Source organism: Balaenoptera acutorostrata, chromosome 11 (assembly GCF_949987535.1).
Source record: "Balaenoptera acutorostrata chromosome 11, mBalAcu1.1, whole genome shotgun sequence".
NCBI lineage: Eukaryota > Metazoa > Chordata > Mammalia > Artiodactyla > Balaenopteridae > Balaenoptera > Balaenoptera acutorostrata.
Genome location: NC_080074.1, coordinates 99,594,617 through 99,666,033, shown reverse-complemented (window position 1 = coordinate 99,666,033; position 71,417 = coordinate 99,594,617). Strand labels below are relative to the sequence as shown.

The 71,417-nt window shown below is 41.1% G+C and overlaps 2 protein-coding genes across 9 annotated transcripts in view; one reads left to right on the top strand and one right to left on the bottom strand.

The window, feature by feature from the left end:
- Nucleotides 1–9,509, bottom strand: part of MFAP5 (microfibril associated protein 5) — a 12,033-nt gene extending 2,524 nt beyond the window's left edge. Inside the window, exons 1-9 of one of the 4 annotated variants that reach the window (XM_007196117.3) lie at nt 9,268–9,507; nt 8,703–8,762; nt 7,694–7,729; nt 4,519–4,563; nt 3,720–3,752; nt 3,254–3,289; nt 1,660–1,686; nt 836–923; nt 138–211 (exon numbers count right to left, since the gene is read on the bottom strand). In XM_007196117.3, coding sequence (XP_007196179.1) covers nt 138–211; nt 836–923; nt 1,660–1,686; nt 3,254–3,289; nt 3,720–3,752; nt 4,519–4,563; nt 7,694–7,729; nt 8,703–8,760 — 397 coding nt within the window. In that variant the 5' untranslated portion in view covers nt 8,761–8,762; nt 9,268–9,507. Of the gene's footprint in view, nt 1–137; nt 212–835; nt 924–1,659; nt 1,687–3,253; nt 3,290–3,719; nt 3,753–4,518; nt 4,564–7,693; nt 7,730–8,702; nt 8,763–9,267 lie in introns of all 4 variants that reach the window. The other 3 variants (XM_007196119.2, XM_007196118.2, XM_007196120.2) reach the window with 3 other exon arrangements.
- Nucleotides 9,510–21,353: 11,844 nt separating this feature from the next.
- RIMKLB (ribosomal modification protein rimK like family member B) lies at nt 21,354–71,194 on the top strand. 5 transcript variants are annotated; one of them, XM_057555920.1, is made up of 7 exons: nt 30,831–31,159; nt 32,640–32,784; nt 42,697–42,930; nt 58,350–58,580; nt 60,617–60,703; nt 63,535–63,738; nt 67,774–71,194. In XM_057555920.1, exons 3-7 carry the CDS (start codon nt 42,756–42,758, stop codon nt 68,235–68,237), a joined length of 1,161 nt encoding a protein of 386 aa, XP_057411903.1. In that variant the 5' UTR covers nt 30,831–31,159; nt 32,640–32,784; nt 42,697–42,755; the 3' UTR covers nt 68,238–71,194. The 5 variants fall into 5 exon arrangements, with proteins under 5 accessions (XP_007196174.1, XP_057411904.1, XP_057411903.1 ...); XM_007196112.2 differs by lacking the exons at nt 30,831–31,159; nt 32,640–32,784 and adding an exon at nt 21,354–21,430; XM_057555921.1 differs by lacking the exons at nt 30,831–31,159; nt 32,640–32,784 and adding an exon at nt 30,803–30,824.
- The last annotated feature ends 223 nt before the right edge of the window (nt 71,195–71,417 follow it).

The following is a 71,417-nucleotide window of genomic DNA, read 5'->3' as shown; positions in this document are numbered from 1 at the left end:
GTTGGTGGAACAGGGGCTATTGTAAGTCAGGGAGTAGCCTAAAGCCCTCCTGCAAAGCCAGACCTTGGATCTGTTAGCATCTTGCGCCTCATTATCACTCTCATTACTGTCCCTCCCCACTAAAAAGCCAGTCTTACCTTTCATGACTTCATGCTCTTTACAGACAAGACGGGAGCAGACCTCATTGTTGATGATGTACATACGCCGTAAACTGCCACCAGTGCAAATGTCACGGTGCAGGAAGGAGATAGAAAAAGCATTGAGAGGGAGAACTAGCCTAGACCTGTGATGCCTCTTCAACTCCTGTATTTCCCACTCTTCCCTATCTGTTCTCCCCTTATCTGGATTTCCTTAAGTCTTTCAGACTTCTTCCTCCCGCTCCCCGTCCCACCCCACCTCCCCAAGTAGTGTAGGAGATGGAATGGGATCAATCACTCTTCTCGGTGACACTTTGCTCACTCCACCTAGACTCAAGCGTCATACTCCTCCCCACTATTCCCTACTATTTTCTACCTTCACACTTGGATGTTTAGCTCCAGCCTTTTTCAGTGAGGTGGTAAATTTGATAGACTGGAGTTTCCCTCATGATGATCCTACCTCCAGCCCCCACCCTCATTTGCCTTCTAGCGTCTACACTTGTTAGTCAAACTGTTATCTGTGTGCCTCAATCCATACTCCACGTTCTCATCCGCACCTTCAGGAATAGCTAAGAGGGTTATGCTAAAAAACGTCTGCCCTCCAAAGACTGAAATTCCACAGTGGCTGCTCATTAAATAGTTCCTGACATGAAAGCACTATCATAGACGATGCTCTCTAGGTGTTCTGGGGCCTTTACCTGGTAAAGCATAATTGATGGATGCATTGCTTCACTGGCCGATGCACAGAGTAGAGTCTTGTGCAGGCAAATTTCTCATCCCGGCACTCTGAAGAGGCCCAACATAAAAAACACGGGGAGGCATAACAAATAGGCATGAACAAAGGGTTAAGGGGATGGAGGAGGGGAGATAGAGTTGGGGAAAACCTACAAAGTAATCTCTACAGAGGATCACTGTAAATTGGGGCATGTTCTTCCTGTCACCAAAACAAAGCAATAATAGAAGTTGGCTAAAAAATGAAATTTAGGTGCTTCCCTACCTGGAAGGAAAGTGGGTTAAAATAGTCCCTGAGGTCTCTTCTAGGAAAAAATCCTTCTAGGGTTATACAGGTGGTAACATGAAATATCAAATGCTAGCAGTCCCATTCTGAAGAATTTGAATTCTAAGGTGGGTCACTATTTCTCTGTTCTGGTGGTTTTCAACCCTATCTGCACATCAGAATTATCAGTACATTAGAGAAAGCATGACATCTGCAGTAATATGGAGTCCTTGCAGTCACTTCCCAACCCACTAACCAACAGATAGTGTCCAAAGGTAGTTTAGGGAGAGGACTGGTCTGGGACCATGCAACAGTGGTCCCATCTTTTTCCCATGACTTTTAGAACAGGAGCTCGTAAAACAGTGGGGTGGGGTGGGAGGATAATGAAGAGTACTACAAATATGCTTTGAGAAAGAATTGGAAATAAACTAGAAGATGTATCAAGTATCCTCCCAAGAACAAGGACAAGGAATTCTCAGGAAGGAAAAAAAAGCTTAAAAAAAGACATGCAAAAGACAATCATACCTGTGGTGGTATTTTTATCGGGCGAGGCTAGAAGGCAAAAATTTTATTCAGTTATTACTGCTTCTAGAAGTCACTGCCCTGTAACTGTCATGTTGCCTTACTTGAGACCCACGTGGGGCACCCATAAATAGATGAATTAATAACTCTTTTTTAACAACTTCTAAAAGAAAACCCATAATGGGGTGTTTTGATCCACAAAATCGAAGAGATTTAACATGATTTTAAATGAGTTTTGTCTTTCTCCTTTCTCTCCTAGAGAGTTGAGAAACTCATTGTATTGAGAATATCTTTGTTTCTATCAAGAGGCAAATTTAGTAGAAACACAAGGCAACGAGCCATGCTCAGAAGAGCGTCATCCGAGAGCTAAGGGGAGAAAAGATTATTATCCTGCTGTGGAAGCTCTAGATACATCATCATGGGTTCTTGGATAAAAGTTATTTGGTAAAGAATAGCAAGGGTCATAGTCATATCCAGCCCTAACCTAGGGGCAAGTTAAATACCAGCGAAGTTTGTAAGATGGAGACTAAGTCAAGGAGTAAGATGAGTCTTGAGGAAATAGACTAACCACGGGAGTTATCTGTAAAAATGTCTTTGGAAGCGTTGCTTATAGGGTACCATAGGAAGAATGCTATATCTATCCCATGGTTTCAATTACAGGTTTATATGTTGAGAATTCTCAAAATTATATGTCTAGCCCAGATCTTTCTCCTAATAAGCTCAAGACCTACAAATCCAACTGCCATTTTGTGGAAGAGTTCATGGATTTTTTTTAAAAAAGATCCTTCCATATCTCAAACTGTCTTATCTTTCCCCTTCACCAATTCACGTTGGTGCCACCATCCACCCAATAGCTACCATCTACCTAATAGAAAACTGGACATCATCTCAACAGTCCCTACTCACTGACAGCTCATTTCTCTCCCTTACCTCTAATGTAGTTCAGGCCATCATATTTTATTGGGACTAGGCAAAAGCATTCTCGCTGGCTTTCCAGTTCAAGAATCTGCTTAGGACCTTCCTTTGCATGCACTATTCTCTGATTGGTTTTCATTTCCATTCTAAGCCTTTGCCCATATTGTTTTCTTTACCTAAAAGCTCTTCCCCTTTCTATTCACTTGTCTTTCAAGAATCAACCTAGTCAATATGCCTTCCATAAAAGCCTTTCCTAACTCCCAACACAAAGTATAGTCAAGGACTCTTTGAGTCTTCCACAGCTTCTTTTGCTTATCCTGATTATAGCATTTGTAAAACTGAATAAGGTTATCCATTCCTTTGTCTATCTTGTCTACTAGACAAAAGATATCTAGAAGAAAATCAGTTTTGTTCACCCTTGTCTTGCCTTTACCCATCCAGTCTCAGAAACTTGGAGAGAAAAATCAAGTCTTGGTATTTTGTGTGTCAAACCCCTTGCGCAGTTCTTGCTTGTTAGGGGATCAAAAATGTCTTTAATTTAAATTATACTGTTGGACAAATGTGCTACATAAAATGGTAGCCCTAATTAGGATCCTTCACCAGCCATACTGCCTTCTGTCATGGGGGATAGGGAAAGACCAGAACAGGCCCGGTGGCCCTGGGATCCCAGATCTGAACTTACCCAGGTCATCTGTGGGAGGCTTGATATCAGCCAGAACTGAAAAGGCACAAAACAGCGGTGTGAGGAGGGTTTCGAATTGGCAAAGGGGAAGGCAGAAGGCAAGAGGGAAGAATATAGATAACAGGACAAAGTCAAGCCTATGGCTGGGTTTGTGTATTATGTCCAAGGGAATAAAGTTAATTGAAAATAATTAAATATTTTTTGAATATTATTTGGCCTGTTGACATTATACTAATTTTTGGAAGACCTTAATTCATGCTTTTTTAAGCTATTAATCCACTTTGCTTCCTCTTTTTAGAGGTCTAGGAGGATTCTTTCCTTTTATCCCACCGTCACTGAACAACATCCCTTTCCCTGTGATAAAAATACACGATTAATTCAAGAGCTGGAATAAATAATTGTGAATATTAACAAGAATCATGCCATCTTTAAGGAGATGAAACATACCTGTAAGAGTGAAACCTACCTGTTTCATCTGTAGCAGGATCATTCACCAGATCTGCAAAGATACAACATAGGGAATGAAAAATGCAAGTCGGAAAAGTAGCAAAGAGGAGCAGGATGAAAGGATGATGATCTAAAAGGAGGCAAGATTGAAGTGAAAGAATGTGGACTCTTGGGGAAAATATAAGGGAGCGATAAAAAGATGGGGCATGTTTAAGCCCTCGGTGGCATCTAAGATAGACAACAGAGCTCTGAACCTCAGCAAGTCCCCTACATACAAATGAGTTCCGTTCCGAGAGCACGTTCGTAAGTCCAATTTGTTTGTAAGTCCAAAAAAGTTAGCTTAGGTACCCAACTAACACAATCGGCTATGTGGTGCTGTACTGTAATAGGTTTATAATACTTTTCACACGAATAATACATAAAAAACAAACACAAAAAATAACCATTTTTAATCTTACAGCACAGTACCTTGAAAAGTACAGTAGTGCCAGCTACATCACTGCTGCTTTTGCGCTTGCTTCTGGCCATCCTGGGCTTGAAATAAAGATACTGTACTACTGTACTCTATACAGTACCGTACAGTAAAGTACACAAAAGCACATCCACTTGTAGAGGATGCACACACGTGACAAGGTACGCCAGACATGAGAACTAACTTAGGTGATTGGACATGAGAATGTTCAAATCTTTGAAAGTTCGCAACTTGAAGGTTTGTATGTAGGGGTCCTGTTCTAGTCTTCCTTTAAGGAAGGATGTACAGACCTCAACCCTTCTATCCCCAGTTTGAAAGCAAAGAAATAAACAAGAGAGTGTCCTACTAGGATCTTCTGTGAATGTCTCTGGAGTCACTGGAGTCACATCATCTGCATAAAAGCAATCGGGAAACATTTTCTGAGCATTCTCTGTCCCCCACCCCTACCCTTGCACTCCCAGTAAGTGAAATTGACAAGCACAGTAGACTCATAGTAAGATCCCGAAGTGTTTTTCTTTCTTTGCTTCCCAGCCTAAGTCCTTTCCCCCTGTAACCCAAACAAATGTCACACTTTCCTACTTCCATGAATATACCTGTACAGTCCTAACCCTAGAGAGTCCTTCTCCCTGTGTGCTCCTTATTTAGAGGAATTAATGAACTACATGGCCATTAGACAGTCCACCACAGGCACACCCTTTCTCGGTTAGACTTTGGTTAAGCGTTGGACTGCAAGAATGACTTCTTCATCCTAGCATATAATAACAAATACAGCTAATTTGGGATTACTATGTATTTGCTTTTACAGATGGTAAAACTCAGGACCAGGAGAATAAATAACTCACACAAGGCCATAGAGCTTGTTAATAATTATAATGGATTGATGACTTCTTTGCGATACTTATTTAAAATGAAAATTGTTTCTCTCAAACAGATGGTGATTTTTAAAAACTTTTTATTTTATATTGGAGTATAGTTGATTAACAATGTTGTGATAGTTTCAGGTGTACAGTAAAGTTATTCACTTATACATATACATGTATCTATTCTTTTTCAAACTCTTTTCCCATTTAGGTTATTTAATATTGAGCAGAGTTCCCTGTATACAGTATACAGTTCCTGTTGATTATCCATTTTAAATGTAGTAGTGTGTACACATCAATCCCAAACTCCCTAGCTATCCCTTCCCCCCTGGTAACCATAAGTTCGTTCTGTCTGAATCTGTTTCAAACAGACTGTGATCTTGATATTCATAATTTGGATGTAATTGAATATCAGTCTGATGATAGGCTTTCCACAAAAGAGTGTTCACAAAAGTAACATTGGTAGTTTTCTGATGCTCAGTGATAAGTGAGATAAAGAGAGGGGAGAGGAAATGCCTTGTTGTTGGTCCTTGGAAAGTAAATACCAGAGGGGAAGAAATAAAAATGGTCCAGGTCTTAAGGTGGAAGCTATTTGGATAAACTAAGAAAACTGTACCTGAAACTGTAACTAACAGCAATTCCTGAAACAAATAGTCTCTGCTTTAAAAAGCAACATAACAAAGCAGTGTGAAGAACTAAATGTTTGTTAAACATCCCACCTGTAATTAACCTTCATTGTAAATGGCTTATAGTCATAATCTGTTTTACCCACTAGAGGTCAGCAAAATCACAGTTTGCCTTGAGGTCCGCTGACAAATGTCAGATTTAAAATCTGGTGAGAATAGCATTTTTATAAAGCATGTCAGAGTTACTGATCCTTGCGCTAGAAGCAATACACAAAACATTTTGAAGGAATTTCCCCTGCTTATTCCTTACCTCATCCTTTTAAAAAAAATTCCGGATAGAAGGTCATCAGATCTGACAACAGCTTCATCTTTAACACTCAGTGTAAGCTTTTGTCTTCCGGAACAAATTTTGATAAAAGGAATTCAAGTCTGCTCTAGTCCCACAGGATATTTGAAAAGCCACTGACCTGAACCATTCCAGAGGCTGTAAGAAGGGAGTGGATTCTCCCCGGGGTGCAGCCCTCTCCTGCCCTGTTTCCCATTCTCTCCAGCTACATTCCAGTCCAACCACGCACAGAAACAGAGGGAGCAGTGCACTAGCAAAGGGTTTGAGAGTATCCTGGCTGTCTCCTCAGAATTTCAGGCAGAGTACTAGTTTTCCATATATTCCTCAGTTTACCCACCTTTTCCATGAGCTACCACCATCTGAATGCTTTATTAAGGATTCGTGAGTGTTCCCTGAAGGAACATTTTCATCATCTCTTGTACTATCTCTGCATCACAAATCATAAAATAGGACTGGACCTTAACCAGCCCAAAGAAAGGAATTTGGATTTTTAGTTTTGCTACTGCTGACTATGACCTAGGTTCAGAAACGTAGGGATTCAGACCTCCATAGCCACAACAGAGAAAAAAAAAAAAAGCTTTTCTATATTTTAGCTTCTCTACCAGGATGCACAGTAAGGAATGATATTGTGCCTCAGTATACACGAAGAAAACTGAAACAAGTTTAATAAGATAATACTTTACTCTGGTAATGTACTTGCAGTGTACTCTATTTTTATTTTAGTCTATCCTAACTCATTAAAAGCCCCAGTTGTGACCCACTCATTTGGTTTCTGACGCATTAACAGGTTGCATACTGCAGTGCTCTCAGGGGTTGGGAAAAGCAAGAGAACTTATGTTAGATACCTGGAGGCAGCCTGGGAAAGTTGATTAGAGTATCCTTCATCAAGCTGAAGGAAGTGGCCCTTTGGAAGCCAGAACCTTTGTGTTCTGTCTGATTGTGCCACAGTTGCTCTGGTGCTGGGAAGACTTCTTATGTCTGCATTTTAGTTTCTCCACTATTACATGGTTAGGAAAATGTTTTCTGTTAGGATCTGTGGGCATTTTCCAAGGGAGTGGAAATGAGATGGACATAGAGAAGGTTTGGGGAAAGTTATTTCAGTAGTTCAAAAGAGAACAAGAGGGGCTTCCCTGGTGGCGCAGTGGTTGAGAATCTGCCTGCCAATGCAGGGGACATGGGTTCGAGCCCTGGTCTGGGAAGATCCCACATGCTGCGGAGCGACTAGGCCTGTGAGCCACAGTTGCTGAGTCTGCGCGTCTGGAGCCTGTGCTCTGCAACAAGAGAGGCCGCGATAGTGAGAGGCCCGCGCACCGCGATGAAGAGTGGCCCCCACTCGCCGCAACTAGAGAAAGCCCTCGCACAGAAACGAAGACCCAACACAGCCAAAAATAAATAAATAAAATTAAAAAAAAAAAAGAGAGAACAAGAATGTTTTATGAATGGGCTCTTGGTTCCCCGACGAGGGATCGAACCCGTGCCTCCTGCAGTGGAAGCTTATAGTCCTAACCACTGGACCATCAGGCAGTTACCAGGATAATAGGATTGTTGAACTAGTGAATTAGATCCTATTATTTCCCACACCTTGGCAATGCATCTCTGTGTTGTATTACAAATTCTTGAACTCTAACCCTTCAGCTACATTGTCCTAATAAGAACCTCATCAGAGCCCAGTTCCAAGGGTTCACCTACCTCCTCTTTGGCTGCTGACCCCTAGGGGTGTCCAGTCTGTATCAAAGGAAGGAGAAAATGTATGTGAATGAGTCCAGCTCTATACCCCGTAAAGCTTGTATAAGATGAACCAGAAAATGATGGGAAAATTGTACTTTATCTTCCAGTGTTTTATTTCTGTTATAGCTCAATATAAAAGTACTCAGACCGTTAGTGCTACACACAGACATGGGAACACTCAAAGAGAGCAGATTCCTGAGAACAAAGGCGAGCTCTGCTATGCCCTGACTCAGGAGGCCCTCTTGCCCTCAGGCCAGCCAGAAGGGGTAGGGCCCTGATCCACACACAAGGCCAGCAGACTTTCTGATGTCCCATCCTTCTGTCCCCACAGCCAACCCCTCTTAACCGCACTACTGAACAAGGCCAAAAATTATCATCTCACAGTCTGCATTTGGCCGAATGAGAAAAAAAAAAAAAAAAAAGAGTAGGATTTTTTGAAAGCCAAGGTTCACTTTCTGTGGTCAATCTTCTAGTTCGATTCTTTGAAATCTGTGAAGATCATTTTCATTTGTGTATAGAGGTGGCAACATATTTTCTGTGTGCATGTGAATCAGCTTGTGTGTAGGCTGGTACTAGTGTTTCTTAGGTGTATATATTCCCACTGTTTTCCTTCACGGTTTAAACTTGAGTTTCTTGTGAGGTGGTCCTTATATGTTTGTGTATGCATTTGTATATATCAGCTTCTTTATCCTTTGGGTTTTTTTTTTTTTTTTCTTCACTGCCCGGCTTGCGGGATCTTAGTTCCCCCGACCAGGGATTGAACCCACGGCAGTGAAAAGTGACGAGTCCTAACCACTGGACCACCAGGGAACTCGCTGTGTTCTTCTCTTTAATGGCAATTCTAGAGCTCAATAGCAAGCATCTCTCCTCCTACTCCCCTTCAGCCTCATTCCATCCACCCTCTAACATACACCTCCACCCACATCTGAGGAGCTGACATTTTAGGGAGAAAAAAAAGGTAGGGACTCACCAGAGGGAATGATGAGTGCAATGAGAAACAGCACCACTTTGGGTCCCAAAAGCAGCATATCTGACAGGTGGGTGGGGAGAGTAGAGATTTCAGTTCCAGGCAAGGATATCTGTAGGATCTCTGTCTCTGCCTCTTCCCAGGAACTTTCCTAGTGCCCCGTAAGTCTCAGACCCTTCCTCTCTTTTCTCAACATTTCTCCTTCAAATTCTATTCTTTGATCATCTGCCATTATTCTCTCTCCTTTTTTTCTACCAAGTCAGAGGAAATTTTATACTCTAAATGGTTCACGACAGCCCCCACCCTGTGGCCTCTTTCAACCCTAGTGTCTAATCTTCTGTTTTGAAATCTGTGGCTTTTTAATATCATCTGCTCATCTTGGTGTCTCCTCATTGGGATTCCATGGATAATTGGGATGTCTGTTCAGTTCTAAGTCAGTGACATTCCCCATTGCCCTCTTCCAGCCCTTCAAAACACACACACACACACACACACACACACACACACACACACACACACATTCCCTACCCCTGTCTATTTAGGGTTTTAGACAATCAAAACAACTCACTGTTTATGGTTCTCTGCTCTTTCCACCGAGTCCTTTGGTTGTTGAATGTGTCTCTCTCCTTCTCACTCTGTTCCACTTTGGCTGGAGAGTAAGATGAACAGGGCCACTCCCTGGAAAGGACTTCAAATTTGGCCTACTCTGAAACAATGAGATGAGGGAGAGCGAGGAAGAGAGAGAGAGAGGGAGGGAGGGAGAAAGCCGGGCTCGAGAAGTCTGATGCTGTGCTACAATATGAGGCTGGGAGGAGAAGGGGGATGGGGCGTCGCAGCCACTCACACCCTCATTCCAAAGGTTATGACCACATTGATGCTGCTCCCTTGAAGGGTTGGCTGGCGCTCATATATGCCTTTCTTCCATGCGCCACGTTCTGGCCCCAGCCTCCCTTTCTCCTTGGGTTCCTTCTTACCTAAAGACCAGCTCCCCGGTCCCCTCCCCAGTCACGTGCCCAGAATCTATTTTTCTGGCTATCTTCCATATTGGAATCATTCCTCTAGCCCCCTTTCTCACTTTTTTTTTTTTTTTAATAGCAATCTTTTATTTATTTATTTATTTATTTATTTATTTATTTATTTATTTATTTATGGCTGTGTTGGGTCTTCGTTTCTGTGCGAGGGCTTTCTCTAGTTGCGGCAAGCGAGGGCCACTCTTCATCGCGGTGCACGGGCCTCTTCACTATCGCGGCCTCTCTTGTTGTGGAGCACAGGCTCCAGACGCACAGGCTCAGTAGTTGTGGCTCATGGGCCCAGTTGCTCCGCGGCATGTGGGATCGTCCCAGACCAGGGCTCGAACCCGTGTCCCCTGCATTAGCAGGCAGATTCTCAACCACTGCGCCAGCAGGGAAGCCCCTCTCACTTTTGTCCTTTTAGAATTCCACACCAAAAAATTTCTTTGTATCCTTTTGTTTATTTTTTTAATTTATTTTTAAATTTTTTTGGCTGCATTGAGTCTTAACTGTTGTGCACGGGCTTTCTCTAGTTGCGGCGAGCGGGGGCTACTCTTCATTGTGGTGTGCGGGCTTCTCACTGTGGTGGCTTTGCTTGTTGCGGAGCACAGGCTCTAGGTGCACGGGCTCAGTAGTTGTGGCTCACGGGCTCAGTAGTTGTGGCTCGCGGGCTCAGTAGTTGTGGCTCGTGGGCTTAGCTGCTCTGCGGCATGTGGGATCTTCCTGGACCAGGGCTTGAACCCATGTCCCCTGCATTGGCAGGCGGATTCTTAACCACTGCGCCACCAGAGAAGCCCCTCTTTGTATCCTTATGTTTCTCTTTTTTCTTTGCCTCTTTCTTGACCTCCACGTTTGACTCTCCCACCATCCCCCGCCCCCGTCACGCGCCTTTGAGAATCTCATATATTGCTACATCCAAGCAAACAGACAGTACATGAGTTTTGTCCAAGAGGAGGGCTGCTGTCTTAGGAAAAGTTAAGGAATATAGAACCCTCATCTTTTTGAAATGTGGAGGAGCTCCATGAGAGGAGATTCCAGCCTTGTGTTGTCTTTTGTCTTTGTTGAAGCTTATATTAAGAATCTTGGTTTCTGGAATCTTAAGGACAAAAATGCTATGAGAAGCCCAAAGAAAATTGGGAGCCAAGTTCATTCTGCTTGCCTTATTTTCCATCAGTACTTTCCTCCATGTCACGTAATATGTATATAATGTTTTCTCTGATCCAGGAGCTATAAAAACTTTGTCTTCACTCTTATTCCTAGAAACTCTAGTGCTTAGACCATTACAACATCTCCACTTCGGAGGAATAAACTTGAATTACAGAAACTTCAAATCTGAAGAATGGTTGCCCTTATGTGCCCTCGCAGTGTGTAAATTTCAAGTTATCTCTTAGCTTCTTTAGTCTATATTTTGTATTTCCCTGATGAGCTAAATTAGAGAAGTGTACAGGTAGACAGAGCAGATAGTATTAATGGATTACAGACCAAAAGAAAGAAGAGAGTAAATGATGGAAGGGAAGAAGGAAGGAAGAGAGAGGGAGGGAGGGAAGGAAGAAGGAAGGCAGGAAGGAGGGAAGGAAGGAAGCTGTCACGAGGAAGGAAGAGCTATGGACATAGTCAGAAATAAGCATATAGCACCTCTGGTTTCTCTTAGGAAGCTATACGTGCTCCATCTCTGAGATACATGGTTTCTGGTCAGTCCCCAGAACAAATCTGTGTGCAAAACCCAGCTCTTCCTGATCGGATCTGTCCAGAACTTGATCTTTTCCTGTCTGTTCCACAATGAGAGTGCAGAGGCTACAGAACAGATGTCTGGGGAGAGCCAGGGCAAGAAAAGGCAGGGAGGCAGGGGTGGGGGTAGAGACAAAAGCAGACGCAAAGCAGAACTAAGGCAGGGCATACAACAGAGAGCCTAGGGCCACACTCATGTTTTCCGTGAAGCACAGACAGATGGAGAAACTGAACTCAGGCCAGTCATTTGGCAGGGACAGTAATGACCTCAATGTGCTCCCAGCCAGAGACTGTAGCTTAGGAAAGCCTCCCCAGGCAGTAGGAGGGGGCGCTTTCCTAGGGTCTCAAGGGGGAGTCTGAAGTTAGGGCAGTAAAAACAGGAACAAAATGTTCAGAGCAAGGCCGAGGGAGCAGGCAGGCAGCGAGCAGGCCCTCGGAAGGAAGGAAGGGAGAGGAAGCAAGGAAGCACGGCAGGAGCTGGCAGAAGAGCAGAAACCACCATGTAATCTTTCTTGGTCATTCAGGAATGCCGGTTACTTGAAAGTACTTGGGTTGATTTCTTGTTCATGGCAGCTCTGGTGGCCCCTTCTAGCACAAGTCCCTGTTTGTTTTCAGAGTCTCCGCTTGGACCCCCAGTTTTAGAGATCTTCTGATTTACTTTTCTCATTGGTGGTTATCATTTAATTACATCAAGTCAAAGTCAGCACCCATGGTCAGGAATGAGCAACTGCCATCCAGAGATGTGAGCCTAGACTCTTCCGAGGTTCTCGCTGGCCCTGGGGAAAAACTCCCTGGGCAGCAGCCCACATGCTCATCCAACACAGGGTGGATCTCCTGCGGGTCGAGGATGCAGGAAAGTCCTCCATGGAATTGACTGGCAGGTGAAGAAGCGACTTAATGTAGGCAATCTAATGTCTGAGACATCCAGGAAAATGTTCGTTTTCAAAAGAGGTCTCCAATCAGGGGATGATGGGTAGAATGCAAAGAAAGAGAAGGGAGACAGGAATGCGAGACAGCATGCTGGTTTATTCATCTGTTTACTGGCCTGTGAAGAATACACCCATTAGCTGAAGGCCTCTGGGCAAACGTACAGAAACGTTATTACTACAGTCCGATCCAACTAAATTAAATCCAGGGCCTAAACACACACAAAAATCCCATAAAAGGAAGGAAAGGAAGGAAGGAAGGAGGGTTATACGAGGTGGGTGGTGGTGGTGGGGGGGTGCTGTGTGTAGAGGGAATGAAGCAATAAAGTGGTAAAAGCCAAACTTAAGAGATGGACCCAGTGGAGGAGTTAAGAGCCAGCAAACATATGTCCTCAGAGAACTTGGGCAAGGGAAAACTTCCCGCTTCTTAGTAACCCATACCTCTCTGTTCTTCACGCCTCCACGCCTTCCACTTTCTGTTCCTTCCTTTCTGAAATATATATCCTCTTCCCAGCTCCAGGAAATAAATGCTGATGTGTACATCAAAACCCAGCCCCCATGCTGCTCTTCCCGGAAAACTTTCCTGGTCCCCTTTGCTTCTGAATGGTTAATCATTCCCTCTATTGAGCTACCTCTCTTTTTTAATCATTGTGGCATCAGCTTTATTATATTCTTTATAAATTTATTTTATTTTTTTGGCCACACCACGCAGCATGCGGGATCCCAGCTCCCCAAGCAGCAATCGAACCCCTGCCCCCCTCAGTGAAAGTGCAGAGTCCCAACCACTGGACTGCCAGGGAAGTTCCCCTCAGCTTTATTGTATTTTTTTTTTTTTTAATTTATTTATTTATTTTTGGCTGCGTTGGGTCTTAGCTGCAGCACACGGAATCCTTCATTGCGGTGCGTGGGCTTCTCTCTAGTTGTGGCGCCCGGGCTTAGTTGCCCCGTGGCATGTGGGATCTTGGTTCCCCGACCAGGTATTGAACCTGCGTCCCCTGCATTGGAAGGCGGATTCTTAACCACTGGACCACGAGGGAAGTCCCTATATTCTTTGTTTTACATGTCTGTGTTCTTGATTAGACTGAGAGGTTCTTACTCGTCTCTGGCTGACATAATGATCAGCACAGAACAACTCAAAAGTTGGTCATTTGAATTAAGGTGAGATGAAGACTCGAAATATTTCGGGAGAGAAACATTCAAAAACTGAGTCAAATGCAAAGTAAAGGAGAAAGTTCTAGAGAAGAAAGTAGTTTGAGAGGATACAGGAGTACAGCCATTGGAACAACTAACCAGTGTTTTGATCCAATACGAGAGGAATAGACCTAAAGGAAACAGGCACAGAGATTGGGCAACAGTTATTCCAGAAATAAAGGAATTTTGGCAGAAGGGCTGTAAAATCAGTGCATGCGAAACATAAGTGACTTCTATCAACAATAATGAGTGCTTTTGTCTCATCATTTTGCTTTGTGTAAATTTTCAGATGGCGCTGGTGGTCTTGCACTGTTATACCCACACTCTATATAGTATCTACACTTACATTTGACTCCCTTGGTCTTGGTTGAGAGAGGAAGCGTTCCCAGAAGCAAAGGAAGAAGCCGCAGATCTCTCAGGGCTCAGCATCAGTTTCCCAGCATCACTCCCATGTTCTGTTGGTCTACAGGGTCTCAGTTCCAAGTTAAGGGGAGGAGAAATAGACTTCACCTCTTGATGGGAGGAGTGGCAAAAAAGTGTGTAGCCACATGTGTCACAAAGTTAAACTGAATCTTCTTAACAAATTAGACAAGGCCAAACAAAGAACATTTGTATTTTGCCGTTTCCCTGAAACCTGATTTACCTCTCTTCACAATTCTAAGGACCTCTTGGATGCTCAATATGATAGAAAAAGTTCAGTGTTGTTTTCTTGTTTTCTGCAGCATCAGGCACTGTTGGCCTGTCCCTCCTTTTTGAAATGTGTCTTTCTCTTGGCATCTATGACATCACTTCCTTTGTTTTCCTCTTTAGCTTGGCTCAGCATTTTTTTTTTAATTTCTTTTTCTTCTGTGTTTACCCTTAAATGCTGGTAGTTTTCAAGGTTCTTACCCCAGCCATGTCTGTTTACTACACCCCACTCCTGTGTCTCTATTTACCATCTACTGGCTTCTGCTTCTAGATCTATACTTCAGTCTCTTCTACATCTGAAGGTGCAATAGTACATCTCCAGTTGGATGTCCCATTAGCACCTTGAGTCCGTCAGGCTTCATATTAGAGCAGGATCATTTAAGCAGAAAGGGGAGAAGCTAAAGAACAGATGCCCAGGAATAACTACCAAGATCCTAGTGCCCCGCCCACCTTCTGGAGGCCACCTTCCATGCTGAGACGTCATCACTCTAGCTCGGGAACCACGCTGGCTCTGCTAGAATCCACACCAGCAGAACGGATCCTCACTCCCTGCCTCTCTCTTCACTTAACCTTGGTTTTGAATTCAAGACTTAGCTTAGTGCATACGGTTGCTGAAACCTAGCTATAGGATTCAAACTCTAGCTATAGGAGAGTCTAGGGTATGTCGTTTTTAGTTTCCCACCCTCTGTAATCCAGGAAGGTGCCCAAGAAAGAAGCTTCAATAAATGTTGAGTAAGCCTTATTTTTTTTTTTTTATTTATTTTTATATTTATATTTGGCCGTGTTGGGTCTTTGTTTCTGTGCGAGGGCTTTCTCTAGTTGCAGCAAGCGGGGGCCACTCTTCATCGCGGTGCGCGGGCCTCTCACTATCGTGGCCTCTCTTGTTGCGGAGCACAGGCTCCAGACGCACAGGCTCAGTAGTTGTGGCACGTGGGCTCAGTAGTTGTGGCTCGTGGGCTCTAGAGCGCAGGCTCAGTAGTTGTGGCTCACGGGCCTAGTTGCTCTGCGGCATGTGGGATCTTCCCAGACCAGGGCTCAAACCCGTGTCCCCTGCATTGGCAGGCGGATTCTCAACCACTGCGCCACCAGGGAAGCCCGAAGCCTTATTTCTGCATATGTAAAACTGAGTCCTGCTCCCTGCATAGTCCCTCCCCATACTAGGACTATGGTGCCACCATCACCCCATTACCCAACTGAAGCACCGGAGTCACCCCCAGTTTCATCGGTTTCTCTCTTTCCCTCACCTTGAGTCCCAACACACACAACACACAACACACACACAACACACAGTCTTTCAAATCCATCCCTTTTCTCTATTATTTCCATCACCACTTTAGCTCAGTTCGGTCCAGTCATTGCTCTAACAGGGTCTTAACTGGTCTCCCAGTTCTGGCGTTTCCCCACCTTTATTTATAATACAAAGCACTATGAGCAATATTTCTAGCATGACTCAACTTAGGTTACCCTGGCTTAAAAACCTTAGAGGCGCCTCATTATCCTTAGGATACGGTCGGTCGGAACTTCTCAGTTCCTTCTCTCATCACCAGTGCTCTAACCCACCCACCCCGACACGTTCTGCATCTTTCTTTCCGACACACTGAATCATTTACAGTTCTGCAAAAGCTCCAAGCTCTCTAAGCTGCCGTACATGCTACATTCCATTTACAACACCTCCACCAGAATCTTTAATTTACCAATTCAACATAACCTTTATGTTCATCTGGCTAATTTCTACTCATCCTTTCCAACTCAGCTTTGAGTTGTTTTCCTGAGTGTCTCCACTACAATGTGGGCTTATTGTGGGCAGATGCTTTGTTCACTGTTGCATGCCCAAGACCAAGCCCAGGAACTCATATTCGTACATCAGAGAGATGTATTGCCCGTGTACAGGAGAGACTGTATTTCCTAAAACTGAACACAAGAGGGCAATGAATCACTTCTCCAGACCTGTTTTGAAGTTTGGCTGCCCTTTCCAACACCTCATTTACTATTCCAACTGACGACATAGTTCATGGAGAACAACTCTTGAGCTGTGCCCGACAGGATGAAAGATTCTTAATGACTCAGAACTGTACTTCATTGATATTCTGGCTGTCTTTTCAGTGCCAGGCACTTCACTACCTACCGGTAATTAAAAAAGATGAATCAGTCCCAAGTCCTCCATTCAAGGAATTGAGAATCTAGTGGGAAAGAGAAGTGAACTGAATTTCCTTTATTCCCTGACATATGAAGAAACAAGTGACATATGAAGAAACAACCCATTTTTTCAGTATCTGTGGCTTCTTAAGATGGTAGAAGGGTTAACTACTGGGTGTAAATAAGACAGAAACTTAGACTCTCCTAAGTGACAATTTTGAAAAACATGCACCACCAATCCAGCTACTTCAACCCCAGGTAATTCTAGGATGGCTGGAGAAGCATGCCCCATCCTAAGCCCACCTCTGCGGCCACCCCACCCCCTTACCAATTTTAAATAGACTTTTCTTTTTGGAGCAGTTTTTATGTTCACAGCAAAATTGAGTGGAAAGTACAGAGAATTCCCTTATACTCCTTGCCCCACATACCTACATCCTTCCCCACTCTCAACATCCTGTACCAGAGAGGTCCATTGTTATGAGTCAGTCAGGGTTCACTCTTGCTGTTGTACAGTCTATGGGTTTTGACAACTGTGTAATAACTTGTATCCACCATTATAGTATCATACAGAACAGTTTCACTGCCCTCAAAAGTACTCTGTGCTCTGCCTATTCATTCCTCCTTCCCCTCTAATCCCTGACAACAACTGACCTTTTTACTGCCCCGTAGTTTTTATCTTTTTCCAAAATACATATGGTCGGAATCATACAGTATGTGATTTTTTTCAGATTGGCTTCTTTCGCTTAGCAATAATGCATTTAAGTTTCCTCCATGCCTTTTCATGGCTTGGTAGTTAGTTCATTTCTTTTTAGGGCTGAACAACTGTTAAGTTATGTATTCACCTACCGAAGAACATCTTGATTGTTTCTGTTGGGGCTATTACAAAGCTGTGATAAGCCTTCGTGTGCAGTTTTTGGTATTTCCTTTGGGTAAATACCAAGGAGCACGATTGGTAGATCATATGGTAAGGGTAGGTTTAGTTTTATAGGAAACCCTAAACTGTCTTCCAAAGCGGCCATACCATTTTGGACTCTCAGCAATGAATGAGAGTTCCTCGCTGTTGTTTCATGTTATCAGGATTCTGGATTTTAGCCATTCTAATAGGCATGTAGTGATATCTCATTGTTTTTAATTCTTATTTCTCTAATGATGTAAGATGTGGAGCATTTTTTCATATGTTTATTTGGCACCTTATATTTTTGTTGGTGAGGTGTATGTTTCAGGTCTTTTGCCCATTTTAAAGTCAGGTTGTTTATTTTCTTATTGTTGAGTTTTAAGAGTTGTTTGTATATTTTGGATAACCGGTCTTTATCAGATGTGTATTTTGCAAATGTTTTCTTCCAGTCTGTGGCTTGCGTTCTCATTCTCTTGACACGGCGTTTTGCTGAGCAGAAGTTTGGAATTTTAATGCAGTTCAGCTTATTAATGATGTAGTGACTTTGTATTTAAAAAGTTGTCACCATACCCAAGGTCATCTATGTTATCTTTCAGAAATTTTATATCTTTTCGTTTTACATTAGGTCTATGACACATTTTGAGCTAATTTTTTTGAGAAGGGCATAAGGTCTGTGTCTAGGTTCTTTATTTTTGCATGTGGATGTCCAGTTTCTTGCATGTTTCTTGTTTAGTATATGCATGCAGTGACAAATTTGCCTCTACACACTGCTTTTGCTGCTTCCCACAAATTTTGATAAGTTGTACTTTCATTTCCCGCTGACTTTTAAAAAGTTAATGTGATGTAGTGTGACATGCATATATAAATACATAAAATAACAGTGTTCAACACGTTAAAGATAAATTGAGGCATGTTAAATATTCTGTTTGAGCAAAAATTGATGTGAACCTGGTAGTGCCAAACTGGAAGTGGTTAGGGGTACTCCACCAACAGGATCTTGGAGTGAGACTTGTGGAGAAAAGGCAGAAGCAAAGCAAGAGAATTATTGCTTGGCTATAGCTTAAGTCCTCTTGGGCTGTTTGTGATCAGCTACCCTTAGGTTTCAATATTGTAACCCTGAGGTATTTTCAGGCTTAGATTTTGGTTTGCTTATATAGGCCACCTTGGAATTAGAGCCACCTCAGTCTAACGGCCCCCTGCTTAATGAATTTAATGATTTCTCTCTTTTGACCATCATCTTGTACGTCATTCACCAAAAATTTGGTATTAGCGGCACTCTCAGTCACCATCAGAGTTAAGTTGCTCTTGTCTCATTGTGAAACTGATTATGATGTCAGGTTCATAGAAGAATTTGTTTTCGGGGAATTCCCTGGCAGCGTAGTGGTTAGGACTCCAAGCTCTCACTGCCGAGGGCCTGGGTTCAATCCCTGGTTGGGGAACTAAGATCCCACAAGCCACACAGCACAGCCAAAAAAAATGTTTTTTGTTTTTGTTATTCATCTTGTTTCTGTTCTGCAAGCACAGCGAGACCATCTGATGTACTGCTGATGGCTGTGAATATGCATTTAAGACCTTTGGGACAACACAGTGCACCAAGGAAACCACCATGATGACTATTAGGAGGGTAATACCAAGAGTGAAGTATATTCCTTAATCAGGACCTCCCATGAACCAAACCAGTTGTTCTCAAATAAATCAGAGAATGTACCTGAAGGGTCATCAACCCCTGGCTATTAATAAATAGCCAAGTGGCTATTTAGTAATCTCTTGTATTTGGTACAGTACCAGTTGCGTTGATCCAGCTGCAACAGGAGACGTTCTGTTATGGCGCACATTTCTCCTTGTTCAGCTGAGGAGTAATGTCAAGCAATTCTATCATCTAAAACCATCCTAGCAAGAAAGTCTAGGGACTCCTGTTGTGCAACTATGGCCTTAGTTATGGATTCAGAGATGATTGCCAGAGTTAAAGGCCTTCCAGGAAGTGACCTGCCTTATTCACCTGGAAAGGCTGCCAGGAATCCTGCAAACAGGGGAGCAGGCCAGTTTTTCCCAAGGGGCTTTATTGACTCCACAAAGTCAACCTCAGTTTTACTCTGGGCTTTAAATTGCTTCTAGACCTGCACTTCTGTTCTTGTAGGGACTCAATTTATAAGGCAAGTACAGTTGTTTTTAATTCCACAAGGAATAGTGTTGCAACCTGAACGAGATCAAGAGGCTGACCCACCCACCCAAATACATTATCTTCAATGAGTTTCTTCATATTAGGGAGATTTCCAACTAAGAGGGAAAGATTCCCATGTTCTAGATTTAGAGCCGTGTGTCTTTGGAATATTTTCGTAAATGCTTCCACAATGACCTCAGAATGTTTTTCTTTCCCTCTGGGTACATAGTTTCATTTTAGCTTAGGAGAGAACGCCTAAAAAAAGGTTTTGAAATCAGCTTCCGATTAGGCCAACTTCTGACCACAAGCCTATTTTTAAAAATATATATCCTCCCTCGCCCCCGCCCCCCGCCCCACCCAGCTCCACCCCCCTCCCCGGGCCGCCAATATCTTGTCAGGTTTCAGCTGGGACAAGCAGTAAATGCCTGGTAGTTTTGACCAATCCCATGGATGCAAGAGGTGTCTCCAAAGAGGGTGCAAAAGATACTACCTTCCCAAAATCCAGAGCCACTTCCAAAAATAGCCCAAAGAGAGAGCTAGCAACAATCAGTAGAACCCTAGCCACGAATAGAATACAGCCCACGTTTCTGTCCGGCTGTATTTTTGTGCCCCCAACCTGAGGGCTGAGGTTCCCGCATAGGCACATAAGAACCAACAACCTGGGCCTCCCTGGTGGCGCAGTGGTTGAGAATCTGCCTGCCAATGCAGGGGACACGGGTTCGAGCCCTGGTCTGGGAAGATCCCACGTGCCGCGGAGCAGCTAGGCCCGTGAGCCACAATTACTGAGTCTGCGCGTCTGGAGCCTGTGCTCCGCAACAAGAGAGGCCGCGATAGTGAGAGGCCCGCGCACCGCGATGAAGAGTGGCCCCCGCTTGCCACAACTAGAGAAAGCCCTCGCACAGAAACGAAGACCCAACACAGCCATAAATAATAATAAATAAATAAATTTAAAGAAAAAAAAAAAACAAAACCAACAACCTGAGTGCCCCAGGCAGTCAGAGAGCCAAGCCATGTCCTCAGGACACAAGTTGAGACAAGAAAGCAATCGCTGCCTCTAGTAGAGAAGCGAAGGATAACAAGTGGGTACCCCAAAATCAAATTCAAACCCTGAACTTGGTAAGGAAGGGACAACTGAAACTTTACCTTCCTCTCTTGACCAGGCGCCACAGACAGAGATCTGGGAGCGTTGACTTTTTAAGAACTCTTACCCTTGGCTCACTTCTGCCAGTTTCCCTGAGATCCTGTCTGCAGGAGAGAGCAGGGTGTCCCAGCAGGTCTTTTTTTTTTTTTTTAAATAAATTTATTTATTTATTTTTGGCTACATTGGGTCTTCATTGCTGCGTGTGGGCTTTCTCTAGTTGCAATGAGCGGGGGCTACTCTTTGTTGCAGTGCACAGTATTCTCACTGCGGTGGCTTCTCTTGTTGTGGAGCACGGGCTCTAGGTGCACGGGCTTCAGTAGTTGTGGCACACAGGCTCAGTAGTTGTGGCACACAGGCTTAGTTGCTCCGTGGCATGTGGGATCTTCCCAGACCAGGGCTCGAACCCGTGTCCCCTGCATTGGCAGGCAGATTCTTAACCACTGCGCCACCAGGGAAGTACCCCCCAGCAGCTCTTATTCTGGTAATTAGAAACTGTAGAGGAGGAAAAATAATTTTCTTTCTACTCTTTATAGTGAGAGAAGTGCCCTTGTTCTCTAGGGCACCTCTTGACTGGATCTAGGTTAAAACTTGCCCACTGTGTCCACTGTAATTCAAGATTATCTGTGGTGAGATTAATATACTTGTTCAGTCTTAAAATTTTACTCACCTGAAGCCTCACACTGGACCTAGTCCAGTTTAGGTCAGACCCAGTCCAATCCCCGACCCAGTCCGGTTTTTAAGTTGGACTCTGGCTGGTTTCCGGACCCAGTCTGGAAAAACTCAGATCAAGTCTGACAGCTCATAACACGAGGATCCAAGAGGGACTTGGACACAGAGAAGCAGACACAGAGAAGCAGTGAGTTAAAGGGGCTGCATGGATACCTCCACCTGGTTCCTCATTTCTCCTGGGAGGGGTCCCTGGGGGGCTCCTTTGGGTCCTTCTTCTGACAACAGAACAGTTGAAAAGAGGCATATTAAAACTTTAAGTGTTTTTGTGAACTAAAATCAGTTCTAATTGGGCAGCTTTCCACCGATGGGAGCTGGGGAGAGACTTTCATAGGGAAAAGGGAGAAACAAGGAAATTATTGATGGGATGTAGCTTAAAGCCTATTTAGTGGCCATTCAGTCTAATGGCCCCCTGGTTTAATTAACCGAACAACATTTATTAAGATTTAGGGAGGGCTCCATGAAAGAACTGTGAGGAAATCAGCGATTATCAAACTTTAGTGCATCAAAATAAACCAATGTATGTCATCACAATGAAGATTCTTCACCTTCTTCTTAGGGATTTCAGTTTGGTATGATTGTGGGGTAGGGACAAGAATCTGCAAACACCTCCAGGTGTTCTTACTAAAGGTAGGCCTTCTTACTTCATACCAGTATTTCTCAAACTTGAGCGTGAGTCAGAATCCTCTGAGAATATGATTGCCAGATAAAATGTGGGATGGTCAAATAAATTTGAATTTCACATTTTTAGTATATCTCAAAAATTGGGACATCATCTGTTGTTTTAACTAAAATTCAAATGTGCTTCCTTTCCAAGTGTCACTAAATACTTCAAAATAGCAGTTTAAATTTTCCTTGTGGCAGATATTTGTGATTGTTGTCTGTTTTGTCTTTTTCAGAAATTTCAAATGATGCAATCTTATCAGGAGATTATTCTCTTTATCTCTGATTCACCTATTGACCTTTTTATAAGAATCTTCTGTCCTACTTCTACGGTCACCTTGGTAATGTAGTGGGTAACAAAAAGCTCAATAAACTGTTATACCAAATCTTTCATACTTTTATCTTTTTTCATAGCTTCTCCATTTACTTTCACACCTCCGTTTTGTCTCTCCACTGCTTTCCCCTCCTAAATCTGTTTCTCTGCTTCTGTTCAAGCTGTCTTCGTTGAAATGTCTCCTGGGGCTTTCTCTTCCCTTTCCTTTTCTTTCTTTCTGTTTTCTTTCTTCTCTTTTTCCTTCTCCTGAAGCCTTCCATGGCAAAATTAAAAAGCTGTAGAAACAAGTTAGCGCACTAGGGACCAGGCCACAGTATCGTGTTCCAGAAGGAGATTCTGTCTTGACAGTCCTTTTGCAAGAGCAAATTCCCAGTCAGGGGAAAAGAGAGCTTCAAGAAACAATTGCTTTGCCCGAGGATCTGTTGGGAGAGTGATGGATGGCACTGCACTGAGAAATGCCGGAAAAGGAGGGGAGACATTGCCAGGCAGCGTGAGGGGAGGAGGTGGCTGGGAGAAAGAGCCAGTCAGGAAGAGCTAGGAAAGGGGCGGAGAATGTGCTGCCTGTATATGCTGCCTGCAAGACCTTTCTGCAGATGTTGTGTCTTTGTGAGCTGACTGCAGAGGCCATGTGCATGCAGACTGTATGTGAATGTATGCGTTGCTTATTTCAGATCGTGGGTCTATGTGAACCGCTGACTGCAAGAAACAGGAATGTATTGTTGAAAGGATTTTGCAGTCAGAGTGCTTGTTTGTGGTTGTGTGGTATGTGTGACTGACTTTTTGCCAAATGCGCTGTTCTGATTCCAGCTCTGAGAGTTTAGTGGAAGTCTGGCCGACTAAGCTAAGACACAACAAAGTCAGAAGGAAATATGGGGGCAACCTGAGATGGAAATAGAGAAGCTGTTGCAACAAGAGAGAAAAAAAAAAAGACTTGGAGAAAGGGGAAATGAATGAGAAAACAGAAAATAAGCAATAAAAATTCCTTCCTTAGAGAAGGAAGAAATTTGAAAGGAAGAGAAAGAAAAGCAACATTCTTCCAGATGCAGGCACTATATATATATCCCTAGTCCTTCAGATGCCTTGGTGAGATATTTCCTAGCTTTTCTCCCTTATTTCTTTCTAGACACAGTTCATCGTGGCATATTTATTACACGTATATTTTGGTTACACCAGGGGATATTTTAAAACTTAACAGTTATCCAGAAAGGAACATTAGTAACTCTTAAATGAGAAAGGATTTTTGGTTGCTTTTGTTAGACAGGAGCGCTATTGGACATAATGGAAAGACATTCAGTTTTGATCAGAGATTAATTGAATTTTAATTCTTTAAAATGTTTAAGTGATTAAAATAGTACATGAAGTGCATGACATTTCAAAAGCAGGGGTGTTGAAATAGTCTCCACATTCCAAAGGTGGTTATTGTTACTACCTTGATTACTAACAATTTAACAGGCACTCCTACACCTGCAATGAGGTATTTAAATTAGTCACGAGAACTTCTAGATCTCGACTGACCGATAAACACAGAGGCAGCATAACTTTGAACTTGGATGTGGACTGGGGAGGGAAGTCCTAGTTGGGACCATCCCAGTTTCGCTTTGTTGCAAACACACTACATATTTTGGATGGTTTCAAATTGCAACCATTATGGTGTCTTCCTCAGCTCTTTGCTTGCTTCATTTTTAAAACGTTAGAAGTTATTATAATTGTATTTCCAGTATACTAATTTTGCTCCATTCACTAATATGTTTTTTGGTTCATTCAGCCAGCGTTTCCTCCCTTTCCACTATTTTTTCATCTGCCCCTCTCCGTTTTTTTTCTTCTTTCCCATCATGTTTCCCTGGTTTTGATTAAAATTCACTTCACTTCTCTCCTCACCACTCTCTCCTTTATGGAAATTATTCCTTTTCAGGCTTGTCTTTTTCCTCATTCCCTTCTCTGGTGTCTTTGTCTCCAGCAGAGGGGTCTGATGTTGATACGAGGTAGGGAATGAGGCCTGGGAGAAAGCAGCCTGGGAAGAGGGAAGAGAGCGGAGGAAGTGGTGCTTCAGCTGTTTCTGCCATTAGCCTATAAAAGGCTGCCTTAAGTCCGCCTCTGTAAATTCCTCCCCTCCCATCCCCACAGTCCCCCCTTCAAAGGGTCTCTCCACTTCCCCACCTTAAATCCCACCTCCCCTACCCCCCACCCCATTACTTGGGTGACATCACTCTCTACCAGCTGTGACTGCCAGGGACACTGACCTACTTTTGCCCTCTCGGTCAGGCACTAAACCCTGGTTTGTCTTTTAAACCCTGACTTTCTGCTAAACCCTTTTTGCCCCAACATATCAGTGGGTCCCTTTCTGAACCGCCAAACATTTCAGTTTCCCACAAAAATAGTAGTTTTTATTTTTAGTAACGGAAGTTGGAGAAAAAGCTTAATGATAAAAAGCTTCTACGACTTTAGCAAATCCATCTATGACTTAAGTGGATTTGTACTTTGTTGATTACAATGGAATCTATATGTATTTGGAGAATAACACTAGTAATGATTTTTTTTTTTTTAGTAATGATTTTTTGGTTAAATCTTTATATGTATGGTTGAGGAATGGACAACGAGATCCTTTGCGACAAATTCCAAATATATATATATATATATAAATAACCATTATTTATCAAATGTTTGTATATGATATTAGAGACATAAGCCAAAATAGCAGGCATCAATATCCAAATAAAACTTTACATACTAAGTAGTGGGAAGAAACTGCTGACAAAATCAATTGTGTAGCCTTTGAGGGATTATAAGGAGTTGGTTAAGAGTATGTACTTTGATGCTTGGATTCAAATCACGGTTTTGCCACTTGCTAACTGTGTGAGTTTGAAAAAGTGACTCAACGTCTCTGTTCCTTAGTTTGCTCATTTGTAAAAAGGAGATAACTCAAACGCAGTAGGGTTATTAGGAGGATTAAACACGTTCTAAGACATATTAGGTTTATTATGAGACTGGGGACAGATATAGAACTATATGTTTCAAACATGTAGAACTATACGTTTCACATGTAGAACTATATGTTTCAAATATTTCTGTGGCAATTTCCTCATTCACCATTTATTTACTAAGCAAGCCAGTGTTATAGATCCTCTATCTTGGTCTCCGTTGTCTGCCCTAGTTGTCCAGAAAAGTTTTGGGAAAGGTTTGGAACTTGTATATTTAGAGAGATTTGCCTAGTAATTCCACTGTGTCACTCATTTTTTTCTTTCTCTTCACTGTCTCCTCATGCTCCTAGGATGAATCCCAAACTGAAAGGCACTGAGAGAGAGAGACAAAAAAATCAAGGAAACAGTTAGTTTGGGGGAGTCAGGTAGAGTCGACGGAAGAAGGGTTAAATAGAAAAGCAAGGAAGATTAAACAAATCTAGCTTGATGATCAAAATGGGTTTGTAACCCAAGAGAGCAAAAATGATTTAAAAACAAAGTGTAGAAATAGGGTAGATAAGGATTTGGACACAACAGATATAAATCGTTCTGTTTCTTTGCATCAAGGATAACTACATGAACTTAGACTAATGAACAGAACTCCCTAGTCTAACTATTTCGATGTGCAAAAGATAGCAAACTGGACCAGGACAATCATGATGGTGGCAGATCATTAGGATGATCCCAGAACGCATTCATTCATTCATCCGTTCAATCTGTAAATGTTTGTTAATCATTCAAGGTGCTGCTGGTGACATAGGTGTGTGGCGGATCCTACAGCCCCTGCGTGGTTTGATATCATCATTTTTATGGTTGAAATGTCAACAAATTCAATCCGGTGTCTCCCTGCACCTAGTGGAGGGTTCTTGTTTTCTTTTTTCCCCTATTATTTGAGGCTTCCTCTATTCTTTAAAGGAGAACATGCTGCTGCCTTTGCACATTTGCTTAGTCCATTCTCTCTTCTTCTGTTCTTCCCAGACTGAGATACTTTTATGATACTCCAGTGGATAGGGAATCAGGAGACTCGGAATTGCCACCAATGATTTTATCTCATTGCCTTGATTTTCCCTTCTGTCAGAAGAGACTAACGATATTTACTCAACATTTCAAGGTTGCTTGAGGCTTACATCGAGTTTATAAATGCTGAGTGCTTTAAATTAAGAACATTTTACAAATGGTTATCTCTTGAAGACACTATTCTCAAGCTGTCATGTAGCTAAGATTCAACTTGGTAAGCTTGTTAAATTTGCAGACTATTGGCTGATTCCATAAGTTTTGTGTTTGGCTCAAAAAAATGCAGATACCCGGGCTCATTCAGCAGGTCGGGGTGAAGGCCAAGGAATCTGCATTTTAAACATCCTGGTTTATTCCTGTGTAAGAGAGAAAAAGAAATAGTAGCCAGATACAATTAAAGGAAGGGGAAAAACCTACATCACCTCTCTTTCTAAGTCATGGTTTTCCTTTACACTTTTTCTTTCTCTGATGCAGCCAATCTGTACGGTCTTTCCTCCCTTTCCCCACCCCATCCTCCTTTGTGTCTGGCATCTGTATTTTCTTAGCATAGTTAGAGAGGCGCTCAGCTTACTGTGCACAAATGGAGTGGAGGGAAAGGAGGAGGGATGTGGGTGGAGAAAGGCTAGATCGGGGTTTAGCTATTCTAACTGAAGACTGTTGTTGCCAGGCTGGTTCTAGCCGGCTGGCTCTGGGAGAGGAAGCACAGGGAGAGCTGCATCTACTGCAGCTGCCGCTACTGTTTCTTACTTGCTAGTGTACGTTCTGATATAAGACACCCACTACCTTTTCTCCACCCACACGAATCACATTAGATACCCAGTGATGTACACTATTTTAGGTACTGAGAATAATTCTGGATTCATTCCTGTTTACAGTTTTTCTCTTCACTACTTTAGGCCTTAGTTTTGATCAAACCCCAGCTTGTTTGTCTTTAACCCCAGGAGAGAAAGCTTTGCACAGATGGTGTCTATGGGGTACTTAAAGTTTTTGCTTGACCCGCAGTCTAGATAATAGGTGAGTTATGCTTTCTGGCTGATGTAGATATACACCAATGCAATTCAAGTTGAATCAGAGAACCTGGGCAACTTTGTTGGGGGAGATTTTGTTTTCATCAAATCCTCTGTTTTATGTGCCTCTCCCACTAACTATCTTCATATTGTCCACCAAGAACATTTCAATAAGGTGATACATGGATAATTCCAGCACCTCTTGTCTAATCCTTGGTCCCTTCAGCTTGGGTGAACATCAGTCTTGTGTAATAATAGCTAATATTTATTGCACGCTTCATATGTAGTGCATTATATTTAAGTTACCTCATTAATCCTTATAGTTCAGTGAAATAGTTAATTTTCATTTTGTAGATAAGAAAACTGAGGCTCATAGAGGCAACAATCCCATGACACCAGCAAATAAAGCTGGGATTTCAAATCAGATAAATCAGATTCATCTGACTCCAGAGACGTGAGGTTACTTATAATATGTCTTCTCAAGGGATTCAACCCACCCCCCCCTCCTGAAGAGTATCAATTTATGGGTTAAAAATGAGTGGCACATGATTAAACCAAGATAAGTTACATTGCCACCAAAAGGAGATGTGAGTCCACACCTGACCAGACATGACTACCGTGAAAACACAAAGATTCTGGTTGAATCTAAGAAACTGAGCCTTTCTGGAAATGCTAAAAACAATTTCTGCTCCCTCATTACTTCATACAAAAATAGGAGGTATGAATTTGATCATTATTCATGTAAAGATTATCTTATAGAGTGACATATCATTGGCTTTGTTTTTAAAAATATACTTCTGGGTTTATTTCCCTGACTAGATTAAGTGAAAAGCAAAGTTGTTGTGTGTGTTATGAATTTCTTAGGATGTGTCTGGCGCATAGTGACAGTATATTGAATGACAGCATTTTTTTTTTTTTTAAGTTTTTTTTTTTTTTTTAAGGATTTTCTTTTTTTTAATTAATTAATTAATTTATTTTTGTCTGTATTGGGTCTTCGGTTCGTGCGAGGGCTTTCTCCAGTTGCGGCAAGCGGGGGCCACTCTTCATCGCGGTGCGGGGACCGCTCTTCATCGCGGTGCGCGGGCCTTTCTCCATCGCGGCCCCTCCCGTTGCGGGGCACAGGCTCCAGACGCGCAGGCTCAGCAATTGTGGCTCACGGGCCCAGCTGCTCCGTGGCATGTGGGATCTTCCCAGACCAGGGCTCGAACCCGTGTCCCCTGCATTAGCAGGCAGATTCTCAACCACTGCGCCACCAGGGAAGCCCGACAGCATTTTTTAAAGAGACAAGTGGCCTGTTAATTAATAGCCTCATACTCCCTATCCACAGTTTCACCTATACAACCTGGTTTTCTTGGGCAGTGCATGGTTACTGTGAATTGGGATCCTCTGCTGGGCATGCCCCCGACCTTTCCTCTGTGCCAATTTCCCTATGTATTTTGTGTCAGATTCTCATTGTGCTGGTATCTCTGTGGTCAAGCTTTCTTTGATCACAAAATGATTCTCTTCTTTTCCTCTTTAGATTGAAGGGAAGTACTTCATGTTCCAGGAGATAATATCAGAGTGGAATAAATAGCAACATTTTAGTTCTGTAGACTTTTCCCCCCTTTCTTCTGAAGGTAGTATATATCATATAACACTTTTGTACCTCTAAACGTATCTTCCGTGAAAATAGTTCACCATCCTAGGTTACTCTGTGTCAAAACGTGCAGTAAACACTTAGTTAACACCCTAACTACATTTCTCAGTCAGGGGACTCTCAAGTCCCTCTGAAGTAAATCAGCAAAAAAAAAAAAAAAAAAAAAAAAGCAGACCCTAAAGATTGGGAAAGGAATGCTGAAAAGAATTTGTTGGCTGAGGGGACTGAGAAGGGGTTGTGATCTGCAAGAAGGCAAACGTGTTAGGACGTACTCTCTCACATCTGGGATATCTGGTGTAATGACTAAGGTTATTTGGAAATGAATCTTCCATATAGAGTATGGTTTATCACAGGATATTGAATACAGTTCCTTGTGCAATACAGTAGGACCTTGTTGTTTGGATATTCTATTATATAGAATGCACCTGCTAGTCCCAAACTCCCACTCCATTCCTCCCCCAACCCCCCTCCCTGAAGTCTGTTCTCTGTCTGTGTTTCTGTTCTGTAAATAAGTTAGTTCATTTGTGTCGTATTTTAGATTCCACATACGACATCACTTGGTATTTGTCTTTCTCTGCCTGGCTTAACTTTACTTAGTATGGATAATCTCTAGGGCCATCCATGTTGCTACAAACAGCATTATTTCATTCTTTTTTATGGCTGAGTAATATTCCATTGTATATACATACCACATCTTTAACCATTCATTTGTGGATGGATATTTAGGTTGCTTCCGACCTATTCATATTCGTACCCTCCTTTGTGGAGGAGTTTTTTGACCTTCCTCACTAGAGGGAAATTACCAGCAACATCTTAAAAAATCTTCTACCCCTTCTCAGCCATACTGCGAAGAAACACACTAAAGTGTAAATGAAAATAAGTGTAAAACATTCATTTTACACAGTTTGGAAATTTACAAAATGCTTGTAAGTCTATTATCACATTTCATTCACACAGCAACCTTGGAATATACTCTTTTCATAACAAGGGATCACAGGAAGTTAAGTAACTAGGTTAATTAACAAGTTAAGTAACAAGGTTTACACTGGTTTCTAAGCGGCAGAGCTGGCTGTACCACGGTGCCCCGCCTGTATCTTAAAACCTGCCTAAAGCCTGGCGAATACACGATGTTTAAAAATTGGCCTCACTATCTACAGAGGCATTGTCCTTACTCTGTACAGGGACAAGGACCTTATGGGTGTTTACGGTCTTTGCCCCCCCAAACCTTTGCCTCCGGAGGGGAGACCACGGTTTGAGGGGGCTCGAGGGGGAGGCGGTCCTCAGAGCGGCGCGGGAGGTGGGCGGGGACGGGCGGGAGGCGCAGAGGCGCGGACACGCACTCCGCACACTGCGCCTGGGAGACTCGGTGGGCTCGCGTCAGGGTTCAGAGTGTGGGTGAATGGGGCTGGAAGAGGGACGGTGAGGGCGGGGAGGGTGTACAACGGAAGGGATTCACCACGCGGTTTCGAGTTGGGAACAAACCTCGCCCCTCCATCCGTTTCCCTTTCTCAGTGAGGACGGTTTGGGGGCGGGTGGGGAAAGCGCGTCCTCGAAGCGCTCTCGCGCTCCCCTTTTCCTCCCGGCGCGCGCGCGCACCCCATCGCCTCTCCTCAACCCCAGAGGCCGCGAGGGTTGCCAGTGGAGACGGGACGCCTGGGGGTCGGGTCCCGACGCAGGTGTCAGATCCGCTCGGCCAGGTTTGGCCGGCTGGCTGGCCCCGCCCCTCGCTCGGCCGGCCGCTCGCCGCGCCGCCGCGCCGCCGCGCCTGGAGGGCGGGGCCGGGGCCGGGGCGCGCACGGGTCCTCGGCACGCGGGCGGACGGCGCGCTTCGCCTAGGTCTGGGGGAGCGCGGGGCGGCCTCCGCCGGCGTCGCGCGCGCTGTGAGAGCGGGGTCGCGCGCGCGCGCACGCCAGGCGAGTGAGGGAGTGTGAGGGAGTGAGGAGCAGTCGGGGGTGCGTGTGTGTGGGTGTTGGGGGGTGAGTGTGTGTGTGTATGTGTGGGTGTGTGAGGTGAGGGAGAGCCAGACCGACCGCGCGGCTGTGAGAAAGGAGGCGAGTGGGCGAGGGCGCCGGGCCAGGCTGTCGGAGCCGTGGCGGCGGCGGCGGCGGCGGAGAAAGGAGGCGGCTTCCGGCATCCCGACCCCCTCCCCCTCCTCTCCTCGGACTTACTGCCCGCCCGCCCGCGCCGCCCTCGGAGGCCCCAGCCGGGCGCCGCCCGCCGAGAGCCAGGGAGGAGTCGCCCCAGCCAGGTGAGCGGGACCCTCGCGTTCCCTCCCCGGGGGTCGTGGTGAGAGGCGGCGGCGCGCCCGACCCCCGCCGCCCGCTGCCCGCCGCCCGCCGCGGCCGAGTTGGGCAGAACGGGCTCCAGACGAGCGGGGGCGGGCCCGAGAGAGGACGGGGCCGTGCGCGGCTGGGGCCCGGGGCTTGGGGAGGCCGGTGGTCGCCTCAGAGCCGGGGGCGGCGGGGCGCTCGGCGGACCCCGGGCTGGGTGGGTGTCTGCGCCGGGAGGGGCTGAGGAGGCCGGTGGGTGCGGGAGGCTGGAGGGAGGCGGCGGCCTCGGGCGGGGAGCAGTGTGGTCTCCCCTCGGCGAGGGGGTGTGGTGACCCTGGGGATGCGTGTCGGAGCCACACACGCGTGGCGCTAACCTGTCCTCGGCAGCGTGGTGATCTCTGCCTCCACTGCTGCCATCAGACAGATTCCTGTGGTGTGTGACCGAGGCGGGAGGGGCTGGTATTGGTCCCGCAGTTATTCTGTTTTAATTCCACGCTTTTCTCCTTACGTGTACGTTTTTAGAAGAGTGACAGCCATTCCTCTTTTTCTTTTGAAAGCCCTCTGAATAAGATGGGTGACAGTAATTGCTTGTCTCGTTTGATTTTTTTTAACAGCATTTGACCATGATGCAGATCTTTACCCCCCCTCCCCCCGCAATAAATCCAAAGTAGTTAGGGGATAATAACTTCAGATTTGCCTTACTAATTTTTCCTTATCGCTAATAGCAGATTTGTCATCCCCTGTATTTTCTCCCATTTGTGTTTGCGGATAGAGATGGGGCGTTAATTCTCTTCTGTGAGTGGGATTATTATAGTAACCGTGTTGAATGTAACCTCGATGTAAATTCTTTGCTTGTGCCGTTTTCTCATTAATTACAGGAATTGTTCCCACATCTTTGTGGAGTTGGGTTAAATTTGAAATCTGTATGGAAACTGTATGGGCAGCCTAATATGGAAGGTTTTCCTTTTGTGGGCTTGATTATATTTATGGATGATTTAATTTTTAACTGTAACCATTAAAATGTTAATGTTATTTTCTTTAGATCTCATTTTATTTCATAGCATCGGATAGTTCTAAGGTCTTTTTAAAAAGAAAAAAACGATTTCTTAAACAATTGACTGTCCAAATACTTTTAAGATATTCACTTGAAATAAAGCACTCTCTGAAATTTTAGTCATGGAGAGTCACCATAACTTCTGGGATGAAAAGCTCTAATATAGTCATAATATAGTTAGATTTCTTTTATAATGGTTATTGGATTTAGTTAGTGTGTCAAAGGGGAGGAGGCCTATTTTGTTTTGACGTGATCTTTTGTTTATTCCAGTCTATCTTGGTTAGGTATTAGTTTCCTTCGTTCATGTCATAGACTTAGTTGTTAGTTTGGCAACATGGCTGTTGATGTTTTTCTCTTTCTCTGTCTCCCTTGTTTTCTCCCTTGTCTTCTCTTACCCCCGCCAGGTGCTGGAGTCTGCTTGTCAGGCAGGGAGGCAGTCTGTGTGATTCTGAAAACAGAGCCAAGAAGGGGAGCAGCAAATTGAGTCACATGCAGCCCTCTACTCAGTGAAGAGCCGCTTTTCTCTTCCTGCCTTTCCCCCTGTAGGGGGTAAGGAGCTGTATATCTAACCTTCAGACTTTTGGCTATGAGCTAAAATTCCACTTATCTTAGTTTCTAGTTGGATAGCTTTAAATTTTTTTTTCATGTTTCCTATTGAATATGATAGCATCTGGGGGTGCAGGGGAGAGTGAGAAGAAGAAATTATCCTTTTTTTCTTTTCCCTTCTCATTCGGTCCCCTCTTCCTCACCAGAGGGAAATACCAGCAATATCTTGTAAATCTTCTACCACTTCTTAGCCATACTGTAAAGAAGGTTCGAAAATGAACATTCTTTTTTTCTCTGAACACCAGCCAAACTTCATGCATTACTTTGTTGGGGCACAGGATGAAACATACCTTTTAAATTATCTCCCAATTCTTTCTTTCCCCAATTTGTATTCACATGGGGTTTGCTACTGGGGTAAGTCACTAGACTGATCGATCTCTCAATTCCTCTCCCCTCCCAATGAGCTAAAAGACTGAACACCATGAACACTGGAACAGATTAGGGGAATGGGACAGAGTAGAGTGAGTTGTTTCACACTTTGGGACATAGCTTTTATCATCTTCTTCTGGGGAGTAGGTATAGAGACCTAAACACAGAAAATGGGTGGAGGAAGAACTTCTGTACCCACAAACAGCCCATGAAGAGTGAGAAAACCAAACATAAAGTAAGGAGGGTGAGTTATTGTATGTTGCTTGCTGACAACTGTTTTTTTGGGGGTGGATTTGTAGAGAGATTTTATGGCTGATTGGTTTACAAAGAATATTCTCTGAAAGTGGGATTAAGTCATAAGCATTTGAGAAAAGAGCCTTTAGAATTGTTATTGTTACGCTATTGAGTGGTAGGTAGATAGTGATAAGAACAATGAAGAAAGTAGTATTTTTAGATGTTAGCTGTACTGGCATGTGCAGTTGTTTCAAGAGAGGGTCAATCGGGGAGATTAGATACAGGTGTTGGGTAAATTGTCCTGCATTACTTGGGAATTTTCCTGCTTGTCATATTAAGTGTTGTGAAGAAATAATATAGTACCTCCAAAAATATCTGTACATAATATATTTTAGATTTATGTGCCATATGTATCTGTGTAAATGTTTGGTTTGCAGAAAAGGACTGATTTTCTGGCTTCATGGTAACTGATGCCATGGTGTCATTTTCAGTGTTCTCTTTTCCAATGTTTTTTCCCTTTCAAAATTGGCTTGGAGGACAAAAGTCACAGAGCTAGCCAGATCTACTCCCTTAGAGCCTGGTCGGCACGGAACCCATCTGCTTATATCTTTTTTCCTCTCCTTACTGCCCCTAACCCCAGGCCCCACTTTAATTGTTAACAAAGGTTGTATAATGATGATAGAAAGTAGCAATAGCTTTGGGTTGTTTGTTTTTTATGCGAAACTGAAAAAATAAAATTTTAAATTTTAAACAGCTACGTTTAGATATTATGTTGTACAATTTGCCTGGTGTTTAATTTTGAAAATAGCTCTGGTTTTTTGATACTCCTTTGTAATTCAGCATAACAAAGTCCTTTAAAGTAACTCCTAACCCATAACCATGTCCTTTTGAGGTTCTATGCTGCCCATTGGGGATAATAGTAGGGAATACAACAGATGGGGATTCTGTCCTCATAGAGTTTACTGTCTAATTTCATTGGTCCTCTTGTTTCAAGAGAGGTTGGATGGAGGGCGGGGGAGGGGGGGCGGATTAGGTACAGATGTTGGGTAAATTGTCTTTCATTACTTGGAAACTTTACTGTTTGGTCCTTTCCCCTGTCAATCACTTCTCCCAGCAATGTCTGGAGGAGTCTACTGGATTGTGAATTGATGAATTAGCAGAACAAATTTGTGTAAATGTTGATACGCCAAGTTTTGTTTTTGTTTTTACTACCTTTCTTTCAAAAGTGACAGCACACCACCAAGTTGTGATCAAAAAAAATAATCCAAACCTACTTCTTAAATGTTTTTGCTCTACTCAGCTCCTTAACAGTCCCCTTTTTGTTTCCCTGTCTCCATCTCTCTCTCTTTTCACCACTTCTGATACTAGCTCTTAGCTTCATGTTCTTAGAAATATAGAAATAAGGTCTCCAAGATAGAGCATGGATTTGCTATATAAGATCAGACCGGTTCTGTGTTACTGCTCTGCTGTCCCGTATTTGGCAGTATTTCAGACTTTGATGCTTTATCAGAAAACTACATCTTGAAAATTCATGCAGGTTTGCCCAAATACAGCAAGCTTGGAATTCTTCCCTGATGCTTTGGAGTTCTCAGTTGTTAGCTTATTCCTTCGACATGTGATGTAGTTAGCCATATCTGCAAAGCCTTCTTGAATATGTTAACAGCTTCCCAACCCTTTTTACAGCATAGTGTCCAGAAAGAAAATGTTGAAGGAAGGCCTGACATTTAACATGTTAAATGTGATGAACTTTGAGCTGTACTGTGCATTGCATCTCAGGAACATTTTTTAAATTTTGTGCCACATTCCAGAGATACTCTGATGTAACATTTCTCTGTTAAGTGAAATCATTAGAAATGTTATTTGGATTCCAGAGAAAACTTAGGTTTTGTTTATACCACAGACTATTTTGGGAATTTTAGTAACAAAGCTACAGGTTATTTAAGTAAAGGTAACATTTTTTTGACCCTTTAGTTGGGAATGTGTAAACATTTGCATGTTAATTTGCTCATGACAATTTTTTTCCTTTTCCAGTTTTCTTTTTATTGTAAAATACACACAAAACTTCCATCTTAACAGATTAGTGGTATTAAGTACATTCATATTGTGCAGCCATCACCATATCCATCTCCAGACTCTTTCGTCCTGCATAACCGAAACCCTATACCCATTAAACAGTAACTCCCTAATCTTTAAACGCCCCAGCCATTAACGACCATCATTCTACTTTCTGTGAATCAGAGTACTTTAGATTGTGGGGCATAATGTCGTCAAGGTTCATTCATGTTGTAAGCATGTATCAGAATCTAATGCCTTTTTAAGGCATTAGATTCTGATACATGCATTTTGCTTATTATTCATCTGTCAAATGTACACGTGGGTTGCATCCACCTTTTAGTTATTGTGAATAATGCTGCTCTGAACATATGTGTACAGATACCTCTTTGTGACTCAGCTTTCAGTTCTTTTGGGTATATACCTAAAAGTGGAATTGCCGGATTGTATGGTGATTCCATTTTTAATTTTTTGAGGAACCGCCATACTGTTTTCGGCAGCAGCTGCACCATTTAACATTCCCCCCGGCAGTTGGCAGCGCTTCCAGTTTCTCCACGTCCTCCCCAACACTTGTTATTTTCTGGGGTTTTTTTTTTTTTTTTTTTTTTATTGTAACCATCCTGTGAGGTAGTTTTGTGTTTTTATTTGCATTTCTTAGTGCTTAGTGATGTTGAGCATTTTTTCTTATTCATGACATTTTAACATCAGATCATTTTTAGTTCTTTCGGGGCTGGGGGTTTGTCTCTTTTGTTTACCATGGTATCTTTAGGGAGAGTGCGTAGTAGGTACTAAAATATTAATTGAATGTATTATGCAGTTGAATGCTTAGTTTTGTGTACTTAGTAGTTTATCTTTTTTGGCTATAATAAAGAATCCCAAAATATCATTGAGTTGGAAGTTTATTTCTTCCTCATGAAAAAGAGATAGTAAGCAGTTTAAGGCCACAGCACTGCGCAGTTGTCAGGGATTCAAGTTCTTCTAACACGTAGCTGCGCTTTTCCTAGGGTCGGCTCTTGTCCTCTGTCCAGATGGTTGTTGGAGGTGTAGCCATGACACCCACATTCCAGGTAGCAGAATGGAGGAAGGGCCAAGGAAGAGTACATCTCTTTAGCATGCTTCCTGGAAGTTGGAGTGCAGTACTTTGGCTCAGCACTCTTCGACCATATCTAGTTGCAAGAAAGCCTACGGAATACAAATGCAGTCTCTTAGTCATATGGCAGTGTGCTCAGGTAAATATCAGATCTGTTACTACAGAGGAGTAAGTGGAAAGTGGATTTTTTTAAAAAAATTTTATTTATTTATTTATTTATTTTTGGCTGTGTTGGGTCTTCGTTTCTGTGCGAGGGCTTTCTCGAGTTGCGGCAAGCGGGGGCCACTCTTCATCGCGGTGCGCGGGCCTCTCACTGTCGCGGCCTCTCTTGTTGCGGAGCACAGCCTCCAGATGCGCAGGCTCAGTAGCTGTGGCTCATGGGCCTAGTTGCTCCGTGGCATGTGGGATCTTCCCAGACCAGGGCTAGAACCCTTGTCCCCTGCATTGGCAGGCGGATTCTCAACCACTGCGCCACCAGGGAAGCCCCGGAAAGTGGATATTGGTAGGCAGGTGGCAGTCTCTGCCATAGAGTGTATGGAATTTGAAGTGACTCTGGGCTCTTCTACCACTTTCTAATTTAGACAAGTGACCTCTCTGCTAGTGCAGCCTCACTTGCCCAATGAGGACAATACTGTGTCACAGGGATGATTGTGAGGATTAAGTGAGAAGATACAAATAAACTGTCTCACACAGTATTTGGTACATATAATTACTCAAAAGTGAATTTACTTTATCCAGATTCCCTTCGATATCTTTAGATATAGTAGAAAAGAGTACAGGGGACCATACTGAGTATGTATAGGAAAATGGTTATCCTCTCATTTTTCATGCAAAATCTTGTATATAGTTTTTTTAAGAAAAAGTATTATGATAGAAAGAGCTGTAAGGAGAGAGTATTAGTGAATGTGTCATGTAAAGTTTGGAAAATTAGATATTTGCTCTGTTTTTGAGGTATACTGTTTCAAGAATAAGTAGGGGACTGTCATCCATTTCTGTCACTGTAAAGTCAACTTTGATTAATACCTAACCTGCTCCTGCTTTCACAGCCTTACAGTCTAAGTTCAAGTTAATGTGCTAAGGAAAATGGCACCCAGACAGTGATATTTTTAAAGTGGCATCTTAGCTAAAGGATGAGATTGTGGAGGAACTACCGAAGTTTCAAAAGGACATTCTTTTTTATTTATTTATTTATTTATTTTTAATTTATTATTATTTGTTTATTTAAATTTATGGCTGTGTTGGGTCTTCATTTCTGTGCGAGGGCTTTCTCTAGTTGCGGCAAATGGGGGCCACTCTTCATCGCGGTGCGCGGGCCTCTCACTGTCGCGGCCTCTCTTGTTGCGGAGCACAGGCTCCAGATGCGCAGGCTCAGTAGCTGTGGCTCACGGGCCCAGTTGCCCCGCAGCATGTGGGATCTTCCCAGACCAGGGCTCGAACCCGTGTCCCCTGCATTGGCAGGCAGATTCTCAACCACTGCGCCACCAGGGAAGCCCCAAAGGGACATACTTTTAGTGGATGATGGGTAACAGGTTTAACACTATTAATCGGTTGTCTCTGAGACTTCTGAGATTTTCATTTTATCATTCATTTTCTGTACCCCTTTACTAAGTGCACCCCCCCCCCCACACACACAGTGGGGTATTCCTACCTTTCTCCCATCTTTCTTCTTAATGCTTTTGTCTCTCTGCCCCTTATTCCCATTCATTCTCATTTCTAACAGTAACTCAGATCCACCTCCTAAAGAGACACTGGATAAGGCAAGGAAAGGAAAGAGGGTAAAATTTCATTTGTATCCCAGATTGTGTTTTGTTGTGTTTTGGATTTTTTGGGGAGGTGGGGAAGCATTAGAACTTACTGAGATTGAGAGAAAAGCCTTGATAAACAGATCCTTGGTTTAAAACCTTAAGCATAACAAAGTAGGTGTTAAAACATACAATTAAAGTCAATATAGGCACGTAGTATGATTTGGAGGGAGACTGTTGGGACTTAGAAAATCTCTGGAAATATAAGCTATGCTACTTACTAGTATTACTTAGTTAAAAAAAATTTTTTTAGGTGCATTTCTTAACTCTCTTAATCTTCATTTCTTAATCTGTAAAATGGTTACTATAATACCCGAGGTTTAATTTGAAATAGTGTTCATTCAACTTTTAGTTTTAGAATAGCCCAGTATTTGGAGTTTGATAAGGCATGTCATTCAACATCTTTAAACATTATGCTTCTGTTATGGCATCTATTTATTATATGTGTGTGTGTATATATATATATATTTATCATATGTATGTATATTATCACACACACACACACAGAGTTGACCCTTGAACAATGTGGGTTGGAACTGTGCAAGTCCACTGATTTGTGGAATCTTTTTCAATAAATATGTACTGCAGTACTTTACTTGCTTAACTGAGGCAATAGTGGGTGGCATTTAGTTAAGGATGCCCGTTTAGGCATATTGAAACAAGATCTGAAATTCAGTTGAACTCCTGGTTGGAAAAATACATTTAGTAGGTCAATGATAGTAGTTGAAACTGGACTGAGAATGACTTTTCTAGAGAAAGGAAAGAAGGGGTTAAGAATGAAGCCCTGGGGATTATGTACAGGGGGAAAGCTGTCAGGAGAAAAGAGTTACAGGAAACAATAGTGAAAGAGTGCCTATTCACACATTTGTTATTTTTCTGTACAAACCTAATCCACATCCAGGACAGAACGATGTCATTGAAAGTACAGCTGTAGTTATTGCCAAATTGAGTAAATTCTAGTTTTTATATTTAAGTATGTATATATTCTCTCCTCCAACATATTTTCTTTTTCAGTCTTTTGATTCTAAGTTCATTTGGTATATCTTATCTGGAATAAAGAATTTTTCTAGTAGTAAGAGATGCCCTGAATATCGTCAGATGGTAGATTGTGATTTTGCTTTTTCTTTACCAGAATAATTACCACTGGGAAGGGGGCCTCACAAGAAATCACCTTGTTTATTATGATTCTCATTTAATTAGCCTTGCCTGGAGTATTTGAAGATGACAGTCATAAAAATTGGTGTGCTTATCCAGAAGTTTTCACGGGAAAACTATAATATAAAATTAAATTTTATAGATTTCTCTTTATTTCAAAAAGGCTAGTTTAGCATTTATTTATTATCTGATATTTATATATTATTTTCTTTGGTACTTTTGGAGAAATAAAAAAATAGAGAATTAATAGATCTGATTTTTTTTTTTATTCTAAGAGGAAAAATCAACTCCTGTGTATATGTGGACGTTTGCAAATGCCCTATTGATCTTACACTGTTGGAGAATAAACTCTTTTCCTACAGATATGTTATTGGGTAGCCAAACCTACTGCTTTAAGTGTCAGGGGAAAAAAGGGGAACCATTTTACTTTACAGGGGACTCTTTCCTGTCATTGATTGATTGCTGTGTGGCTTGCGGGATCTTAGTTCCCCGACCAGGGATCAAACTCATGCCTCCTGCAGTGGAAGCACAGAGTCCCAACCACTGGACCACTAGGGAAGTCCCTCCTGTCTTTTGAAACAGCGGATATGATATGAACTTCAGTACTGACCTTTTATTGGCATACTTTGGGCTCCTAGGCTGTGTAGGTTTACTGTTACGCTTTTGAGTTTTTATCAGCTTTTTTTGTTTTGTCTTTTTCCTTGATGTTAACAGATGGGGAAAAAAAAGAGAAGAGTAGATGTTTTAAAATCATAGTCAGGGAGGAGATACCAACCTGTTGGTCTCTGCCTGGCCTATAGGAATGCATTGGTGGCCTTTCAGGCCAGGAGGGCTGTTGGAGATGCAGAGCCTCTGCTTTGCGGCTGGCGTCTTTACCTGTTTCCTGGGTATTGTTAAATGTGAATCCCAATGGAACAGTCTGAAAAAGGCAAACAGCCACTACAGCAGCATCTCTGGGCACCAAGGATGGTCAGCTGCTTATCCTCCTGTGGAAACTGGGGTGGACCACTGGGCAGAGAAGAGGTTGTGCCCTTTCACTCCCTGGCAATAATAAACTGGTTTCTGGAGATGACTAAAATTATAGTAGATAAAAAAATCTAGACAGGTGTCACTTGAAGATACCAACACCAGTCAGCTGAGGGTTGTTAAGCACACTTTGCCTTTTAGAAACTGGTGATGTCATTTACTTGTACAGGAAGACTGAGTTGGAATACAGTGTCGCATACCTCTACAAATCTTTACAGGAAAACCAGGGCATAACACAAAAATCTTTTGAAGGTGATAAAGAAAATGTATTCTACGTGATCGAACTGAAGATACCTCAGTTCAGGACAAGGTGACAGCCCCCATGGTACCACTTCTTCTGCAGGGCGAGAGCATGCCTCCAGTTCCAGATTAGGGGGTGTGGGCATCCCCCCTGAAAGAATGTGGTCCAGTTGCGGCCAATGATGCGCTCTCTACCTTTGGTTCATGTCTTCCAGACAGAGAGGGGAATCATTTTATTTCTTAGAACCCTAGGTTCATGAGGATTTCGAGCCCTTTCATTAAAAAGAAAATGAAAGGCGATGGGGAGCCTAATATGAGCCTGTAGTTAGTTGTTGGTTGCACACCAGTGTAGAAACACCCAAACTTTACATGAGGATATCAGGGCTGTGGCCATGAAGCCAGACAAGATGGATATGCCCATTGGCATCATCTCTTAGGAGTTGCTGCATGACTGTGAGATTGCAGCCCTGGAGTGTTTTTATTGTCTGGTTATAGAATCACTGAAAACACCATGTTGTGTTACGGTTGTGGCCTGGGCATTTTCCTGAAAGCTGACATGCCATAACTGCTTCCCAGTTGCCAGTGGCTATAACATCCCATCGTGATTTCTACTGGGTCCACAACTGCCCTGGTAATGCAGTGCAATTTCATGCAATGAAGTCAATCATAGAACAGACAATGGTCAAGAACTAAGTGTCAGGGGAGGCACAGACGTGGCTTTGGAGTATTGGAGGTCAGTGACAGGTTGTTTCAAAACCTACCCATTGTAAACATTTTAAGGGCATTTTTATAGTTCCCCTCTCAAGGGAAACTGGACATCTCTACATTAGATGCTCTGGTGTGACTTGTGGAGCTTTCCTTCTGAGTGAGACCCTTTCCATTCGCCTGGAAGGCCACATCCCATGTTCCTCGTGTGTAAATTGAGCTCCAATCCCCTGATGCCATTGAGACTGTGGGTCCCCAGGCAGGTAGGTGGGTGTGGTAGGCGGGACAGGTCAAGGTCTTGAGGGAGGGGGTGGTGTGTGTGCGTGTGTATGTGTATGTGTGTGGTAGCGCCTCTGTCCCATGATGTTCTGCTCTTACTGTGTGCATCTGTGGAGCAGGCCCTTCTGGCTGAGACTGTGGAAAGCACGTGAACGGTGTATAAGGGACCAGTTCCGGCTGCTGTGATGCTGGCAGCCGTCCATCTGTATGGCCGTTGCTTCCTCTATTCCTTGCCCTTGTCCTGTCCTTCGGTGTTAGGTTTGCCATGTCATCTGGGATAATACTAGAAATCACGTATTATGCTTGTTAGTAAAACTTGTAACTTTTTTCTTCTTTTCATGAAAATGATTTTCAGTGGTCTTGCTCATGATATAAACTCTCAGAAGCAGCACTCTCTGTTTTTGTTGGTGACATTCTAGTAAACAAGCTATGTTTGTTTAAGAAAAATTCTGTTTAAAAATAGAATAAAAACAGTGAGTAAGAGCATGCTGTCTCCTGACTGAAAAACAAATTTTAGTGAATGAACTTTGGCATTTATTTAAATAACTTTGGCAGTTGTTTAAAATTTTTTCCCCACATTCTCAAATTACTTATTTTGACTAAAGTTGCTATGTGAATGACGTCATTGTTGATGCTCATCTAGTAATATGTGCTACCATCTGATTTTTAAACATACCTATAAATGTTTATAAGAAACTATACATATATGAAATAAAGGAAGATAATTGAACAATAACTACAGATACATGAATATACATAATTTGTTCGAGTTTGTAGTGACGGAAAAGACGGGGTATAGTTCCTGTTTTTCATAGCTAGTATATAATCATGGTGTGATTTGTGTGAAAGCAAAAAATTGAGTAGGTTTCTCGATTTACTTTGTATGTATATCTTCTTTTCCAGCTAGAAAGAGTCTATTCAGGAGGAAGTAATCCCAGAAAAGGAAGAACAGGCAGAGCAAGATGTGTAGCTCTGTGGCTGCCAAGTTGTGGTTTTTGACAGATCGTCGAATCAGGGAAGACTATCCCCAAAAAGAGATCTTGCGAGCATTAAAGGCCAAATGTTGTGAGGAGGAACTGGACTTTAGGGCTGTGGTGATGGATGAGGTGGTGCTAACAGTCGAGCAAGGAAACCTGGGTAAGTCTACAGTTAAGTAACTTCTTTGGATTTTTACTTAGAATTTGGTGACTCTGCATGTTTTAGGAATAATTAGGGCAAAGGATTTGTTAATAGCCTGATTATTACTAAGTATCATCTAGTCTAAAAATCTAGTATATTTTATGGAAGAAATGGCAACACCGGTATTTGTTAAACCCTTTATTGTATTATTTAGGAAATAGTTGGGAGGGAAATTGAAGATTACCTACTAGTTTTCTTCCATTATTGTTTTCTATTTTTAAAATGCCTTGTTTATAAGGTGCCTCTAAGGGAATTTGTACCCCATCAGGGTCCTTCTCGTAAATTGATCAAAATCCATGTGTAATTCTCATTTTCTTTTTTCTTTATGAGATACTTTACATGTATGGTGTTAAATACAGCTTTTCTCTCTGGATAAAAGTGTCCAAATGATTTGACTTAATTGGTGATAAGTATTTTTAATATTTTCAGTAGTTCATATTATTTTCAGATTACTAGGGGAAGATATTTTGAAAATGTGTAGAAATTCTTTAGGACTGACTTGCAGGAATCTTTAAGCTTTGTAAAAAGATTTGTTACAGCTAAATTGGTCCTTTCTATTAGGGAGAGGTGGTTATTGTGAGAATTAATAATGCAGAGTACAGATCTGCTTTTAAGGTAATTTCACTCATGGGCTTATTTCAGTTTTTCTGTCTCTGTCTCTTTTGACCTAATTCATCCTTAAGAGCCATTTATGCCACAAAATTTTGTTGCTTTTTTTCCCCCAAGCCACAGCTATTCTGACTTCTTCTTCTTACTGTCCTGGGTCAGGATCTTAGGGCCCCAAATTTTAATGCCGCAACAGCCCTTTATGTCTTTTTCAAAAGTCTTTCCTTTCTAGCCCTTTCTCATTCATTAAACACTACTTTTATCATCTTAACATGATAAAACCTTCAGAAACTCTCTACTTCCCTATAACATTAAATCTAATCTTATTTTAAAGACTTTTCATTGATGCATGTCCCATAAATCCAGGAATTTCTAGGTTTTTTTTTTTTTACATTTCGCATATTTTGAATTATTTAAATCTCATACCATCTTGTAAGGAAGGTAATATTATCATTTTACAGGTGAGGAAACAGACTCTTGAAGAATTAAGTGGAGAAATTAGAATAAAATCCCTCTTCTCACATATTGTTAACTCTGCTGTAAATGTTGCAGATAGACCATTTGTCCAACCTTGTCTCTTATTAGTCTGTATTGTTTGCCTTGGATCAGTATGTTCACTGTGAAAGCTCAATGTCATTTATGCTCATTGCTGTTTCTTTGTCTTTGCTCATATATTTCAGTACACCTTAATATTTCTGGACTACAGTTAACTGCGGTAACTGTGGATGAGAGGACTGCTGCATTCTCCTATAATATTTTTTATTTCTGTAGAATCGGTAGTAATGTTCCCCCTTTCATTTCTGAGTTTAGTAACTTGAGTCTTCCCTCTTTTTCTTAGTCCATCTAGATAAAGTTTTGCCGATTTTATTGATGTCTCCTGTATGTGTCTTCTTTTGTGTTTAGTTGACATTTTTGCAGAAATCTTTACATTCCTTTTACTTCCTTTTGTTTATATTTCATTTACTTTTTGCATTTACCATGGGGATTACATTTAACATCCTTATGTTATACTACTCTAATTTGAATTTACATCAGCTGGACTTCAGTACCATGTAAACACTCTGCTCCTTTACCACTCTGTCTCCACCCCTTTCATTTGTTGATGTCACAAAATTACACCTTTATTCATTTTGTGGCCCAAAACATAAACTGATAATCCTTTTAAATGCACCAGTCTCTTAAGTTATATAGAAAACAAGAGTTGGAGTTACAAACGAAAGTTATAGCAATACTAGCTTTTATACTAATGGTTGTTTATTTTTTCTTGAATTATATTAGTCTCTAAATTCTGAAGTACAGTTACAAACTATTGTTACAGTAATGTTAGCTTTTCTAATTGCCCATTTATTTACCTTTATTGAGATATTTATTTTTTGCATACAACTTTGAGTTACTGGCAGATGTCCTTTCATTTCACCTTACAGGTTCACGAACTCCCTCAACTTTTGCTTTTCTGTGAATGTCTTAAATTCTCCCTCTTTTTTCTTTTTTTTAACCTCTTTATTGGAGTATAATTGCTTTACAATGGTGTGTTAGTTTCTGCTTTATAACAAAGTGAATCAGTTATACATATACATATGTTCCCATATCTCTTCCCTCTTGCGTCTCCCTCCCTCCCACCCTCCCTATCCCACCCCTCTAGGTGGTCACAAAGCACTGAGCTGATCTCCCTGTGCTATGCGGGTGCTTCCCACTAGCTATCTATTTTATGTTTGGTAGTGTATATATGTCCATGCCACTCTCTCACTTTGTCCCATCTTACCCTTCCCCCTCCCCATATCCTCAAGTCCATTCTCTAGTAGGTCTGAGTCTTTATTCCCGTCTTGCCCCTAGGTTCTTCATGACCTTTTTTTTTCTTCTTAGATTCCATATATATGTGTTAGCATACAGTATTTGTTTTTCTCTTTCTGACTTACTTCACTCTGTATGACAGACTCTAGGTCCATCCACCTCACTACAAATAACTCAGTTTCGTTTCTTTTATGGCTGAGTAATATTCCATTGTATATATGTGCCACATCTTCTTTATCCATTCATCTGTTGATGGACACTTAGGTTGCTTCCATGTCCTGGCTATTGTAAATAGAGCTGCAATGAACATTTTGGTACATGTCTCTTTTTGAATTATGGTTTTCTCAGGGTATGGCCTGGTTTTCTCAGGGTATGGCCAGTAGTGGGATTGCTGGGTTGTATGGTAGTTCTATTTTTAGTTTTTTAAGGAACCTCCATACTGTTCTCCATAGTGGCTCTATCAATTTACAGTCCCACCAACAGTGCAAGATGGTTCCCTTTTCTCCACACCCTCTCCAGCATTTATTGTTTGTAGATTTTTTGATGATGGCCATTCTGACCGGTGTCTGATGATACCTCATTGTAGTTTTGATTTGCATTTCTCTAATGATTAATGATGTTGAACATTCTTTCATGTGCTTGTTGGCAATCTGTATATATTCTTTGGAGAAATGTCTGTTTAGGTCTTCTGCCCATTTTTGGATTGGGTTGTTTGGTTTTCTGATATTGAGCTGCATAAGCTGCTTATAAATTTTGGAGATTAATCCTTTGTCATTTGCTTCATTTGCAAATATTTTCTCCCATTCTGAGTGTTGTCTTTTGGTCTTGTTTATGGTTTCCTTTGCTGTGCAAAAGCTTTTAAGTTTCATTAGGTACCATTTGTTTATTTTTGTTTTTATTTCCACTTCTCTAGGAGGTGGGTCAAAAAGGATCTTGCTGTGATGTATGTCATAGAGTGTTCTGCCTATGTTTTCCTCTAAGAGTTTGGTAGTGTCCGGCCTTACATTTAGGTCTTTAATCCATTTTGAGTTTATTTTTGTGTATGGTGTTAGGGAGTGTTCTAATTTCATTCTTTTACATGTAGCTGTCCAGTTTTCCCAGCATCACTTATTGAAGAGGCTGTCTTTTCTCCACCGTATATTCTTGCCTCCTTTATCAAAGATAAGGTGACAATATGTGTGTGGGTTTATCTCTGGGTTTTCTATCCTGTTCCATTGATCTATATTTCTGTTTTTGTGCCAGTCCCAAACTGTCTTGATTACTGTAGCTTTGTAGTATAGTCTGAAGTCCGGGAGCCTGATTCCTCCAGCTCCGTTTTTCTTTCTCAAGATTGCTTTGGGGGCTTCCCTGGTGGCGCAGTGGTTGGGCGTCCGCCTGCCAATGCAGCGGACGCGGGTTCGGGCTCTGGTCTGGGAGGATCCCACTTGCCACGGAGCAGCTAGGCCCGTGTGCCACAACTACTGAGCCTGCGCGTCTGGAGCCTGTGCTCCGCAACAAGAGAGGCCGCGACAGTGAGAGGCCCCCGCACCGCAATGAAGAGTGGCCCCCGCTCGCCGCAACTAGAGAAAGCCCTTGCACAGAAACGAAGACCCAACACAGCCAAAAATAAATTAAAAAAAAAAAAAAAAAGATTGCTTTGGCTATTCGGGGTCTTTTGTGTTTCTATACAAATTGTGAAATTTTTTGTTCTAGTTCTGTGAAAAATGCCAGTGGTAGTTTCTCCCTCTTTTTTGAATTAGAGTTTTGCTGGATGTAGGAGTTTTGGTTGGCAGTTTTTCTTTTAGCACTTTGAATGTATTAGCCCCCTGTCTTCTGGCCTCCAAAGTTTCTGATGAGAAATCTGCTGATAATTTTATTGAGATCCATAGAATGTGATGATTTGCTTCTGTCTTGCTTTTTTCAAAATTCTCTCTTTGTCCTGGGTTTTGAAAGTTTAAGTATAGTGTATCAACATGTGTCTGTTTGAGTTCATAAGGTGGAGACTGTTGAGCTTCTTAGATGTTTATATTCATGGCTTTCATCAAATTTGGGAAGTTTTCGGCCACTATTTCATCAAATATTATCTCTGCACAACTCCCCCCGCCCCGCCTCCCCGCCCGGTCTTCCTGGGACTCCCACAATGTGTAAGTTCACTGATTCTTCTGTCTGCTCAAATCTGCTTTGAATCCCTCTAAGTGAATTCTCATTTCTGTTATTGTACCTTTCAGCTCCAGAATTACTTATTGGTTTCTTTTTTATGTTTTCTGTCTACTGGTATTAACATTTTGTTCACACATTGTTTCTTTGACTTTCTTCACATCTTTCTTTAGTTCTTTGAGCATCTTTAAGGTAGTTTCTTTTAATGTCTTTGTCTAATCTCTCTGCTATTAATTAGGACTGCAGGAATGGTATCTGTTGATTTATTTCATTCCTTTTAGTGGCCATACTTTCTTGGTTTTCTGTATGCCTTGTGGGTTTTTGTTGAATTCTGCACATTTGAATCTAATGTGGAAACTATGGCAATCAGTCTCCCCCTTCCCCAGGGTTTGCTGTTTTTTGTTTACTGTTTTTGTTGTTTTGATTGTCATAGGCTGTCTCTGTACTTCAGATCAGCCTAAGGTGCAATCTTAATGTCTTTTAAGGTCTTTTCTGAACCTTTCCCTAGGCACTTGCAGTCACTTTTTAAATTTTCCCCATATGTGCAGTTGAATGTCCTAGTGTTTAGTGTATGGCTTCTGAGAGGGGAAAAATGACAAGGGAGAAAGGGGCAAAGAGGATATTTGAAGAAATAAAGTCCCCTGGAAGTGACTTCAGCTGGAAGGGGAGGGGCTTGTAAAAGTGGGAGGAGTGATGCAACAAAAATGGCTACTGGCCTCTTTGTCTGCACCTCTGATCAGAAGCTGCATCCAGCCATCAGAGCAGAGATGCCGGATATTTGGAGGGCAGTGTCCTTATAGACCACCCTGACTCCTGCAAGACATGTCAGCTGCTCCAGAACCAAGTGCAGTATTGCTAAAGAATGGGGGACGGGTAGTTGCTACTTTTCTAGAGCTGAAATTGACGAAAATTAACTGCACTTACCATGCCAGTATTTTCCTTCATTATCCTTCAGCAGACTGACAATGCATTTGTTGTTTAGGTGGCGAGACAGAGTCCTGATGCTCCCTACTCCTCCATCTTCCCGGAATCCTCTCTGTACTCATTTTTAATTGGTGTGTGTCTCTTTTTCTTTTTGTTTTGTAGTCTTGTATTATATTCTGGGGAAAAGTCTCTTACTGGATACATGTACTGTGAATATCTTCTCTCACTCTGTGGCTTGCCTTTTTCACTCTGTTAATGGCATCTTCTGGTCAGTGAAAGTTTTTAAATTTAATTAAGTATGGTTTATTTTTTCTTATTTTTTGGTTAGTGCTTCTTGTGTCCCAGTTAAGAAAATGTATGTGCCCAAGAGTCCTTATTTTGAGATACATGCTGAAAACCTACTTCATAAAATACAACAATGTTAAGTGAAATTATTGTTAGGAAAAAGGGCATATACTGTTTTCTAAGGGGAGGATGGGTATGTGACTGTAACTTTTGCTGGTTTAAAAAATAGTTAATAGAAGGATAAATCATAATTTTCCAGGTATGGTTACCTTTAGGGAAAAGAAAAGGTTCAGGAGGACAGGGATGAGCTAGACTACTCTGACTCTAACAAGGTTGGCCATGTATTGATAATTGAAAGTAGGTGATGGTACATTGGATTCATTATAGTATTTTTATTTTCTGTTTAGGAGTTTTCTTAATAAAATTAAAATAAATGGAGAGAACGTTGGAACTGATGAAAATTTTTGACTCAAGGATAGAAGGAGAAAGTTTGGAATTTAATCATTTTTGGTATGGCACTTTGATGAGATTATAGGTTGTTTCTTGCTCTAGTTAACTAGAGATATTTTAATTGCTTACAAATCAAATAACCTTCCCCATTACAGAAATTAATTCCAGAGAACATATTGCCAAAAATAGACGCTCAGAGACTTGGTTACTTGGCATAGATAGGGCAGAAATCAATTGATACTACCTTTCTTATTTCAGAGTGGGGATCTCATAACCCATGGTACACAGTGGTGAAACTGGTTATTAAGTAATTACTTTTATTCACTTGGAATCATGGTCTTTTTGAAGATAAAGCCTTGGAATCTGTTAGGTACTGCCACAGGAAACTTTTTTTAGAGTATGAGGGATTTGGAAACAGACTGAATGGCCTTCTGAAGGCATTGGGGAACTTAAAGCAAAGGAATGATGAGGAGCTCAAATCTCTAAATTCTTCCTTCAAGGCAAATAACAAAATTCAGGGGCTTTCCAGTATTTAGGATTATAGGTCTAACCTAACCATTAGAGTATATTCTTGTTGAAAGGAGTCTTCCAGCTGTCATGCTGCTAGGGCTTTGGAGGGAATTCATGTGATACAATGAAAAGAGCTTCTGCTTTAGAACTAGTTAGATCTAGCTATCCTGGCTGATTTAGTTTTTAAACTAAACTGTTTTGCAGTTGGTCAGACTGGTTGTCTTGATACTGCTAAATTAAGTCTGCTGGTAAATTCTCTCCTTGATAAGTAGAGAAATTTCTAGATATCATGTAGTTAGGTCACCTCTCGATTGCCAAAAGGAGGTTAGAACAGACTGATATAAATATTTGTCTTTAACCTGGAGCCACTGTTAAAAAGTTTACTCTTATTCAAAGTGGACAGGGACTTGACATTTAAAGGATATCACAAAGATACTTTGCTTACACTCTCCCCTTTTTTACATGAGTCTGTTGCTGGGAGACCGCAGTAAATTTTTATGGCTGGTTTCATTAATAGCGACCTAAATGATACATTTCCCCACTTTTCTTCTATATAGTTTTCTATTAAACTATTTCAGTATAGATTGCTATCTTATGGGGGAAGAAAATGTAATTTTGGTTAGATACAACATTTCATATTTGGATAATAGTAAGAAAAAAATTCATAGTTTTCATGTTAAGTTAGCAAAATAGAAATATATCTTCTTGCTTCTAATACTGAGACCTTATGCATCAGATATCAAATAAATCAAGTTTGCTTGGGAGTTGAGAAAAAAAAGGAGATGAAGAATCAACAGCTACCATATGTGCCGTCAGCCTACCCCAACCCACCATTGTAAACTAAGAGTAATTGATAGCCACTAACAATTATTAACTACTTACTATGTGCCAATCTTTATCAAATACTTAACATGCACTTTCCGCCATCATCCTCCTCAAAACTGTTTAAGTGGGGCTAGGACTTTATCCCAAGGCTCAGAGTATCTTAAAATAGATGCTCAATGTTTTTGAATGAATAAAAGAATGAGTGGATAAGTGGATGAGTCCTTTAAGGGTATTTTATCTTTTTATCACTTTGATGAAATATTTTCTCCTGAGCCATTTTTTTCTATCTATAGAAAAGGTAAAGAGAATGTCCTCAAACATGCAGAGCTTGAATGCCAGCATTTATAAAAGTAAGATTAATTAGAATTATTTAGCTAGTGGCATCACATTTTTCTACATTTGATATGTCCTACCTGCTTTTTGGGGTAGGGGCGGTTGTCTTGACCCCCAGATTCTGCATTTTTTAAAGGTACTTAGAGCAGAAGCTAGCCAGTCATTACCTTCAATAAAAGATGTTTTTAAAACAGACAGTCATAATCTGATTTTCCTCATCTCTTTCTCCTTTTCTCTATCTTTTTTTCAAACACATGATGGTCAGCTGCAAAGCGGCAGTGCTCAGTGATAATGAGACACACTGTTATAGTAGACTTCCTTTTGTTTCTTTCAGTACCACTGATGGACCTGGGAAAGGAATTTTATTGGTTCCTTATCATTCCCCAAAGAGCATACCATTGAAGAGAAGAATTTTCTTGCTACCTGGGATTAATAGTGAGATAAGGCTTGGAAGCAAATTGGACAGGAAAAGGATTGCTGAGGATGTTAAACAGGGGTAGTTTGATAGGAAACATAAAATATATCTTCGTAGGAAGCAGGTAAGCAGATAGAGAAGGCATGTATATTCTCAAAAGAATGGATTCTTTTATTCTTGTTTTTGATATTTGATAATTTAGATGTATGAGTTCTAACCCAGCCTTAATAAAGACTTTTTAGTGTTTTATATAGCTCTTTTGAGAATTATCTGACCCTTGGTACTGTAAATTTCCATTATCAGTTGTCCTATTCTCAAAATTTGGGTAATTACTTTTCATCCTACATTTTTGGGACCTGGTGGGGGAAACTAGCCAGTGATTTTTTTAAGGTGATAATTTTTAAATATTTATTTATCCCCCCCGCCTGCGTCGGGTCTTAGTTGCAGCACATGGGATCTTCGTTGAGGCATGCGGGATCTTGCCTTATGGCACGCAGGCTCTTGTTCGCAGTGCGCGGGCTTCTCTCTAGTTGTGACGTGTGGACTTCGGAGCGCATGGGCTCTGTAGTTTGCGGCACTTGGGCTTTCTTGTTGAGATGCGAGAGCTCAATAGTTGGGGCGTGCAGGCTTAGTTGCCGCGGCATGTGGGATCTTAGTTTCCCGACCACGGATCGAACCCGCGTCCCGTGCATTGGAAGGCGGATTCTTTACCACTGGACCACCAGGGAAGTCCCAAGCCAGTGATTTTTTAAAAAAAAAGTTTAGGAGGACAAGTCTCATGTGAAGACAGTTTTGCATTTATAGTAGGCACCAGTTCTGTGTGACCTAAGCTCTCTTGCGGCAATCTTTTTTTAATGTCCTAAAGTAGATTAATTGATAAATAGATTTATAGTGAGTTGAGTATTTTAGAACGTTCAGAATTATCTCGTCTTTTTTGTTAATATAGCTCTTTTTATTTTACATGTGGTGGTGAATTTAATAGCTTTGTCAGTTAAGTAATGGATTAGCATTCTGGATTATTGACCTAAACAACTAAAGTTTGTTATGTGAATTTAGCTGGAAGTAGGGAGCTCAGAAGTTATAAATCTCTTACCCTGACTCCTTGCTATTTCTAAGTAGAACTCACAGCCTGAGAAAGAACAGGTTAGATTTCTTGTCCTAAATTTGGTTTTGACTGCCTTTAGCAAGTTACTTTAGCTTTCAGTTAGTCTTCCCTCCTCCCCCTTCCAAGATGAACTAATATAAAGTTTTTACTGCAGTAGTAGCACTTGAAACATAAATGGCAAGGGAGATGGGTCACTGGCAGAATAGTAAATGGGCTTTTGGTGAGAGAAAGGATGAGAAAGCATTTTTTTAAAAAAAAGTGAAAAGCTGAGCAGCAAACCCCAGAGATTTTGAAACTGGAATGACAAGCATCACTTCTCTTTAGAGAATACTTAAGAATTTGATACGTCTTGGGTTCTCCCCTCCAAATCGGGTTTTCATTAAGAATTTTAAACGAAGAGAAAAGTTGAAAGACTAGAATTATGAACAGGTATATTCTTGCTACCTAGATTGAGTGTTCAGTAGTAACCCCCTGTCATAGTTCTTTAATATCTCTTTCTCCTAGTATGTATAAACATTATGTACATTACACACAGCTTTTTGAGAGAGTCATTATCTTTTGAATACAAGTAGCTATCTTAATGTTCACCCCTAAATATTTCAGTATCTGAGGCCAAAAAATAAGGATATTGTTCCCTGTCAGCCAACACAATTAGCACGCCTAAGAAAAGTAAACTCTTTAATATCATCTCATATATACTCTAGAATCAGATTGTCGCAGTTGATTCCAAAACACCTTTTTCAGTTATTATTTTCAAATCAGGCTCTATAAGGTTCATGCATTGTATCTGGATGTAATGTCTACTTAGTCTTTCTAACTCTAGACATTCTTCCCATCTTTATTTCTAAAGTGACATCAACTTTTTGAAGTGATCAGAACAATGTCTCATATCCTGGATTTGTGTGATAGTTTTCTTGTGATGTCTGCCTCCTGAAGCTTCCTGTGAGTTGGCATGATTAGATAGAGTTCATGTGTTTTGTGCACACAGTTACCTCTTAGTAGTTGACCATGGATACTTAATAGTGCGTCCTTCCAGGAGGCCCAAAATGATAGTCTGTGCCACTGTCGAGGATAAGTTTGATCACTGAGACAGGTAGTGTCTGCATGGTCTGTTAGAAAAATCTGTTTTTATCTTTTGCCTAGCAATTCTTTGATATTTTGGCACTATACAGATATCCCATCCACCTTTCCTTATAATGATATTTTGATATTTCATTAGGATTTGCAAAATGGTGATTTTTCTAATTTTGGTATTCCTTCTATATTAATTGGCATTCTTCTCTAAAGAAGACCTTTTCCTACTGGTGATAAATAGCTCCTCCTGAAATGGGGGCATAAATGTAATTTTTCCTCATTATTTACCAGTTTTTATTTATTTATTTTTTAATAAATTTATTTATTTTTGGCTGCGTTGGGTCTTCGTTGCTGCGTGTGGGCTTTCTCTAGTTGCGGCGAGCGTGGGCTTCTTATTGTGGTAGCTTGTTGCAGAGCACGGGCTCTAGGTGCGCCGGCTTCAGTAGTTGTGGCACATGGGCTCAGTAGTTGTGGCACGCAGGCTTAGTTGCCCTGTGGCATGTGGATCTTAGTTTCCCGACCAGGGTTCGAACCCGCGTCCCCTGCATTGGCAGGCGGATTCTTAACCATTGCACCACCAGGGAAGTCCCTACCAGCTTTTAGAATACAGATTTATGTAATAGCTCCTCAAGTGATAGCAAATGAGCCTCCCTTCTCCATTATCATTATAGATTAATGAGCTTTTTTTGCATTGTTAGTAGTTTTTTTTTTTCTTTGAAATTTGGCTAAATGAAAGCTCTTTCAGGCTGTCTCCCGTGTTCTAGTAACTCATCTGTCTTAATCTTTGAGTGCGTCCTTGATTTTTGGCACAGAGACTGTGTAGCTTTTTAATTGTGTACAAATAGCTCCTTCACTGGAAACTTCCAGTTTAAATTCTTAAAATTTGTTAGCTTTAAAATGATTCCAGAGGCTCTGGTAAATCCTCTAGAATACTAAAGGATGGAAGAAAAAGAAATGCCAGTCAGCAGATAAGCCTATCCTTATTTCCTGAGGATAAAAACACCTAGTACTTATCGTGTAGCCAAACTAGTTTCAAAAAGCACAGGTGTAGAGCAGGCTACATGAGAGATTTCCCACTTAATTACTGGCAAGGAGATTATTAATATCCCAAAGGAATCTTTCAACTTGGGAGAATAATCAGCCCTCAGCACCTTCTCACTCTGCCTTGACAACAGTAGCAGCCTTTTAATACATAATACATTTATATCTAAAAAACGTAGGAACAAAAATTGTTCCCAACCCCATTGCTATTCTAAGGTTAACTCATTATTTATTGGCTTTTAATGTTTAATCATACACTTAATTCAAAACTTACCCAAAATATTTATATTGAAATTTCTATCCCAGTATGAAACGAAACTAGATGAATAGTTTCATACGTTGCTGTTTAAGATGATGAGCAAAAAAGACAGTATACGCTTGAGGAAGTGGAATTGAAAACAAAGCTGACTGATAGCACATTCAATTGGAATAGCTGTTTTCACAATGAGTAGAGTGGAATTGTGCCTGTGTATAATGAATAACAGGGATCTAAGGAAAAGAGTCATTCTCCCTATATTTCAGTTTTATAAGCTCTGCATCAAAGATGAGTGGTATTTACTAAGAGTACTCAAGAGATCAGTAATACTTTGCCTTTTTTTTGGCTCACATTCATCAGTACCTGCCCTTCTTTCTGGGCAGCCTCGGATCACCTTCTGCTTGTCTAGGATAATAAAGTGTCTGTTTCTGTTACAGGAGGCATTGAATTTCTTTCCATCCTCAATAATGCCCATATAGTATACTATGCAGATCTGACTGTGCTTTGGATAAAGTACTCCCATATTCCCAATTTCCGTTGGCAGCAGACCGAGAGTGGAACACATTGCCTTCTCTATCCCCTTTCTTAAAAGGAGCGAAAAGTGTCTCCATTTTAGGGAAATGAGAAGATAATGTCATAATGGATGAATATTCTCTTGACAGTTGACAGTGTCTCTTTTCCTGATCACTCAAGTTTTCCCAAACTCAATCTTTGTTTTACCTCCGTTTCATTTAATGAATTTGATTGTTCTCTCCAGGTAACACTGACTTTCTTATTTTTCATATTACTACTTAAAACTAGATTTTCCTGTTTTTTTGACTCATTTTTCCTCAGGTTTTTGCTTCCTTCTCGTGTCCCTTAACTGAGATTCATCAAATCCAGTCATAGGAATTTCCATTTTTTCTTTTTCTTTTTTCAGCCTATACATCCCCATTTCTTTAGGTATTAAGTCTTGGGCTGATTCCTTCTGTAAGCACACACACACTCCACACTACCAGATATGAATTATTTTACACACCTGTAATACACATGTGTATTGTATATACACATCTGTATAGTTCCCATCCGTACTCCAACTATAACAGAATAGTTCTACTTTGATGTTATCACCAGAATCTTTCATATCTACATCCAGAGGCAGCATCTTTTGCCATAAACTGGGTTCCCTTTTCACCTTTCCCATTCTCCATGTCCCCTTTTAACTCCCAATTTGGTCACTAGGCTTTTTTCTGATTTCAAGTAAAATGCTGTTTAGATCTTCCTGTTGAGGCAAGTCAGCACAAAAGCCCAGGAAATGGGAAAATGTAGGATTGCAGAAATCTGCTGCTGCTGATCTCAAGATGCCTGTAACAGCATGGTCAGTGAATGACTGCAAGGAGAATGCCTGAAGCCTTTGGCAAAAAACCTCACATCTGCTGATGACCACAGTGCTACCTGTAGCTGCCCCTGGAGAATAATGACTTCTACTTCTCTTTGACTTTTAAAATTTTGTGTAATTGTCTCTCATTGGTGGATTCTCAAAATGGAATCCTGCTGGCAAGGGAGAGTAGGAAGTGCTTCTAGGCCCTGCCATACAGGGAGGGAGTAAAAGATGGGGATGGTGTGAAGTATTCACAGGTAATATCAAGCACATAACCTCAGTTCCCTTAATCAGAACAGATAAAATCTCTTTTGGCTCAGAATTGTGGATCCAGCAATTCTGCTTCTGTATATTACCTCAAGGAAATGAAATCACTATCTTGAGGATTTATCTGCACCCCCATGTTCATAGCAGCTTTATTTATAATAGTTACAACGTGGAAGCAAACTAAGAGTCCATTGACAGATGAATGTATAAAGAATACGGTGTACACACACACACACACTCACTCACTCACTCACTCACTCACTATAAAAGTCCTGGGTATGTAAATGTATATATAGTACAGTGACTAGTCAAGGACCTTATCTGCCTTATTTACCAATCTATTCCCAACTTTTAGAAAAGAATCTGACACATAGTAATTACTTAATGTTTATTCAATGAATGAATGTCCATGAGTAAGGGATTGATCATATGGTGTATCTTTAAGTACAATTCTATTGAGCCCAATACAGTTATACGTGCACTGACTTAGATGTCTGGTATAATTTTAAGTGATGAGAGAGAGTGACAAAATGATGTAAACAAAGTATCGCATTTGTCTAAAAATTATCTATATATTTTTCTATAATTAGATAATGGTGGGGAAAATACTACTAACATACTATTAGTTAACTATTAACTATTAGTTAATACATACTGTTAACACTAAGTATGTAGGATGTTGGATGGGAGGTAAATGGGTTATATTTTTGTATTTGAATGTTTTAAATAAGTATATGTAGTTTTTTTTTTTTTTTTTTTTTATGTCTGTGTTGGGTCTTCGTTTCTGTGCGAGGGCTTTCTCTAGCTGTGGCAAGTGGGGCCACTCTTCATCGCGGTGCGCGGGCCTCTCACTATCGCAGGCTCTCCTGTTGCGGAGCACAGGCTGCAGACGCGCGGGCTCAGTAATTGTGGCTCACGGGCCCAGCCGCTCCGCGGCATGTGGAATCTTCCCAGACCAGGGCTCAAACCTGTGTCCCCTGCATTGGCAGGCAGATTCTCAACCACTGCGCCACCAGGGAAGCCCCTATATGTGGTTTTTTAATGGAAGTAGGTTGTAAGGAGCAACAAGTACCTTGTTCCTTTATTATTTGGGACCTCTTTAAAAATAGAATGGTATTGGATAAAACTCAAGAAACTGCTCTTTTAAAAATTCTCTTTTTGGGGCTTCCCTGGTGGCCCAGTGGTTAAGAATCCGCCTGCCAATGCAGGAGACACGGTTTCAAGCCCTGGTCTGGGAAGATCCCACATGCCGCGGAGCAACTAAGCCCATGCGCCACAGCTACTGAGCCTGTGCTCTAGAGCCTTCAAGCCACAGCTACTGAAGCCCGCGAGCCGAGGGCCCGTGCTCCGCAACAAGAGAAGCCACCGCAATGAGAAGCCCGTGAACCACAACGAAGAGTGGCCCCCGCCCGCCACAACGAGAGAAAGCCCGCGCCCAGCAACGAAGACCCAACGCAGCCATAAATAAATAAATAGATAAATAAATTTATTAAAAAAAAATTCTCTTTTTGTACTAAAAGCGTATATCCTCACTTAAAAAAGATAGAGAATTGCATGGGGCAAAATGTTTTAAAGTTCCTCATTCTGCCTTTCTCTTCCTGCCTTGCCACCCACACATACTCAGAGAAAGCCATTTTTATATATTTTCTGTACATATGTAAACACAAAAGTTATTTACTCTTTAAAAAACTTAACCTTATGCATCTGGACATTCTTTCCATCTTTGAACATAGAGATTTATGACATTCTTTTTAATGGATATGTAATACTTCATTGTATTGACATGTACTGTAATTTATTTACCCAGGCATACATTCTTCTCATTACATCTTCTTTGTTCTTACAAAAGAAAATGATTTAAGGAGGAATGTCTCTCTGTCCCAGTGAAATGTTAGCAAAATAGTACATTTAGTTTTGAAACCTAAGCTTTGGTATATATCTATTTCTCTATTGTATGTTCCCCTTTAATGGTTATGGTTTCATTCCTGTTATATTTCAGGTCTTCGTATCAATGGAGAACTAATTACTGCCTACCCTCAGGTGGTGGTAGTGAGAGTACCAACCCCTTGGGTGCAAAGTGATAGTGACATCACTGTTTTGCGTCATCTAGAGAAGATGGGATGCAGGTTGATGAACCGACCTCAAGCCATCCTGAACTGTGTTAATAAGTTCTGGACGTTTCAGGAGTTGGCAGGTCATGGTGTTCCTCTGCCAGATACTTTCTCTTATGGTGAGTTAACTAATAAGAATTTATAGCCTAAATTTCAGAGCACCAATAAGTTTTGAAAGCCCTACTAAACTAATAGGGTTATGTGATATAAGGAAATTTGTGAACAAGGAAGAACTCTTAGAAGCGATTTTCGGTTTTAACAAACTGGGCAGGAGAATTATGAATCTGTGTATGTTATGGGTAGAATGGACTGACCAAACTTTCTGTAATGGGCCAAATAGTAAATATTTTGGGCTTTCCAGTCTATAAGTTCTCTTTTGTGACCCTCAGTAAAGCTGTTGTACTGTGAAACGTGCTGTAGACAAAGCTTAAACAATGAGTCTGGCTGTTTTCTAGTAAAACTTAATTACAAAAAAGGGCTGTATGCCAAATCAGTCCTTAGGTTGGCAACCCCTGAGGTAAAAGAATCTGTCATCTCTATAATTTATGATTATCTTCATTACCATTTTCATGATAATGGTTCATAAATATTTTCATATTTTTAAAGAAAATTACACTATACTAGGTGTGCTTTATTTATTTATTTATTTATTTATGGCTGTGTTGGGTCTTCGTTTCTGTGCGAGGGCTTTCTCTAGTTGTGGCAAGCGGGGGCCACTCTTCATTGCGGTGCGCGGGCCTCTCACTATCGGGGCCTCTCACTATTGCGGCCTCTCTTGTTGCAGAGCACAGGCTCCAGACGCGCAGGCTCAGTAATTGTGGCTCACGGGCCCATTTGCTCTGCGGCATGTGGGATCTTCCCAGACCAGGGCTCAAACCCGTGTCTCCTGCATTGTCAGGCAGATTCTCAACCACTGCACCACCAGGGAAGCCCATTAGGTGTGCTTTAAACCAGTGCTTCTAAAATCATCTGTGGTAGAGGACTATTTTTTTTTTTTTTTAAGACCCATTTGCTGTGGATAAGTACACATAAAGTACCATAAAAATAGCAGAGCAATGCCAAATTGCTTTCTTGTGCTTATTCTTTTTGTATTTATTTGGACACATATCAATAGCAAAGAAGTCACAAACAGGCAGGGGTTACTGGACCACACTTGGAGTAGCGCTGCTATAAACAGTATTATGTTAATATATTTCCTGCCTTTCCAGTTTTTCTAGTTTGGAAAGAATCAGACTTGCTATAAATCAGTATACTTTTTCATAAAAATATTTCTTAAAATGTCCAGCAGAATGCTTGGAGAGTTAACGAGGCTTTAAAAAGAAATTCCTGTCCTGTTACAGTTTGAGAGTTCTCTCTTCCTGATGCTTTTAAGATATTATATAGCTTATTTCATCATTCTACAATTCTGATTTTAAGAGAATGGAAAGGAGAAAAGTATATTAACCAAATTAATGAATATTACCGTGCTCTCATGTTTAAGGTTTAAAATTTGGAGACTAGGTCATCTTAATTTCTCTAAGCTGCAAATTTATGATATCACAGTTGTTTAATGAACCTTTTTTTGGTCTGATTATTCTGTCATCATGCTTATTTTTTACAACTACAATCCATTTTTGCTGTAGCTTTGCTTCTGTATCATTTGTTCCTAGGAATATAAACAGAAAGAACAAGACATAACCCATGGGTACTGAATAGCTCAGTGTAGAAAGAACTCTGATTTATAATAGAGATAAGAAATATTACTTTGTGTATTTGACGAGAGAGAACCATGCCTGCGCGTGCAGCATCTTTTCAACTTTGGATAAGTCTACCCAACTGCCTCACTCTTCTGTTTCTTAATCCAAATAGAATTCTATATACTAAAGTAGATCTTGGCTTCTATTGTTTGCGTGGTAGAGAAATAAGGGCTAAAAATATGAAAAATGTTATAGAATCAGGAAACTTTGTTTTAATTTCTTTGAGTTGTATATTAGAATATTTATAGTTTAAGATCGTTTTTATCCATTTTAAAAGGAGTGGTTGTTTAACTGAAGACAAAATTTAGCCATCAGGTTCTTACCTTATACCTCCCTTGTCTTGCTGACTTTAGTATAGATAAAATTTATCACAAAACACCTCTGTTGCTGTTCTTAAATTTCTTTTTTGCTCAAACCAGGTGGTCATGAAAATTTTGCTAAAATGATTGATGAAGCAGAAGTACTGGAGTTCCCAATGGTAGTGAAGAACACACGGGGTCATAGAGGTGTGTATGAGTTGTTGCTACCACACATAATATTGAAATTACTCTTGAAAATTAATAAGTGGTTATACAAAACAGATTTTTTAAAGCTTAAATTAGATCTACCTTGTATTTGCTCATGGTTATTGACTAGACAGTAGTCTTGTCAATTGAAGTTTATAGGTTTTGAAACAGAGCTTCTGAAGAATTACTGTACGGAAATTGCTAGGTGCATGGTACCTCAGACTTACAGAAGGCTTTTGTGAGTTGTTCCGCTAGGCTGGAACAACAACTCACATTTCTGTTTGTTTAGTGGTTATCCTAGAGATTTTTTTTTTTTTTTTTTTTTTTTATTCAAGACCCATTTATTCTCTAGTTCTGCCCACATGGAGACACCCTCCTTGAAAAGGGGTTGAATCCTTCTGTTCACTTTAACACCCTGTGCTGAAAACATGTCTTTCGAGGTTTCAACTATGAGATCCACATTCTTAAAGCACTAATTCTTTTTTTTTTTTTTAATTAATTGATTTATTTATTTATTTTTGGGTGTGTTGGGTCTGTTTCTGTGCGAGGGCTTTCTCTAGTTGCGGCGAGCGGGGGCCACTCTCCATCGCGGTGTGCGGGCCTCTCACTGTCGTGGCCTCTCTTGTTGCGGAACACAGGCTCCAGACGCGCAGGCTCAGTATTTGTGGCTCACGGGCCTAGTTGCTCCGCGGCATGTGGGATCTTCCCAAACCAGGGCTCGAACCCGTGTTCCCTGCATTGACAGGCAGATTCTCAACCACTGCGCCACCAGGGAAGCCCAAAGCACTAATTCTTAAATCTCATATAGATTTCTCCCCTTGGATGGGGGGAGATGACCCAAACACAGAGAAGAACAGCTCAGGACTGTGGGCTCTGCTCGCCCAGAAGACCTTGCAGCTCCCCTGACCAGCCGGCTGGAGCCAGGATTAGGGCCCTGAGACGAGGGGCACCTGCTGGGCTGCCGCCCCCGCCCCTAACTCCTGTCCTCTTCCCTAGGCTGGCTGTCACCTCTAGTTCCCCTGGAGTTTGGGGATTCCAGACGGTCTCTGCTCACACTTCTGTGTCCCGCCTGCTGCCTCAGCACTGCTGATCCCCAGCAGGGGGGAAAAGCACACAGAACTGCTTCTCAGCACACCAACGTTCCACACAAAAGTTATTTGATAAGGCTGCAGGTTCTTTTTCATCACAGGACACTCCCAAGGCCATGACTTCCCCCGGCTCCCCACTGCCCTTGCCAGCAGACTGGATGTGCGTGGCCACCGTGCTGAGTCGGGCACACCCCCCTGGCTCCACTCCGGCACACTCTCCTGGAGAACTGAGGACGGTGCCCTGGGCTCATCAGCAGGGTCTGTCCTGAAGCCAGTCCTAGAGTGACAAGAGCCACACCTGCAGGTCTGTTCCACTGACCAGACGCACAGGACCGAGCTGGGCCCACGGACCTTGGTCTGGACTGTGCCGGCTGGTCATTCTTGCCTAACTTCACAGGCCAACAGCCGCTGTCCTTCCTTTCCTGCTCATCACTGCACCAGCGGGTCACTCCTACCTGCTACCGTCACACACCTGGCAACCTCGTGTTCCAGGGCCAGCCAAGAACTGAGACCCCAGCAGTCCCCTAGTTCCCAGCAGGCAAGCTCCCCATTAAACTACTGCTGCCTAGCCGTGTTCTCGAGGCTTCAGAGCCGGGAAAGTGCGGAGAGCATAGCAATCTGCAGCGCCCCTAGCCCCAGCCCCACGATGCTCCGCGGAGGCGCCGGAACCTTGCCGCGCCCACCCCCGCCAACACAAGGGACCTCTGCGCCCGCCTGTCCCGCGGACCTGGGCGCACATCCAACCATCGCGACCCATGATGGAGACGCGGGGGGCGGGGCTCGGCCAGTGGCAGGCGCTGGGGCGGGCGGGGACCCGGGCTCCGGCCCCGAGGCCACGTGGACCCAGTAGGCCTCCCTCCCTGCCGCCCAGAAAAGCTATCCTAGAGATTTTAAGATGCATGCTTTAATGTAGGCTGAGTCTCAATATCTTTATCGTCCTTTTCAACAATGCAAGGATTCTAGATCACCAACTCCATCATCCCCATCCCAATTTATATAGTTTGAAGACAGTGTATAAAATAATAACTTCAGATTAAGTAACTGTTTCTTAAGGCATAAAATGATTCATAAATCCAAGTACTTCACAAGGTTTAGTGCTTTGACAGAGATAGCTGGGTCAGGGTTCAGCTGGGACTTATGACTGCACTGTTTCTACTTGGCTTCTCCAGTATGGCAGCCAAGAAGTCTCAGGGCTCCTGCAGTGAATGCTCCAGTGAACAAAGAATCTGTGTGACCTTTTACAATCTAGCCTCAGAAGCCAGATAGAACTGCCTATTCTGTATTTTTCTGAAGCAATTACGTTCCCTCCTGGATTCAAGGGATAAGATATAGATTCCGCCTCCTCTTGATGGGAAGAATGTCAAAGGATTTATAACCATGTTTTAAAAGCAGACACTTCTGTTGGCATAGAAGTAGTAACATACTGCTCTTTTACTATATGCAAACATGGCATCTTAATATTGTGTAATATATAAAACATATGTTTTAACTCAGAAAAATTTTTGTTGATAAGTGGAGCTAATATTATTGGCTAACCTGGAGGAATACAAATCTTAAGAACCCAAATATTTACTTTGTCTTTATATACATTTTACCATAACGCTGTTACTTTGGTTAAAAAGCAGTTGGTTCTGAAAAAGTAGATTGGGACACAAGAAATTGCAGGTAATGATATCAACTGCTCATAATTTGTTGACTTACATTTTTTATACTTTTCGACCATTTTATTCTTTTCCATCACAGGCAAAGCAGTTTTCTTGGCTCGCGATAAGCACCATTTGGCTGATCTAAGCCATCTTATTCGCCATGAAGCTCCATACCTGTTTCAGAAGTATGTTAAAGAGTCTCATGGAAGGGATGTACGTGTCATTGTCGTGGGAGGCCGTGTGGTTGGCACCATGTTACGCTGTTCAACGGATGGGAGGATGCAAAGCAACTGCTCACTAGGTAAAAGCAATGCAAGTGTCTTTCTAGGATACAAAGTAATATTATTAAAGCTTGTTCAGTGAGTATTTGCATATAACTTAGATCTTTTTATTTAATATGTTGAAAACCATATCTTTCACATGTAAATAATGGTTAATAGATTTACCACGAATATAATAAATGTATAGAATTGTTTTTCTAGTAATGAAGTTGGATTTCTCTGAATCATAAATTTGCTTTCACCAAGGCTCAATTTGTACCCCAATTCGCACATGTGTGAGATGTCTAACAAATTCCCTCTTTGGTCATATTATTTCATTTAAGCTGTGTCCTAACCCATTTTACCCATTGGTCCAAAGAATGTTGCTGATTTTGATTTGCTTAAGTGTGTATCTTCTGAGATTTCTTACTGTTGAAGCGCCTCAGAGCATAGTCTGGGTTTTTTCTTCTTCTCTGTTTATTTTACGTTCTTAGTAATGTTATCTAGCTCATGGCTTTAGATGCTATCTATGTTATTGTTTTCAAATATATCTCTCCAGTTTAGGCTTTCTTCCTGAACTCCAGGCACATGTAAATCACTGCCTCTCAATATCTCCATGTAGATGTCTGTTAGACATTTTAGTCTTAACATGTCCAAAACTGAACTCCTCATCTAACTCCTCCTCCCAATATGTCCCATCCACAGTTTTCTCCTTATTGTTTTTTGGCAACTGTATCTTCCTAGTTTAGACCAAAATCCTTGGAGTCATTCTTGATCTCCTCTCTAGTCTAACACCTCATATCCAAACTCCTTGAAATCTCTACTCTCAAAATGCATCACCTCTTGTTCCCTCTCTCTTCCCATGAGAGGATTAGAACAGTTTTACTTCCCTTCCTACTCCTCCCTCTTGATTCATTCATTCACTGAACAAATATTTTTGAGTACCTCCTAAGTATCAAGTACTGTTATAGCAGTATTTTGTATATAGCAGTGAACAGAACAGACAAAAATTTCTGCTTCCCTGGGTTTTGTATTCTAGTGTTTTACTGAAACCATTTAATAGTTTTAGTTCAAGTCTATAACAGAATTTCTTTTATTGTGTGTCTCTTCTGTTTCAAGAATCCTTATGTAGCACTTACTTTATCCATTCCCAGGCAGTCTTTATCTGTTTAGAGTTAATTATTCCTGTATTGCAAGAATCACACTACTCGTCACTGTTTACTCTCCATCTGCATCTTCCCATATCTTGTGTTTTCTGTTCTTAGTCATTTGCTGTTATGTTAGTATCTTTTCTTGATTATTTTCCCTGGATGGTGTATGTGAGTGATAGATACCTCATAGCTTTCTTTCTTTCTCAAAGGAGAATGATATATTGGCTGAGATAGGGTTCTTAAATTGTGTGAGTCTTGCTTCTGTTCTAGTGCTTTACAGTTTACACTTTTGCAATTGAATGTCCAAATCTACTCTGATTTTGGGAGGGGGGGTAGGTAATTTATATTCTTTGTAAGTTTGTTTTTTGTTTTGTTTTGTTCTCTTATTTTTGGTTGTTTTGTTTTATTTGAAATGCTCAACAGTTTTTTCAGGATATTTTTAGATATGTGTCTCTCCTCAGTCAGTCCAACCTGGATTTTAGTAAGCTGTTTCTATCAGATTCAGTTTTTCTAAGCTTCAGGAAAATTTCTCTCCTTCTGGGGGTTAGGGTTTTTCTGATTCAGTTATCCAAATTTTTTATTCTTCTTTTGTGACTTCACCTCAGGTTTTTTGTATGTGCTTCAAAATATTTCTTACAGTAGAGTTTCCACGTTATAAGTTAGACTCACAAAAGCAACTCTCCTTCAGTTCCTCTGTTGTAACTTTTAAGTTGGGTAATCATGTTTTTGTTTTAGTTCAGAGAGTCTTTTTGTGCTAAACTTGAATTTTGTGCTCTTACTTCTTTCATTCAAGTCATAGAGAGCTGTTATTTGTTCTTGTTATTGTCACATCACATCAGAGCTCTGCTCTGGTTATTTGGAGCATTCCAGATGGCCTCAGTACTATGGATGCTGAGAAGCGGTGTCATTTAATTCATTGGCTAGTGTGCCAGTCTCCTCCTTCCTGCACTCCCCTCCCCTACTCTTCCAGCCACAGTGGTAAGGGGGACTCTGGTCATATGTGCATTTACCTTTGGTCTCTTTGGGTCAGGCATACTTACATAGTACTGATGTCAGCTATCCTCCTGTTGAGCTCCTTAAGCCAAGGTTTTGTCAAAATTCTTTTGCTTTCTAGTCCTTATCTAGTCCTTTCTAGTCTTGAAGCGTGTCTCCAACTAGTTCTAATTCTTTTCTCTCAGATACCAGCAAAGACTTCATGTACACCCCTCCAGCTACCTGAAACCCCAGAATGCTTTTGGCTTAGGAATGGCAGAGGTTAGAATTGGGACTGTGGAGGAAGAGAAGTATGTTCCTAGATTCTGTCCTCTCTCCCTGTTATGCATCTCTGTTTTTTTTTTTTTCCACACACACACACTGTATTTTATTTTTACAAGAGATAAATAGCCTGACACCAAGCATTGTACATGGATGACCACAACAAAAGCAACAATGATTGCAATTACCAAACACGAAACACACTCATACTATGTCATAATATTGACATTCAGTCCAGTAATCCTCCACTGTAACAGCTCCTTTACTTTGCAGTGAAAATTGATTGGTATATTCTTTGCCTCTGAGTCCTTGTGGGATTTTTTTTTTTTTTAATTCAAACAGAAAGTCACAAAAATTATACTCATCCTCATCAGTTCACTCAATCCCATGTAATTAATTTTTTTTTTCATCTTGGTCTTTTGTTAGCACTTTTATGAGTTCATCAGTTTTTCATTAGAGTTCTGAAAATGCTTATTCATTCAGTTCAGCAGTACAGTCAGTTACCAGAAACCTGTACTTGTCAGAGTCTTTTCCATGAATTTCTTGAAGATGAAACCCTTTTATAGGAACATATTTGCAAAAGCATCAGAGTACGCCCAGAACTGTCTGTAAATGACAAAAGACTTAAAAATGTCCACGGTTAAAGATCAGATGAAAGTTCATAATAATGCAGTTGACAAGAAAATTAGTTATTTCTGAGATATACATTTTAAAGTAATAACTAGGATTATGACTTATAACATTCAAGTGGGATTTATCCCAGGGATGCAAGAATTCTTCAATATACGCAAATCAATCAATGTGATACACCATATTAACAAATTGAAGAATAAAAACCATATGATCATCTCAATAGATGCAGAAAAAGCTTTTGACAAAATTCAACACCGATTTATGATAAAAACTCTCCAGAAAGTGGGCATAGAGGGAACCTACCTCAACATAATAAAGGCCATATTCGACAAACCCACAGCAAACATCATTCTCAACGGTGAAAAACTGAAAGCATTTCCTCTAAGATCAGGAGCGAGACAAGGATGTCCACTCTCACCACTATTATTCAACATAGTTCTGGAAGTCCTAGCCACGGCAATCAGAGAAGAAAAAGAAATAAAAGGAATACAAATTGGAAAAGAAGAAGTAAAACTGTCACTGTTTGCAGATGACATGATACTATACATAGAGAATCCTAAAACTGCCACCAGAAAACTGCTAGAGCTAATTAATGAATATGGTAAAGTTGCAGGATACAAAATTAATGCACAGAAATCTCTTGCATTCCTATACACTAATGATGCATCTCTGTTTTTACAAATCAAAATCTGAAACTGATAAAAACCAATAACAACATTAAGTGGTTTAACTGTATTTATGTAAAAGTTCCATGTTACTGCAAGTAAGATAGGCTTCAGTGAAAGTTTAATGTCTTCAGAAAAAAATGGCTTATGGAAAAAGTACTAAGTCATGAATTTGTAGAGAGACTGGGTTGGAAGGGAATTCCCTAATGAAAGAATCTTAGACTTCAGAGTCCCAATTTTACACTAGAATAGCACTTTTGCTGTTCGACTGATTTAGAAGAGAGGTTTAGCCTTAGAGGCTAACTTTAAGGTCAGCTTTAGTTTTACTCCAAAATTTTATCATTTTGGTAACTTCTTATTTCTCTTTTGCCAGGTGGTGTCGGGATGATGTGCTCATTGAGTGAACAAGGGAAACAGCTAGCTATCCAGGTGTCTAATATCCTGGGAATGGATGTGTGTGGCATTGACCTGTTGATGAAAGACGACGGCTCCTTCTGTGTCTGCGAGGCCAATGCAAATGTAGGTTTCATAGCCTTTGATAAGGCTTGTAATCTAGATGTATCTGGTATCATAGCGGACTATGCCGCCTCCCTTCTGCCCTCTGGCCGGCTCACCCGGCGTATGTCCCTGCTCTCCGTGGTGTCCACGGCCAGTGAGACTAGTGAGCCGGAGCTGGGTCCCCCAGCCAACACTGCTGTCGACAACATGAGCGCAAGTTCCAGCTCTGTTGACAGCGACCCTGAAACCACGGAGCGAGAGCTGCTCACCAAGCTCCCAGGGGGCCTATTCAACATGAACCAACTGCTAGCCAATGAAATCAAACTCCTGGTGGAGTGATTCCACCAGTAAATAACTAACCAACAAAACCCTTGTAAAACTTTCTTTTTCTTCTTTCCTTTTTTTCTTTCTTTTTTCTTTTTCTTTTCTTTTTTTTTTTTTTTTTAACCAACTTGCAATGCTGTTCATGGAAAATGCTCAGAAGAGAGAAAATTGAGTAGGATTAGTTAGGAGGGAAGAAGGGGGAGATAGACGAGACCTTTGCTACTAAGATGTTACTGACTTTGATTTACAAATCCTACCGATAGAGAGGCAGAAGAGGTGAGATACAGAAAAATGTCAGGCTCTCATAATTTTACATTACTCAGAAATGTGTAGGCTCTCAGGCCATGAAGAACATAATATTTTCATGGTCTCTTGCTTTTGTTTTTGTACAGTTGGTACAAATTTCAGAATAGTGTAACTTAACATTGTGTTGTAATCCATGAGGAAGACATCTACCTAAATTATAATTTTTTATACAAATCTGAAAATTCAGCCTATACACTATTATCTAGGAGCTTTATGTTCATAGTTATGAAATCTTGAGGAGCCCTTTTATTGACTTTTTCCCCCTTAATTTGGGTGGGAGGGCAACGTGAATGTGACCCAATAAAGATTTTTTTTAATGATAAAGTTGGCATGTTTGCATGATAAAAGGGAAATGAACAGTATTGCAATGTCTGGCACACAAAATAACATTTACTCCATTGTAGATAAAATTGCACTAGTTAAAAATATGTGCATTGACTTGTATTTGTTAGTGTTTTAGCCTTTTTTGAAAGATATATGCTCTGTTAATGTTGCATTTTTTTTTTTAAATACATGCTAGTCTTAACATTCCCTGATCTATGCCTGCATCTTTAACAATGGCCAAAGTGAAGAAAATGCTACCTTTTTTGTTAACAAGACACTGACTTGAAACATGTGCATTTAAAGCCTTTTATTTTTTTCCTTTTTTCTTTTGGTGGTTGGGCATTTAAAGAATAAGGACAAGGGAAAATATTTTTGGGGGGCAAATCAAGGGTCTGTAAGTTCCTAAGTATAAAGTTGAAGTGATTTCTAATACCAGCGTTATATATCTGCATTTTTCACATTTTAGGAGAGTGTGTGTGTGCACGTGCACGTGTGTGCACGCGCGTGCACGCTTGCATGTTTATGTGCTTTGCTTTTTGTTTACACCAACCAATCAAAAAGGAAAGATTCTAGAAAATGGAGCATGATGGGAAACAGTTTTTTACTTTAAAAAAAAACAAACAACTGAGTCGTTTTCATAACTATAATCTACTGGTAGAGGTACTCACCTAAAGACATGAGGAGAATAGCTGCTTCTTAGGCTTTTGTGTATATGTATGTTGTTTGCTTTTTTTCTTTGGTTCTAGACTGTTCAGTGTATGATTTATTCCAGGCTACATGCTTTTCCTCTGCTTCTTCTTGCTGTGCATTTTCTCCTATTACACATAAGTTTTGGGTTGGGGTGGACTGACCATTTTTGTTTGGGGACTTATTTAGCAGTATTGAGTCTCTTATAGCCCTACTCTGGAGCCTTCAATATTCTACTCTTTATATTACTTTATTTCTGAATTTATAAAAGCCCCCAAACTGCATATAATATGAGCCTTTAAACATGGGTAAAACTATCCCAGTGAATGGTTTGGAAGGTGTGTTAAGAAATGGAGATGCACCAGAGCTCAACGTAATTTTTTTAAGCAGCAAGTTCCATCTCCCTACAATCCTCTGAAGCTTTTTACCCGAGTCCTTTCTTGCCTCTCCAGTGCTTTTTTCCTTCAGATGGACATTAAACATAATTTCTTGGACACTACTAGAGAGACTTCGAGGCAATAAGATCAGTATTAACCAGCTCTAACAGAGGTTTGATCATGCTTACTTGTACAGTTTTTCCCCCATTTTAAAAAAGGAATGTAATAAAACTTGTTTTTTCCATAGAATTAAATAATATTAAAATGGAGTGAAAGGTTGATTGTTGACAAATAGAATAGTACCTCTGATCTGTGCAGTGTCTCATTTCACCTTAGAAAAAGATACATAAGAGGACTTTCTAATTTATTTTAGGATATTCTCATCTCACCTAAAAGAATTTGACTTGTACAGGGTTATTGTGCGACATATTGTGGAATACATAAGTACCTCTGGCTCACTTGGTACTTCTTTTACTAAATGACCATACTTTGGAAGATGCACACTATTCGGGATAGAGAAATAAACAAGGGAAAAGGAATCGCTTAATTAAATCATCATTCATATGTGTGTAGAGACCATCTGGTTGCCACATAGATTATGATACATATACTTTGAATAGTTACATATCACATGTATATAGATTAGTGAATTTTAAAACACGAATAGAACACCCTGTCTATTTGATGAAAAACTCAAGGTTTCTGTTGGGTGGGATAAGGCACCAGGAAAAATGTAGGTAGCCTTTTTAAAAAATTATCAAATTAACCAAGTACATTAGAAGAAATATCTTGAGATTATTTCACTGTTAGTTTTACTCACTATCCATCTTTTGTGCATTCACACTATGTTAAAACATAGCCTTACCAATCTATTTCTGGATCGTACACTGAATGGACAGGAGTGGACATCTTAGAGTTTAAAAACATGAATATCCTCTTGAATTCCTTCAAAAAGTAAGGTAAAGAATATGAGCAAACCATACTGGAAGAACCCAAATAAAACAGCCCAGATATTTAAGTGAAAGTTAAATATATTTTCATATTGTTGAGTAACTTTCTTAAAATCTTTATTGCTATTATGAGAGGTAAAAATGTGTATTTATCAAATATGTGTAGTTGTTATTTTATCATGCAAAAATCTGAATTATTGTAAAACTATTGCACATTGTTAAAATTGTAATTCTGAATTGTATTTAAAAGTAATTCTTTCTGATACTGTTTTTATGTCACCCATGATGAAAAGCGGACTATGTATATACATAAACACACAAATATGAACTATTCCATTTAAAATTTTTAATAGTTATTTTCTTTTGATTGGTCATTTCTGTTGGCTTTAACTCCACTGAACTTTGAAATATTTCTGTATATGCTATCAAATAAGAAAATACCCTGGAACATTAGAAAAATCCATGAAGAGACTTGCTTTCATCAAGTGCTTTATCAGACTTTTGAAAAGGTATCGAAGGCGTTGAAAGAAGTAATTGACTTTCAAGATCAT

What these genes read in the sequence shown, in the direction of transcription:
- RIMKLB (XM_007196112.2), top strand. Translation starts at nt 42,756, where the DNA reads ATGTGTAGCTCTGTGGCTGCCAAGTTGTGGTTTTTGACAGATCGTCGA. An exon ending in GCCAGATACTTTCTCTTATG is followed by an intron (nt 58,581 to 60,616) that starts GTGAGTTAACTA and finishes TGCTCAAACCAG; the next exon opens with GTGGTCATGAAAATTTTGCT. An exon ending in GAACACACGGGGTCATAGAG is followed by an intron (nt 60,704 to 63,534) that starts GTGTGTATGAGT and finishes TTTCCATCACAG; the next exon opens with GCAAAGCAGTTTTCTTGGCT.